This window comes from Miscanthus floridulus, chromosome 3, assembly GCF_019320115.1.
Source record: "Miscanthus floridulus cultivar M001 chromosome 3, ASM1932011v1, whole genome shotgun sequence".
NCBI lineage: Eukaryota > Viridiplantae > Streptophyta > Magnoliopsida > Poales > Poaceae > Miscanthus > Miscanthus floridulus.
Genome location: NC_089582.1, coordinates 116,464,610 through 116,536,698, shown reverse-complemented (window position 1 = coordinate 116,536,698; position 72,089 = coordinate 116,464,610). Strand labels below are relative to the sequence as shown.

Here is a 72,089-nt window from a genome sequence, read left to right as displayed (position 1 = left end):
GGGCCAATTTCTTTATAGTACATTTGCTGACTCCCAACAACTTCCTTTTCACAAAGAATATCCTATCCACTAAATTGCCTCAACTCTTGCAAAATGAGAATGGCAATATACACTTTTCTATCCCCAGCTCATATCCTCAAAATAACCTATCCTGTTTGACAGCTGCTGGGGCAATCAACCATTGGAGGCAGAAAAGCAGCTGCAAGAGGCTGCTAGATCTTCCCTAACCCCAAACACATGGAAGAGAGCCCACAGAAAGGGAACAACAATTGTGGAGTCTGAGGTAAGAAGAAGTAGTAGATTGAAAGATGCAAATAAAGGGTTCAAATCTAATGGTTGTTCTAATAAGAGATGTTTAGCATGTGCACTAGACCCACCTATCATTAAAAATGAAGTAATAAAAAAATAGCTTTTGATTTCTGTAATTTGGACGAATCTAAAATCAATGATGAAATCTTGCAGACCAAAAAGAAGAAGACACATCCAATTGCAAGAGCCAAAATCTCGGTGCAGCAACCTAGCTCAAGTCACCCTGAAGATGAAGGTTCTAGAAATGTCCCTGAGGAAAGGTAGATGGTGGAGGAAGGAACCTAGGCCCTGCTCCAATTGCTGGAGGATAACCAGGACCCCCAAGCTTCTAGAGGAGAAGCTTAGTAAAGTTCTTTAAAATGATGATTAGAACAACTTTTGTGTACCTTAATCCCACCTATGGTAGGCTATGTAAGGTGGTGGATCCTTGTTATCAGTATCTTTTGGGTGAAATGTATCCTAGGAACAATTATGGTGAACCTCTGAGAGTTTGTCAGACTTTAAGTTATTCAGTCAAAACCCACATGGATAGGGGTTATTAGTTTATTATTGTTTCAGCTATGAGTACAAATTTTAACAGATTCTGGAATGTACTGTGTTGGAATGTGAGAGGCCTAAATGCAGCCAGGAAGTGGGATTCTGTCAGAAATAAGGTGATAGAGGCAAATTGTGAAATCGCCTACTTTCAAGAAACAAAAAAGATAACTTTGACCCAGCTTTCATCAGAAAAATTCTGCCGATGAGTTTTGATAGTTTTCTCTTTGTTTCCTCTGAAGGTGCCTTAGGGGGATGCTAGTTGCTTGGAAATTAGTCACTTTTGAAGGAACATTAAAACTCTCTAACAAATTTGCAATTGTTGTCCAGTTTGTTTCCAAGCACAATGATTATAGTTGGAACTTGATGAATATCTATGGTCCCTGCACTCATGATGGGAAAAGAGAGTTCATAGACTAGTTAAAATCAGTTGACTTCAACCAAGAAGAGGATTGTATCCTTGTGGGGGACTTTAATCTGTATAGGCAGCCAGAAAATAGGAATAGGCCAGGAGCAGATCATGCAGACATGTTTCTCTTCAACAACGCCATCAGTTATCTGGGTTTAGCTGAAATTCCTTTACAAGGAAAGAAATACACCTAGTCTAATATGCAATCACCACCGCTGCTTAGATTTGGTTTTCACAAATGCTACTTGGACATTGTCCTTTCGTAATACTACTTGCAAAGCTTTGGTCAAGGAGACTTTTGATCATAACCCCCTGGTTGTCTCTATCTCTACCTCTATTCTCAAAGCCCACATTTTCAGATTTGAAAATTTTTGGCTGTAGAGACATGGTTTCCAGGAGGTGTTGCTGGACAATTGGAATAACTTCAATCTTGGGGCTGATAAAGCTAAAATCCTCACTAAAAAATTTAAATCCCTTAGAGGTGCTCTCAGAAGTTGGAGTGCTAAGATTTCAAATCTAAAATTTACCATTGAAAACATCATTGTCACTATTCAATGGTTGGATATTATAGATAAATATAGGGATTTGAGTCTAGGGGAATGGAATTTTAGGGATATTTTAAGAGAAAAATTGTTGTCCTAGTTAGAACAACAAAGAACTTATTGGAAACAAAGGGGCAATGTCAAATGGGTAACTTTAGGTGATGCTGGTACCAAGTTCTTTCATGCCAATGCCACCATCAGGCATAAGAAGAATTGGGTGAGTAAGCTCAATGATGCTACTGGTAACTCTAAAACTGAACATGCTGATAAAGAAGTGATTATCTAGGAAGCCTTCAAACAGAGACTTGGTCAATCTGACTTCAATGATATTCTCTTCGACCTCCCCTCCTTGATTCAACCAGCCCAGGGTCTTGAGATTCTTGAACAAGAGTTCTCCACTGCTGAAATTGATGAGACCATCAAAAGACTTCCAAATAACAAATCTCCTGGCCCAGATGGGTTTACAAATGAGTTCATAAAAAATGTTGGTCCACCTAAAAAATGACTTCTATGAACTTTGTTGGGTTTTTCGTAACAACAATGTCTGCCTCCAGAGTATTAACTCCTCCTTTATCACTCTTGTTCCAAAGATTGATAGCCACCTGCATTTCTGATTATAGACCCAGTTCTCTTCTTAATTGCTCAATGAAAATCATTACCAAAATCCTTGCCAATAGGTTCCAGGCTGTAATTCCTTCTCTTATACACAAAAACCAGTATGGCTTCATCAAAAACAGAACTATCTAGGATTGCCTTGCTTGGTCCTTTGAGTACCTGCACCTATGTCACCATTCTAAGAAAGAAATCATCATTCTCAAGCTTGACTTTGAGAAAGCTTTTGACAAAATTGAGCACCAAACTATTCTAAAACTTATAGAAGCAAAAGGTTTTGGACCAATTTGGCTTAGAAGGATTAAAAACATTCTCTCCTCTGGGACCTCCAATGTGCTACTCAATGGGGTGCCAAGAAGAACCATCCACTGTAAGGGAGGGGTCAAACAAGGGGATCCCCTCTCCCCTCTTATTTTTGTCTTGGCAGCTGATTTTCTCTAGACCATCCTAAACAAAGACAAAGAGGCCTCCTCAACCTTCCAATTCCTCTGAATTCCTCTTTGGACTTCCCTGTGATTCAGTATGCTGATGACACCCTTATTGTCCTTGAAGGTGACTCAACGCAGTTGTTTTTCTTGAAATCTGTGTAACATTCCTTCTGTGAATCCACTGGGTTAAAAGTGAACTTCAACAAATACATGATGGTTCCAATTAACATTTCTCCTAAAAAGTTTAACCATCTAGCCAATACCTTGGGTTGCTCTAAAGGATCATTCCCTTTCACTTATCTTGACCTTCCCCTTGGGATCACTAAACCCAAAGTTGATGATTTCCTCCCTCTTATTTCTAAGTGTGAAAGAAGATTAGCCTGCACTTCTACTTTCCTCTCCCAGGCTGGGAAACTTGAGCTCACAAATGTTGTGCTTTCAGCTGTTCCCACCTTCCACATGTGTACTCTATCCCTTCCCAAAGGAGTAATTAAGCAGATTGATAAATTCAGGAAACATTACCTTTGGAGAGGGGCAGACATAAATTCAAAAAAACCTCGAAAGGCAGCATGGGAAATGGTGTGTGTACCAAAGGAGGAGGGAGGCCTAGGTGTTATTGACTTAAAAAAACACAATGAAGCTCTACTGGTGAAAAATCTAGATAAATTCTTTAATAAGAAGGACTTGCCTTGGGTTTCTTTGGTCTGGGAGAAGCATTACAACAATGGTAAGTTACCAAGTGCCACTAAAAAAGGCTCATTCTGGTGGAGGGACATCCTCAAGCTTCTACAGCCATTTAAATCCTTCTCCATCATTCACATTCAAAATGGAAGCACTTGCCTATTTTGGGAAGACAAATGGATTCAGCAGACTTTGGAAAATGATTACCCTGAACTTCACTCCTTTGCAAAAAACAAAGTCATCTCAGTCAGGGATTTTTATGCTCAGCAACATCTCCTAGACCTCTTTAATCTGCCCTTGTCCACTGAAGCATATTCCCAACTGCAAGCAGTGCAATCTTTCCTTGAGCACTTTCCTTTAATTGATGAAGATGACAAATGGTCATCCAATTGGGGGGAATTTTCAGCAGCTAGAACCTACAGCTTTTTAATTGGACATAGAGATGTCCACCAAGCATACAAATGGCTCTAAAATTGTTTTTGTCAACCAAAACATAAGGTCTTTTTCTGGTTACTCCTAAATGATAGGATTAGCACAAGGAATATTCTAAGAAGGAAGAATATGCATCTTGATTCATTTAACTATATACTATGTAGCCTTTCAGTCGAAGAAACCTGTCAACACCTTTTCATTGATTGTCCTTTTGCTAATGACCTAATTTGGTTTCATGCCCGGAAGGTCAACCATGGAAGCCATTTTCTTAATAAGACAAATTATGGAGCGGTATAGGGAGAAGAAGAAGGACCTACATATGGTTTTTATTGACTTGGAGAAGGCTTATGATAAAATACCAAGGAATGTTATGTGGTGGGCTTTGGACAAACATAAAGTCCCAACGAAGTACGTCGGGCTCATTAAGGACATGTACAATAATGTTGTGACTAGAGTTCGAACAAGCGATGGAGACACGGATGACTTCCCGATTAGGATAGAACTACATCAAGGGTCAGCTTTGAGCCCTTATTTGTTTTCTTTAGTGATGGATGAGGTCACAAGGGACATACAAGGGGACATCCCTTGGTGTATGCTTTTCGCGGACGATGTAGTGCTAGTTGATGAAAGCCGGACAGGAGTGAATCAGAAACTGGAGTTATGGCGGGAGACTTTGGAGTCCAAAGGTTTTAGACTTAGTAGAACTAAAACTGAGTATATGAGATGTGACTTCGGCACTACTACTCGGGAGGAGGAAGATGTTAGTTTGGAAGGTCAAGTAGTGTCTAGGAAGGATACCTTTCGATATTTAGGATCAATGCTACAGAGGGATGGGGATATTGATGAAGATGTTAGCTATAGAATCAAAGCAGGGTGGATGAAGTGGCGGCAAGCGTCTGGTGTCCTATGTGACAAAAGGGTACCACATAAGCTAAAAGGCAAGTTTTATAGGACGGTGATTAGACCTGCTATGTTGTATGGTGCAGAATGTTGGCCTACGAAAAGACGACATATTCAACAGCTAAGTGTCGCGGAAATGCGTATGTTGCATTAGATTTGCGGTCATACAAGAAGGGATCGAGTTCGGAACGATGATATACGTGAGAGATTAGGGGTAGCACCAATTGAAGAAAAGCTTATCCAACATCGGTTGAGATGGTTTGGACATGTGCAACGGAGACCTCCAGATGCACCGGTGCGTAGTGGAATCCTAAGTCAGGATAGTAACGTGAAGAGAGGCAGAGGAAGACCGAAGTTGACTTGGGTAGAGGCAATAAAAGGAGACTTGAAAGGATGGAATATACCCAAAGACTTAGCCTTAGATAGGAGTGCTTGGAAGACAGCTATTCACGTGCCTGAACCTTAATTGCTTCTGTTGGGTTTCAACTCTAGCCTACCCCAACTTATTTGGGACTTAAAGGTTTTGTTGTTGTTGTTGTTGTCGTCCTTTTGCTAATGACTACTGGAGCTTGTTGGGTATCAGTTTTCAGGAATAGAGCAGACATCTTTGAATGCATATCACAGCTCAGAGGCCAATCTCATCCAGTCTTCTTCATGATGGTTGCATTTTTAATGTGCTGGGCAATTTGGTCTGTCAGAAACGATTTCATCTTCAAAAATAAGCAGCCAGAGATACAAACAACAAAGAGAATATTCCTAAAAGAGTAATCACTTCTGAGCCTAAGGGCAAAAGCCAAAGTTTCAATCACTTTTGATTTATGCATCCAGAATCTGTTGTAATCTTTTTACTCTTCCTTGCCTTTTTCATTTCCTTTGTTTCTTAAACTGTTTGTACAGTAACTTTTTAACTCTTGTGCTTTTTTCTTTACTCAATAAATTTCTGTAGGGGTTCACACCCCTCCAGTTTCGTCAAAAAAAAATTATCTAGGGGTGGGGGTGGGGGTGTGTGTGGGGGGGGGGGGGGGGGGTGGGGGGGGGGGAGTGGGGAATATCAGAGACTTTCCTTGAGGTGCTCCTCTGTGCGTAGGTCACAGAGGCCGGCTAAAGGGATAGACATCAGTGGCAGATTGGAGATGAAGACCACGAGGGTAGCAGCAACTCGATCTGATGAGCAGATGAGACAAGTTTCATGGGACTGAGATCAAGGTTGGCTTGGGGTTGTCGCCTGTGGATGTTTGACCTTCTCTGACAAGACTGAAGTAGTAATCAAGTGAAATTTGTGGGTGCCACTAGGTTCTTAGTGAAACTCCACTAGATCTATCCCTTCTCCCATATAAATATATATAGTAGATCTCCTAAAATTAACTTTTGGACATGAGGATTTTGCTCCAGAAGATTGCCAAAAACCTCTGCCTGATTTGTATCTTGACAAGGGTGCCCATATATCAGCGTTTAATCATTATATTCTTCCTTCTTCCCCTATCCTTGACCTCTTCTCTCACACACCCTGCACGCTTCCACCTCTCCTTTCTCACTCATGTGCGCTGGCAGCTGCAATGCTGCATAGAGAAAGAAATTTTATGCTGACAGTACCGCATCACGCTTTTCGTGTGAGACCGCCCCGATGATCTTCATGCGGCATCCTGACCCCAATGCGCAGTCCAGCGCCGAAACTACCTGGCGAGCGCACGGGTGGGATTTGTGACATGGGTAGGATCTACATAACAACGTGGACACTTGGCGATCATCAGGGTGATTTTGCACTGTAAGTGCAGTGTGGCTATAGTTGGAGTAGGGCCCATAGGATATATAGGAGACCTCTCTATCTCTCCTTTCTTTAGGGGAGAGTAGATTAATTTCGAAATATCTCCCAAAAGTTATAGGGAAAGACGATCATATAGGTGATCTAATGGACCAGAGCAAGTATATCTCATATTTTAGCGATAAAAGAGCAAATTAGAGATTTGGTGGAGTTATTCTTAGCCTGTCGATCAATTGTCGGCCGAGCGAGCCTAATGAAAAATAGCAGTTGCTCGCGGATCCAAACGAGTGGGTTGAGTAGGACACGTGGATCCAGTCGAGTGGGACATCTAGTGAGACTGTCCAGACGTGCGCATTGGGTTCGATCACAGAATTATCTATTCTATAGCCGCCATAGAGAAGTATACTCTATATTAAAAGGAATTTTTGATGGAAATAATTGGCAGAATTAAAATATATGGATTTTGAATAAAATCCATACTGCACTCCGCAGAAGCTCACATAATAAAATGTACGTCACTGCTGACAGAAAATTCATGCATTCGACAGGAAGCTTAAGTCATCGATGACGTGCGAGATAAAGAAAACGACCAAGCCAAGAAGCAAAAAGTGACGATTCCGCACCACGTGTGCATGTAGGAAAAAAAAACCAGGAGAAATCGACAAACAAGGAAGAAGCGCGTCTCATGTACTACGGGCCAGTGCCGGCACTGCAAGGGTGCACGTGCTGCAATGGCCTAGGGCCGGCGGCGGGGGCAGCCTAGGATCCCACGTATACAGGCCCTCAGCACCGTATGCCCTTTAGGTATACTACGCGTAACGCGTCTACACGAACGGCCGAATGCCCGTGCCGTTGAAGGGTGAAAGCGAATCGCCGTCCATGATCCGTCTCGCCGACACCACGCGTGCGGCACAAGCACTGCGGCTCCCGTCCGGCTGTCCCGTGGTTTATCGGTACAACGCCGCCGGGTAGGCCGTAGGCGGGTATGGGACGCAGACGACGGCAAGGCGACGATCTAGATATTTTTTTTCCTTGATCGTTTTTTAATCTAAATTAATTACTTTGGATTTCTAGTACTCGGTACTTATATAGTCATGTTTTTTTTTTCTAATTTAGGTGTTAGAAACTTAGAATGCTACCTAAGAAACATTTGTCGGAGTCTCAGAAAAGAAAACGGAAAAGAGTAGAAGATCAATTTATTGAATCTCAAAAAGGTGCTATACATAAGTTTTTTTTAAGCTTCAAGTAGTGTTGTGCATGATGATAATCCTGTAGATGCACTTGATATTGAAGAACAAGGGCAGCAACACCAACAAGTTAATGATAATTTAAGTGAACAAGTTGATGACATTGATGATGCTACGTAGAATTAAAATTTACAGCCTTCCTCTCAACCTGAAAATTTAATTGATGATATGCAAGAAGCTTCTATTCATGATGTCTTTGATCCTAGAACTTAGGGAAATCTTGATAATAAGGGTAGAGATATATTGATTGAAAAGGGACCGTTGAGAGAATTGAATCTTGAGTTCCCTGCAGATGCTCTTAATAGACATGTCAGCGCTTGAGATTCTGGAGTTGGTTGTAGCTACAGATTGCTATCCAAATGTTTCAGTTGCCTTTCGAATCCTCTGAACTGTACATGTGACTGTAGCTTCAGCTGAAAGAAGTTTCTCAAAATTGAAGTTATTGAAGAACTATTTGAGATCAACTATGTCGCAAGAAAGGTTAAATGGATTAGCTATGTGCACAATCGAGAGAGATATCTTGGACACTATTGATCTCAATACCGTCCTTGATGATTTTTTGCATCAAGAAACGCCCGAACAACCATCTTTTTATGAGAAGCAATGGATATTATGGAATTCTATTCTTCCTTAAGGTAATCATATTAGTTTTAGTCTACATTGTTCCTCGATAATTATCAAATATGTTAAATTAAAAATATATCACTGGATTTATTTTTGCTTTGCAAAAAAAATAGCACTTATATATATTATAAGATTTATATATAGTCTAGAGGACGAGTTCGTCCTCAGAATCTTAGGACCGGCACTGCTGCCGGTGCAGATCCAGGAGATCCGTTTTTCACCGAATTCAATAGAAACAGTTGGCCGCTTGGGCTTTGCTTCAGCATCTGATGATTTGTCGCTGAAGCATGAGGAGTTCACGACGGACGTCGTCTATCTATATATAGAGCAACACTTGCACTCTCGTACTTCCCAAGAACACCGCCATTGCAAATCTATCTGTGATATAGAATCAGCACATTCATTCACTCATTAGTTGTACCATGGCGGCGAGGTCGTCCGACCAAAGCGTCCACGTTCTTCTCCTCCCATTCCCCACACAGGGCCACATCAACCCGCTGCTCCAGTTCGGCAAGCGGCTCGCCGGCCGCAGTGGCGTCCGGTGCACCCTGGCGGCGACCCGTTTCGTGATCAGCTCGACCAAGCCGACCCCAAGCTCGGTCCACGTCGCCGCCATCTCCGACGGCTGCGACGAGCGCGGCCCCGATGAGCTAGGAGGGATGGGCGTCCCCTACTTCGAGCGGATCGAGTCGGTCGGGTCCGAGACGCTGGACGAGCTCCTCCGGTCGGAGTCGGAGGTGGGGCGGCCCGTGCACGTGGTGGTGTACGACGCGGTCGCGCCGTGGGCGCAGCGCGTGGCGAGGCGACGCGGCGCGGCGTCCGCGGCGTTCCTCACGCAGCCGTGCGCCGTGGACATCGTGTACGCGCACGCGTGGGCCGGCCGGGTGCCGCCCCCGCCGCTGCTGCGCCCGGAGGAGGTGCTGCGGGACCTGCCCGGGCTGTCGACGCAGCTCGAGGTCGGCGACGTGCCCACGTTCTTCGCTGACATCAGGTACCCCCCGTGTTTCCGGGAGCTGCTGCTGAACCAGTTCCTGGGGCTGGACACCGCCGACCATGTGCTCGTCAACTCGTTCTACGACCTGGAGCCGCAGGAAGCGGACTACTTGGCGTCTACGTGGAGAGCCAAGATGGTGGGGCCGACTGTCCCGTCGGCGTTCCTAGACAACCGACTGCCGGATGACGTGTCCTACGGCATCCACCTGCACGCCCCAATGGCGGCAGAAAGCATGGCGTGGCTGGACGCCCAGCAGGCGCGGTCCGTTCTGTACGTCTCCTTCGGTAGCATGGCGTCGCTAGGCCCGGACCAGATGAGCGAGATAGCCGAGGGCCTCTACAGCAGCGGCAAGCCCTTCCTGTGGGTCGTCCGGGCCACGGAGACTGCCAAGCTACCCAAGGGCTTCGCCGACGACAAGGCGGCGAAGGCCAGCAGGGGGCGCCTGGTGTCGTGGTGCCCGCAGCTGGAGGTCCTGGCGCACCCCTCCGTCGGCTGCTTCTTCACGCACTGCGGCTGGAACTCGACGGTGGAGGCGCTCAGCGCCGGCGTGCCCATGGTGGCGATGCCGAACTGGGCGGACCAGACGACGAATGCCAAGTATATTCAGGACGTGTGGCGTGTCGGCGTACGGGTGCGCCCGGATGCCCAGGGGGTGGTGAGGAGCGCGGAGATGGAGAGGTGCGTGCGGGACGTCATGGAAGGCGAAATGTGCAAGGAGTTTAGGAAGAGAGCTCTGGACTGGAGCGGCAAGGCAAGGAATGCCATGGGTGAAGGCGGTAGCTCGGATGTCGCCATCTCGGACTTCCTATCCTGTTTTGGACACTCCACTCGTGTGACTCCTGCCAACTGATTGATCATGTCCGGATCCACCGTTTGACGTCTCGTTCGTTGCTTATACGGTTTCACCTCTTAATATATACAAAGATATCCGCGTCTCCTATACATTTGAAGAGATGGTCGATACGTATGGAGGCTCTCGATCAATTTCCAGCGTATAAATTGCACCCCAAAATTTTGTCAACACAAAATGTAAATGGTTGTTTGGCAGGACGTGTGCAATATATAATTATATATACACTACCGGAGACGGCTTTTTTATCGAGTGTTCCAGACTTTGCCGAGTATTTTTTATCAGGCACTCAGTAAAGAGGCTGTTTGTCGAGTGCTAGAGAGAAAACACTCAGCAAGCAACTGGCACTCGGCAAAAAGGTGGTTTACCAAGTGCCGAACACTCGGCAAAGAATAACACTCGGTAAAGACCAGGTTTGCCGAGTGTCAAACAATAACTTACGCGAAGAGGCCGACTTCGGTTTCGCGAAACCTCCTCAATTTTTTATCACAGCCTCCACATATGATATCTTGACATCTTGACAAGTTTCATGATTTTCGGACTTCGTTTGGTTTTTATAGAATTTAAAAACAACTCGATCGCAAATTCGTGGTCATGTTTCGTGAATAAGATGTTCGAAATTGGTGGTCTGTTCCTGGATACGGCCTCACATCATACTAAATACCATGAATATCATTTTTTTATTTATTTTTTTTCATTATTCGAATGACTAGCCGTTATAATTTGAATTATTCAAGAAAATTCAATTAAATGAAATAAATTAAAGAAATATAGAAAAAGTCCGAGAAATGTGCCACATTGTAACATGGAGTATCAGGTATTGTCTGAGGACCGCAGAAAAAGTTTGGAGGTCAAAACTTAAAAAAAATATGGGTTGTCGAGTGTCAAAAAAATGACACTCAGTAAATGAGCCTCTTTGCCGAGTGTCAGGAGAAGACACTCGACAAAGGAGCCTCTTTGCCAAGTGTCAGGACCTATGACACTCGGCAAAGAATTTTTTAAAAAAAATGAAAAAACCCCTCTTTGCCGGTGCCAGTCCGGATGGTACTCGACAAAGAATTTTTAAAAAAATTAAAACCCCTCTTTGCCGAGTGCCAGTCCGGGTGGCACTCGGCAAAGAATTTAAAAAATTAAGTTTTTTTAAAAAAAAACCCTCTTTGCCGAGTGCCTGGCCAGGTGACACTCGGCAAAGAATTAAAAAAATAAAAAAAACTTTGCCGATTGTCAGATCGAGGGCACTCGGTAAAGAGGGGATTTAACCTCCCGGCACAGCCGGCCCACACACACCGTACACACGCACACACGCACGCCCAAGCTAGCGCCGCCACCACCCCCGCCCACGCCAGCGCCATCGGAGGAGGAGGAGAAAGAGAGGAGGAGGAGAGGAGAGGAGGATGGAGGAGGAGGAAGGAGGAAGGAGGAAGAAGAAGAAGAAGGAGGCGCCAGCCCCGGAGGATGGAGGAGGAGGAAGGAGGAAGGAGGAAGAAGAAGAAGGAGGCGCCAGCCCCGCCGGCACCCCTGCCCGCACCCGCGCCGTTCCCGGCGCTTCCCTAGCCGTCGCCTTGTCCACCGGCGCCCTGGCCCCTTCACCACCGTCGCCCTACGACGCCCGCTAGGTATGCACTACCGTCGTCGTCGTCGTAGTATTACTAGTAGTTGCGGTAGTAGTAGTGGTAGAGTAGCAGTGGTGGTAGTCGTAGGAGTGGTTGTGACATTGTTGTATATATGTGGTTGGATATAATCTTGTGCTTGTCGGCCATCGTGCCGTTCATATATATGTGCATGTCGGCCATCATGCCGTTGGTTTTCTTGCAGGTTTTGAAAACCTCACCGTGCAGGGGAGGTGCTGCTAAAATTTTGTATTGACATTTTTATGTTTCTTTTTTTGTAAAGAAGAGCCCATCGGAGCGGAGCCAGAGTACCTCGGCGACCCCGATCGCCTTCCTCGCCGCTATGGGTCTGCCTGCACCGCGTCGCCTCGCCACTGCACCGACCCGCCGCGGGCCCGCTAGCCTAACTCCACCGCCACCCTAGGTATAACCCCTCTTTCCGTATTATGGTCGTAGATCACGTAACCCAGTTAGGCGTCACCCGTTCGAAAGAGATACGGTCGGAATGGAAGTAGACAATGAAACAGTTATTGAAGAGGACGCTGGAGATGAGGTGCAAAATGTGAAGGACTTACAAATGCTTGAGCGATTACATTTAGACGATGATAATGACAACATTGCTCATTTGGATAGTGTTGATTATTTCGACATGATTGATAGTGATGATGAGACTTATGATCCAGCTAATCCCGATCATGAAGATTATTTCTAATACATGTAATACTATGTTATTTTGTAATTATGTTTTGTTTATTTTGCATCTATTTCTAAGTACTTCTTGTTTATTTGTGCTTATTGGTTTACTCTTTTTAATTGTAGGTGATTGAACAAAGATGGTGGGCGGTGGGATGAGGAAGCTAACGTCCTTGTACCGAAGGACAAGAACCGCTGCACCAGGGGAGAGTAGGAGGAGGAGCAGCCGCAGGAGGGAGTCGTCGCCTGCCGCCCTATCACTTGAGGAGGAGGAGCAGGTGCCCCAGGAGAACGCCGCGCATCCCCAGTGCTGGGAACAGATGGTGGATAGGTGGTGCTCACGCGAGTGGGAGGAGACGCACAACTTGTGCCGGGAGCGGCATTTGATGATGATAGGTGTAGCACACCATCAAGACAGCCACAACCTTAGCGGATACACATAAACATAGGTACGCAAATTCATTTATTTATTCTAACGCTCAATTCTGCATGATTTCTAATCATCTTGCATTTTTTTCATAGTCGGCGTCACATGGTGGCCAGCCTTGCTCCATCTTCAAGGCATTTGCTATGGCCCATAAGGGCAAGGCCATGTCCGACGTCGACTACAACCCGGAGGACGGGCTCGAGGCGTACAGCAATGCGACTGTCCACAACCGCCTTAGTGAGTACACATCGATGGCAAGGGAGGTCCATGGGTCAGAGTACGATCCGAGCACCGAAGACCTTGATGCAGAAGTCATCATGAGGGTGGGAGGAGGCAAGAAGCATGGGCGGTATTGGATTGGCGATGGCGCAATCGACTCGGCCACTACTCCTAGTCTCTCCCAAATTCGAGCAAGCAGCATGAGCAGGAGCCCGGCCATACGACCTCGGCAGGACACTTGACACCACCGGGTGGAGGCACTCGAGGTTATTCCTGGTTTATTCGTCATTCATTGGTTTTTTCATACCTTTCCTTTGCATTATTGTAACATTGGGGTGAATATATCGTAGGCCCAGCTAGAACAAGAGAGGAGGATACGGGAGCAGATGCAGGCGAAGATGGAGAGGGTGGAGGCCGAGCGGGAGGCCGAGCAGCAGAGGATGGCGGAGATTTTTTAGTACATGCAAAGTCTTGACGCCGCTACGGGTGTAGCTCCGCCACCTTCGCTATTCGCTCCACCTCCACCTCCACCTCCTCACTATTCTACTCCTGTGAGTATAAATGTTTTAGTTTGTATGTTCATGCTTACGGTCAAACCTAGTGGAGTATGAAAGTTTTATTCATGTATGGTATATATTTATCTTGTCTCACACATGCAATCTCTTCTCCTTTGTGTAGAATCAATCGGCGGTATCGAACGATCCTCATGCTTCAGCGAATCCTTCACCAAATCAGTGATGATACTTGTGGTTGTTAATGATACTTCTATTTGCAATTGTGGTTGAAGATGATGGAGCACTTGGATTACTTGTGAACTTATTTGTGATATATTGTGAGACATGAGACGTTTGTGATATATATGTGTTGTTGATGATATATATGTGATGTTGGTGATGTTTGTTATATATATCTTCTGTTTATTTGGATGGGATGTAAAAAACAAATTAAAAAGTTGTTTTCAGTCACTTTGCTGAGTGTAATGGCCATGACACTCGGCAAAGTGGCTATCTGGGAACTATCTAGAAACATGCTTTGCCGAGTGCAAAGACCATTGCACTCGGCAAACATCAGAGATTTGCCGAGTGCCATGTGACAGGCACTCGGCAAACATTATATACTTTGCCGAGTGTCTTTCCGGCGGCACTCGGCAAAGTGACCATCTTTGCCGAGTGTCTAAGTCAACGACACTCGACAAAGTGAGACCTTTGCCGAGTGCTTGACCTTGGCACTCGGCAAAGCCGCCGTCACGGTGGCGCTCGCCGTCACGGCCACTTTTCTTTGCCAAGTGTCGGATTGGCACTTGTCCGATAAAGTGCACTCGGCAAAGAGGTCTTTGCCGATAAACTGTTTACCGAGCGCCCTTTGCCGAGTGTAACACTCGGCAAAGGATTTGCCGAGTGTATCGGCCTTGCGAGTGCCTGAGGCACTCGGCAAAGAAGCTGTCTCCGGTAGTGATAGCATATAAGCACTCAAGTGATAAAAAATTGTTAAAAAGCATAAGCTAATTGGCTCATATTTTATACTACTTTAATTTAAAAGTTTTAGTTTAACTAATCGGTGCATGCATCTCACAACTCAATATGATACAAGGACCAAAGATCTCAAATCTGAATCCAACTAGGGCAAAAACATTGTAGCCAGCTCATATATATTCAGTGGTTGACCCAGGGCCCAGTGACCCTGGACGTATATATGGGCATGCAGCCTGAGGCACGGCGACCTAGCCCAAAGCCCGTCTTTTGGCCCAGCATGAGCATGGCCCGGCCCGGTGAGGAGCAGGCCCGGGTTGGCCCGGCCCAAGGGAGCAGCCCGTGCCTGGGCCTTAGCCCAAGCACAACGTTTTGGCCTGGCCTGGCTCGGTAAATGGCCAAAGACCTGATGAAGGCCCACTATGTCTATGGCCCAACAACAACTCCCAACGTGGCCTGTACACTAACTCGGCTATTCCCACCCGTGTCCGCTATCTCAGCGACTACTCTGCTTCCCCTTCCTGGCGTCAAATCCGAGCGCCTCCCTCTTCCCGGCGCGACACTTCCTTCGTGGCGGCCGCTCCCTCCCCTTTCGGGCCGCTCCCTCCCTCCCCTCGTGATCGCGACCTCTCGATGCGGCGCGGATGGCCCGTCCCTCCCTCTCACCCGCCACCGCACGTGGAGCTGGACCATGCGACCTCGGCCACCTCTTCCACGCCCTCCCACGCGACTGGCTCCCCATCCCTCGTCCCAAGCCAATCCGGCCTCCCCGTCCTTCATCCCAAGCGGATTCGGCGGCCTCCTCCTCCACGCCCCCACGCAGCCGCGCCACATCCCGCAGGCACCGCGCGGAGGAGGCTCCCTCTCCTACTCCATCACTGCGCTATGGCCTCCTCCAACAGTCGAAGCTTGTGCAGCGGCCGCTCCTTCGTGGGTCTCAGGCCAGCCTGACACGTTGGATTGGCCGTGCTTCTTGGGCCGGTCCGGCCCAAAAACGGCCCAGCATGCCGTCAGGCACGACGCCTAGCTCGGCACGACCCGGGCGGTACGCCGGCCCGACCCCCTTCAGGCCACGCCCGGCACGGACCCGTGACGTGCCTGGCCGGGCCGGCCCATTGCCCATTTATACCTAGGCGCCGGCTCGGGCTCCGGTGCTATCGCACGTTGAGAAATCCGTTGCTTTTTGCACCGTGCTGAAAGGTTAAAATAAAACACATAAACTCATAGATGTCTTAGAGCTTCGCTCGGGCTCCATTCAAGCCTTGAGAGTCCGCTACTGTAAATATTTGACGTCTGATAGGGATGTGAGAGCATGGACATAAATAGGGAAATCTTGTCCAAAATGGGACATGTCACACCGACTAAATTTGTCTTTCTGCTCCAATTCTTTTGCTATATCAGATTCATATTGTGGGAGACGAATTTCCCGCAAATGCATGATGCATGTTAACACTTAGCACCAACCTCCAACGAACCCCTCCCCAACCTTAACCTACCCGAGCGGCCGAGCCGACACCTTTTCTTCGTCGTGCAGGGACGACTGACGAGCGAGCTGACGGCACGAAGTAAATCGTTTTGTCGATATATACTTCGCCGTTCTTGGTAGTATCTGGTGCTGCCTGTGCCCAGTTTCATGTCGATAGCAAACGGATAACATGACAAGCACGTTTCTTGTCTCCGGCTCGCACCATGCGTTTCGCGACTTACGACCGCGCGACAGACATTTGAAGCCTGTCGTCTACGCTGGCTGCCTGGCTGGAGAAGGAAAAACCGGCACTGCTTCTGCTACTCTCTAATCCTTGCCTAGCGCGGTTACTGTCATGCATGCGAGCAGTAGCTAGCTGCCGCGCGCCCGTTGTGGTCAATTTGGCCCCGCACCCGCAAGCACAAGCACGGCGCGTCGCCCGTTGCTGTCGCCGCGGCCGGCGCATTTGTCACTGTGCCGTCGCCTTCGACCAGCGTGTACGCTCCACTCTACGGTCTGTGATACAGGCTATCTTAGCGGATGGGAGGCCCGCCGCTCGTCGGCGAGATGGGCCGCGCGCGCGTCGTGAGCAGCTCGGGCTGAAGGCATGTCGCGCTGCGGCGTGCAGGAGATGGGTATGAATCATTTTCATGCAGCCGATCAATGTTTTCAATAGGAATCTATACTTCCTCCGACCTCCGTTCCAAACTGTCAGTTTTATCTACATATAATGTATGTATATCTTGATACGTATAAAAAGTTATATATAACTAGAAAAGCCAAAACAACTTAGTATAGTTTAGATTGAAGGGTGTACATCACCAAATCTAGCCAACAGTGATATTCTAGTAAACAAAATTCGATCTATTCAGTTGACTATATAAAATAGAAAATCATTATTACCCTCGTGTGGGCACTAGATAACCAACCACAATCGCAAAGCTGTTGCCGCATCAGTCTCTTCCCCGGCTACCATATCCAGGGTTAATGCCTAGATTGAATTCCGGATTAATACCTTGGCCTTGACCTCCAATGACACTGCCGTGCCTGCACTTGGATCGCTAGTGGCCGATCCAAATTTTTTCCCTCTTTACCAGCCATTAATAAAGGACGCTCAGCATGTGCGTACGACGTTTAGAGGAAATATGTGTCCGATGACTGTTGTTTTGTGCTAAGGTATCGATGATCTGTCTCCATATACGCGAGAAAAGTGCAACTACCGTTTTTGAAGACTTCAAGCAGCAACTTCAGGTTCTTTTTTGATGGAGATTGTCATCCTTTTATGTTGGAGCATCTGGAGTTCTGGACAGTGCGGAATAAATTCATTTTTGAAGGAATTCATCCCACATTGGTGGCAGTCCGTCAGGTTTCCAAGCAGGAATTCGCTATGGTTATCAGGAATTCTGGTAAGCTGGTCGCGCAAGTCCAACGACTGTCTCTTATCTGCCCGTCCACTCACCCCGAAACCATTCTAAAATTAAAAAAAACTCACCTCACCGCAGCTCCGCGACCACACTCCGGCACGCTGCCTCGGCGATCGCGCTCTCCACCACGCCGCCCTCTCCATCACGCCTTCGCTCCACCGGCCGGTATCTCCACCGCGCCCAAGCGTGGCAGCCGGTCTTCCTCCCTATCCACTGCGCCTCTTGCCCGCCACAGCCTTCTCCAGCGCGTGGACCTACCACGGCCTTCTCCACCAGAGCGGCAAGCTCTGCGCCACCGACGAGTTCTACACCGTTTAACTCCATGCGCCGACGATCCTCCATTCGCAAGCAGCAAGGAGATGTTGCGCTGAAAGAGCTTGTTGCAAGCCTATGTTTCAAATGTTTAAGAGGTTTCAAATATATGTTGCAAGTGTTTCATATGGATGTTGCAAAATTAGATCGGGATGTTGCAATGGTTGTATACGTATGTTGCAAAGCTTCTGTTCCCAATGTTTCATCAATTTTTTCAGACGTTTGTTGCAAGAGTGTTTATTTGGGTGTTGCACATGTTTCACACATATGCTGCAAGTGTTTTACCTAGATGTTGCGTATGTTTTTACAATAGTTTCAAGTATTTTTTAGGTGTTATGGCAAGTGTTTCAGATCCATGTTTTAAGCGTTTTTCTGTCTTCAAACGTATGTTGCAAGTGTTGCATCTGGATGTTTCAAAAATAGATCAGGTGTTGCATCTCCCTCCTCGCCTTCTGCTACCTCGCCTTGGTGTCTCCTCCTCCTCCTCCCAGCACTGGCTGGGCATCTGAACTAGAGGCGCACGTGAGCACTGCCCCTCCTCCCCCTCTTCTTGATGCTGGTGACGTTCGGGACGGTGCGGGTTCCCGCGTGAGGCGCAGGCGTGCGAACATGGGCGTCCGTCCGGACGTCCGCGCACTAGCACTGCTGTATGGTTATCCATAGGGCGAAAATAAAATACTTTCTACATATTGTCACATGGATATACTCTTTGTTGTAATTGCCACTCTCTTCTTTCGTCCTGTTCGCTTGGCTGATGAGCCATGGCTGAAAGTACAGTTGGTTGATTTGTTGTGAGAGAAAAATAAGGTTCCTTAGCTGAAAAAGTACGGCTTATAAGCCAAGCGAACAAGGCACTTATTTTTTCATTTCCTTCTTTGTTTTATTAGTTCTTCTGTAAGACTTTTCCCTCCCTTTTTGTAATAATAAATTTTTCAGTAGGGGAAACCCCTCCTATTGCCTCAAAAAATCTAAACCTTTGGTGGGCCGAAACCATTTGCCAGGCCCAATTAGCACCTTATCATCACACGTATCTGATTTGTCACTGAATTTTGAAAAAATCCTGAATGAATCTAATGCAATTTTTGGTGGAATGGGCTCTGCCTGATGTTGCACCTGACTTGTGGGTACCGGTCTTGCCTCGGCCATCGCCGGCGACGAGCTTAGTATACCCTTGAACATCGGACTTGCCATGCATGGTAGTGTTGATTGTGAAGTCCAGCACGTCCCCTAGAGTACGTGGATGCGAGACTCTAGAATCTAGATGGGGCCATGGGGGCAATGGTCCTCGCCAGAGTCATGATATGACGAACCATGTCATCAAAGATTCTCTTTGACAAAGGTGTTTTGTCATTTTGGTCACGACCAGATAGCATACCTGATCCCTAGAAGAAATCTCCTTCTCGGCTTGCTTCTCTTACTACCAATATTTCACAGCATGCTTTGTATCACCATCCACATTTGGTGAATTAACTTTTGCCTCTGTTAGTGCTAGTCACGTTGAAATGATGCAATGTTCATGTCTGAACAAAAACACATCTCAACAGAAGTGGGATTAGATATGTAGTCACTCTCTGATGCAATTCGTTGGGTGAAGATAGGGAACAACACTAATTTCCAGTAGCTATCGGCCATCTTGATCTAGAACAATAATAATGTTTTTTCTAGAAAACTTGTGCACCACAATAACAAACATTCAAGAAGATACACATCGGCAAAAGCGCTATATTTTTATTGCAACTGATGCTAGAAAAACGGGCCGATGGGTCCGTTCGAGAAAAAATTGCAGCTGATGCTAGTTGAGACAGAAGCATGCATTTTCAAGCATGGAGTTTTGCACCTTGTCCAGAAAGTTTACTCATACCAAATTGTTGCAGGGACCTAAAAGTCTGTCATGTTTTATATGACAGAGGCCACAACTGACCACACCCGGAGTTAGGTTTGCCATACTGAGTCTAATGTTTAGTTCAGAGTAACAGTTCAGTGTGCCACAAAACTGAAGCTACAAAAAAAAAGTTGATTTTGCATATCAACTGATGGATGCCAAAGTGCTACGGCCACTTGGTGGTCTAATAATGTCTATTAGGTGTGCCCAGCTGGGAATCTAGAAACATATGTTAAAAGATTCTCCTTATTTTCTACATTTAGCCTCTCCTTATTTTTCATAAAGGAAATATTAATGGTACTAGGGGCCTACTTGGTTGACATCCAAAATTTGCTATGCTAAAAATTTGGCAAGCCAAAAGTTGGACAAAAATATTGCCATAGATTTAGCAAGCCAAATGTGAGAATTTGACAAGTTTTAATAGCAAACCAAATACTAGCCAAAATCATGGCTTGCCAAATCATTGACATGATAAATTTTGGAAGCGAACCAACCCTAAAGTAATCATGCTTGCGGACTTGAAGACTCCAACACAGCCTCCACGTCATGCACCACTCGCACCAATAATATGGAATCACCTTATAGACAACAGTTGTCTAGATCACTACGCTTGTCCTAAGCAGAGGCGGTTGTGTTGCTTTTATAACTTTTGCGGGCATATATGAAACTTATATTAATGGAGCAATCACATTGGGTCATTGGCCTAGCAATTGTCATGCAAATTTAAGCCTACAACTCGATTTGGACTTCTTCGTGCTAATAGTGGAGCTAAGATTTATAACAAGGTGGTTGAGTCATCATCAGCCCGATTTGATCATATTAGGATCTTAAACTTTTTGTTGTTATTATATAATGTTTTGCGCCGATAGACTAAGCCGCGGGTTTGTTTTCCTTATATAAATAAGTCTAATTTGATAGGTAGTATATGCATATTACCAGAGCAATCATGTTGACCTAGCTAAGCTAGCTATCTGTCCTGAAAAATTTGAACTTCTAATAAGATGCTCAGTTTGGATTTTTCTCCGTTTTCGAGAGAAGACTTTCATGGTTGTACAGTCACCAGATCCCTATTTGGTCAGAAAGGATTCGAAACTCTGAGCTGATACTGGCTAGCACCAATGAACAAACTGTGACGTAGCTTTCTGGCGGGTACACGCAAGTTATGGAAACAATCAAGATTTTGACCTTGTCTTGCCAAGCTACAATCATTGTGATGGGTGATGTCGTCGTCGATAGGATCTGGACAAGTTCTCAACTACACATGGAAACACGGATTGGTGCGAGTGGTGCATGACGATGTTGTGACTTGCATAACCGGCCATGTGATGAAAGGCATGACGCATGAGTGCATGACTACTGAACCTCGAAGAAAACTGAGGTGAAATTTCATAGGTCCATTGGAACTATAAAAAAAATTCAAAGGTCCGTTATTTGGGGCGCTCTTTTATAGGGATTCAGCTTTCTGAGGAGAACAATAAAATGCACACTCATATCAGGAATAAAATTAGCTAAGGTACTGTTTGGATCTTCAGCTAATGTCACTCTTACCTACCTGTCGGGTTCATAAATCCGGGGTCCCTCACGAACCGGCTTCTGCACCAAGGCTCGGCCCAAGAGTCTAAAAACAACAGGGCAAAGGAACGATCCAGCAACCGACCGGAAGGCCAGGCCCAAGAAGAGCAACGCCCGCTCGTCAGCTACTTCGGCCCACCTCTCCGACCGGAGCGCTCGATTCGGGCTCCGGCCGTCTCCGGACGGCCTCTCCGATCGGAAGGCCTACCCCGAGCCCTACTTCCGACTCCGACCCCGCGTCCCTCCGACCGGGGCTCGTAGGAACCCTGCTCACCGCTCTTCTCCGACCGAAGCACTCAGAGCCGACTGGAGCCATCCGACCGGGGACGTCCGCTCGGTAGGAACCATAAGACGTGCGGAGAAAGGCAAGGCAAGGCTCACAAGTCAAAACCACTGTATCAGGGACCATACCCTGCACGAAACAGTATTCTGCAGCCACCTGACACAAACAGTATTGTAGGCGCCGCTGTACTCCCGTATGGCAAAAAGCCCCTCACATGCCTCTGGGCATCAATAGTGTTGTAGGCACCGGGATTCACCATACCCGGTAGACGTGGTAAGACTCCTCACATGCCTTTAGGCATCCAGCAGTATTTTGCAGGTGCCGACATCAACCCTTCTTGAAGAAGATAGCACAACCTCCCACGTGCACCTAACATTCTACAGTGAGATCAACAGTGTTGTGGGCGCCTACCATTATCCAATGCTCATCAGAGTGGGCAACAAGGCTTAAAAGCATCCGTACCCTCTCCCTCTCACCTGTAAAGCCATCCCCTTCATCTATAAAAGGGGATGCACTCCCTCCAACGAAAGGAGACGGAACCGGACCGATCCAAGCTCAGTTCCTTTAGATTCATTAGTCCAATAGCTCACAACCACAGAACCGCCAGGTTCAGATCTCAAGCACACGCTTGAACACTTAGCTCATAGCGGAGTCCCCATCGCTCTCGGCCCTTCCGACCGGAGCCAACCGGGCCTCTTGTACACCTCACCTTTCTCCTTATCGTTTGTAACCCCACTGCAAACTTTGAGCACCTGGGCTCGAGAATAAAAGTCATCGACCGACCCCGACTGGACATAGGGCACGTTGCCTGAACCAGTATAAATCCTGTGTCATTGAGTGCTAGGCCACCTCCAATCACAACGTACAGCAAAACTACAAATATTCACTAGTTAGTCACTTTTTGCACCGACAGTTGGCGCCGTCCGTGGGGAAGACGTTGTACGTTCAACACTTTTTTGGTCATCGGATGGCTCATACTTCCACCATCCCCGCCGTGGCGGGCTCGAGCGATACGATTCGCTTTGGCTCGTTGGAGTTTCCCGCACTCTCGCCCGCCGGGATATGGGTTCCACCCGTTTTCGAGCCATCCTAGGCCTTCCTCTTTGGAAGCCTGGAATTCGTCGCCGACTAGCTCGGTGTACTCCACCTTTGCGAGAAGACTCGCGACCCGACACCCATCGGAGAGACATCCTCCATCGACTCTGGGATGCGTGACTTCGACGGCGCGGCATCTGCGCTTCATTCCGAGCAAACTCTCTGCTTAAACCCCACTGTAAGTAATACGCGTACTCTTATTCGCCCTTTATTTGCTATCTCCCACCGATCACCCGGAGGGACTGCACCGTCCACACCACAAACACCGTACGATCGGTTCTCCTATGGCCTCACATCCTCCGTGGATGCCTATGCTCAGGGGCTCCGAAGGGCGCTGGTGCCATCCCCACTCACGTCCGAATTCGTAGGAATGGTAGGCTTCACTCCTGTCGTTTCCCACGAACTCCTGGATAACGAAGGTGAGAGCGGTGGTTCCAGCATCGGTGATGTGGCGCCCCGCCACCATCCGTCCTGGGAGTGCGCTATGGCGGATGGTCTAGGACAGCCACCGGTGGTTATGGAGTCTGTGCAAACTCACACCCCTCCGGACCCACGTGCGGAAGCCCTCGCGTCTGTGCAAGCGCACGCCGAGGAATTATGACAACGACGGCAGAATCAGCCACCGCCTGCGCCGGCACGATCAGTGCGGCACATTGCGGCCCATGCGCATGGCCCGACGGGTGGCGCCTGGGGTCACGCTCATTAGGTCCAGCACGACATCGTGAACGAGGGGAACGATGTCCCACAATTCGCTTAGGCCGGCAAGAATATCACTGCTGCAACAATGCTTCTATGCGGTGTTCCTGAGCCCGTCGACCCCCAGGAGCGGGCAGTCTACCGGAACCTATGGGTTCTAGTAGAGGCCACCGCCGTCCAACAGGCAGAAAGCTCTGCGTTGTGACTCTGACCTGCGACCTCTCTCCCCACCAGGGGGACAGGGATACACCAGCCAGATCGCTCCGTTCGCTCGCCGCTGTAGCCGACAAGCTCGGCTCGGGGTGCGGCAGCCGTGCCACGGTTCGATCGGGTGCCTGCTCCACACCGACCGTCAGTACGCGAGCGGCTCAATCCGCACCAGGATGCTCGTAGCGTCATCAGCGATCGGCATCGGGCCCGACACGATAACAATGTCTGCCGTACGGCAGTAGGCCAAACCATCGAGGGAAGCGGTGAAATGTGCCCCAGGCGCAGTCGTCGGCTGGATGACCAGAGCCCCAGCCCTGAGGGCCGAGGGCCACGGGCCTTCAGCCGGTGTATCCGGAGAGCACCGTTCCCGTAGCGTTTCCGGCCTCCCTCCAACATCACCAAGTACACTGGGGAGACAAACCCAGTCATGTTTGAACCGAAGGAGTGGATGATGACTATTTCATCATCCAATATCTTCCCATTTGCGTGGGGGAACATGTTCGAGCATGGCTCGAATTCCTTCCACATGATAGCATCTTCGACTGGGCGGACCTCAAAAGGGTCTTCGTCGGAAATTTCCAGGGGACGTACATCCGCCCGGGAAACTCCTAGGACCTCAAGAGCTGTCAGCAGGAGCCCAACGAGTCCCTGCGGGATTACATCCATAGGTTCTCTCAATGATGCAACTCCCTCCTCGATGTCGTCAACGCAGACGTCATCAGCGCGTTCCTCTCTGGGACGAACTGCGAGTCCCTGATCCACAAGCTTGGCTGCTTGAAACCCCGTACCACCTGCGACCTGCTCGATGTCACCACCAACCACGCCTCTGGCGAGGAGGCGGTCAGAGCGGTCTTCAACAGAGGCCAGGACAAGCTCAAAGCCAAGCGCATAGACCCATACAAAGGCCCCTCCACATAGAGGGGCAAGAAAAACAAAAAAGATCGACGCCGGTCGGATAGCCCCGCGCTAGTTGCCGCGGCCGATCGCGTGGCCAAGCAGCCCCAACAGGGACTGCTTGACCACTTCAACAAACTCATGGATGGTCCATGCCCCAACCATGCCTACCCCGTCAAGCACCTCTACAAGGAGTGCGAGCTCCTCAAATGTTTGCTCTGACAGGCCGGTGGGTCAAAGGAGGGAGATGGCAAGGAACCGGAAGCCAAGAAGGGAGGCGTGGCAGGCAAGGACGGAGACGGTTTCCCCAAACCCGAAGAGTGCATCATGATCTTCAGCGGGTCCGACGCCATCTGGACTAAACACCAACATAAGGTACGCTACAGGGAGGCATGCACCGCCGAGATGGCCATCGCCTCCTTCCTCAGCTGGTCAGAATCCTCGATCACCTTTGATCAGAGGGACTATCCCTCCTACATCACAAGACCGGGACACTACCCGCTCGTCATCGACCCCATCATCCACAAGAAGCGCCTCACCAAGGTGCTGATGGACGGGGGCAGCGGCCTCAACATCCTATACATCGACACCCTCGATGCCATGCGCATCCCCCAATCGGAGCTCCGCCTAGCGGGCTCTCCCTTCCACGGGGTAATCCTAGGAGCGCAGGCATACCCGCTCGGACAGATCGATCTGCCCGTCACGTTCGGCAGCCGGGCTAACTTCCGCTCGGAGGTCCTCACCTTCGAAGTGGTGGACTTTCTAGGGTCCTACCACGCCATCTTGGGGCGGCCATGCTATGCAAGATTCATGGTGATCCCCAACTACACCTACCTCAAGCTGAAGATGTCGGGACCAAACGGCGTCATCACCATGAGTAGCACCTTCTCGCACGCCTTTGCGTGCGACCGAGAGCACTACGAGCTCGCCACCGCGGTCATCAACTCATCTGAGCTTCTGCAGCTTAGGGAGTCATCAACCCTAGCAGTCCTAGACTGTAACAAACTGACCTCCTTGACGGCCTCCTGCCCGCTCGAGGAAACCAAGGCGGTGGGTATTGACCCCACTGACCTAGTCCAAAATAGTGCGAGTCAGGACCCTAGCTCCCTGGCCCAATAGGAATGCAAGCTCATCGACTTCCTACAGTGACAATCGCGATGTCTTCGCATGGTAGCCTTCTGACATGCCGGGGATACCATGGGAGGTCGTCGAGCACGCACTACACCTTATCCTAGGCTCAAAGCCTGCCAAGCAATGCCTGCATCATTTCAACGATGAGAGGCATAGGGCCATAGGTGAAGAGATCGCCAACCTCCTGGCAGCCGGATTCATCAGGGAGGTTTTCCACTCCGACTGGCTCACGAATCCCGTCCTTATCAGAAAAAAGACCGAGAAGTGGAGAATGTGCGTTGACTATACTGGACTCAACAAGGCGTGTTCAAAGGATCACTTTCCCTTACCACGCATAGACCAGATAATCGACTCCACCTCGGGTTGTGAGATCCTCTCCTTTCTGGATGCCTACTCAGGCTATCACCAGATCATGATGAAAGAGTCCGATCAACTTGCAACCTCATTCATCACCCCATATGGTTCATACTGCTACATGACCATGCCTTTTGGCTTGAAGAACGCTGGCACCACCTACCAAAGGTGCATGCAGCAATGCTTCACCGACCAAATCGACCCGCCCGATCAGCCTGATCAGGCCGAATGTCCGAAACCAATAATCGCCATCTATGTTGATGACATAGTGGTCAAAACAGCTTGAGCGTGTGATCTAATCGCAAACTTGGTCACGATGTTTGCGAACCTCTAGAGGTTCAACATCAAGCTGAATCCCGAAAAATGTGTTTTTGGGGTTCCGAAGTGGAAGCTGCTCGGATACATCATATCCGAGTGTGGCATCAAGGCCAACCCCAAAAAGATCACAACCATCTCCAACATGGGTCCCATACGCAATGTCAAAGGCATGCAGAAGCTCATCGGCTGCCTAGCTTCCTAAGCCGCTTCATCTCCTAGCTCCGCGAATGGGGGATGCCACTCTACTAGCTCCTCAAAAAGATGGACGCCTTTGTCAGGACTGAGGAAGCCCAGCAGGCTCTCAAAAGCCTCAAAACGTCCCTGACGTCGGCCCTAGTCCTTGTCGCTCCCGAACAGGGAGAACCCCTCCTCCTTTATGTCGCGGTAAGTAACCATGTGGTGAGCGCTGCCCTGGTCATCGAGAGGGAGGAACCAAGACACCAGCTTAAGGTGCAACGACCTGTATACTTCATCGGAGAAGTACTTATCGACCCCAAGGTCCGGTACCCCTAGGTGCAAAAACTCCTATTCGCCATACTAATGGCGACTGGGAAGCTCCTACACTACATCACCGACCACAAAGCCATAGTCGTCACTTCATACCCACTCGGAGATATCATCCGCAACCTTGATGCCATGGGACAAATCTCCAAGTGGGCACATGAACTCATGGGCCATGACATCAGATATAGCCCCTGCATCGCTATCAAGTCTCAGGCTCTTGTGGATTTTGTTGCCGAATGGATGGAGGTCTAGCTACCGACCTCGGACGTCACCCACGAGTACTAGACAATGTACTTTGACGGGTCCATAATGGTGCTTGGCTCGGGAGCTGGAGTGGTTCTGATCTCCCTGGATGGAAGCAGGCTCCGCTATGCCATCCGCCTCCACTTTTTGGCTTCAAACAACGCCGCGGAATACAAGGCCCTTATCAACGGGCTCCGCATCACCATCGAGCTCGGTGCTACGTGATTCTACGTCCACGGTGACTCGGAACTAGTTGTTGATTAGGTCATGAAGGAGTCCTCCTGCAAAAGCCCCCTCATGATAGCATACTGCCAAGAGGTGCGCAAGCTCAAGGACAAATTCTAGAGGATCGAACTGCATCACGTCCCTCAAAGGGACAATGATGCCATCAATTTCCTTACGAAACTGGCCGCTAGGCAGGATCCATCCCCAGGCAGGGTCTTCATCAACGACATCCATGAGGCGTCCGCCCGCATCCTAGAAGGTCCGACCCTGGACACACCCTGACACCCAGCCAGGCGCTCAGGGGCTTCGACCCCAACGCCCAGCCAGCGCCCGGGGGCTCTGACCCCAGTACCTCTACGTCACCCTACAAACGTCGTCATACTGACACTCGATCAAACTGACTGTCAAGTACCGCTACTCGCCTACCTCCTCAAAGAGGTTCTCCCACCCGAAAGGACTGAAGCCTGAAGGATCGCTTGATGTGCAAAGACCTTCATCGTGCTCGGTGACGAGCTCTACAAACGGAGTCCATCAGGAGTACTCACGAAGTGTATCCCCACTAACCAAGGGAGGCAGCTCCTCCTCGAGGTTCATGCCGACATTTGCGGGCATCACATGGCCCCAAGGTGGCTGGTCGAAAAAGCCTTCCGCTAAGGTTTTTACTGGCCAACCGCACTACGAGATGTGGAGGAGGTTGTCCGCAGGTGTGAAGGATGTTAGTTCTACACTCAACAAACCCATTTGCTGGCATAAGAGCTCCAAACCATCCCCATCACCTAGCCATTCGTGGTCTGGGGCCTCGACATTGTAGGACCTCTCAAAAAGGCCCCAGGCGGTTTCACTCACCTACTCGTAGCGGTCGACAAATTCACCAAGTGGATAGAGGCCAAACCCATCACCAACATCCGGTCGGAGGAGGTAGTCAAATTCTTCCTCAACATCATCTACCGGTTCGGTGTTTCTAATTGTATCATCACTGACCATTGGACTAACTTCACCAGAAAAAAGTTCCTAGACTTCAGCGATGAATACAGTATCAGGATCAACTGGGCTTCGGTCGGACATCACCGAACTAACGGTCAGATCGAACATGCCAATGGCATGGTCCTCCAAGGACTTAAGTCACGCATCTTCAACCAACTCAATAAGTATGTTGGATGATGGGTAGCAGAGGTTCTAGCGATCCTCTGGAGCCTAAGAATGACCCCAAACCTATCCACAGGATTCACACCCTTCTTCCTGGCCTACGGAGCTGAGGTAGTGTTGCCCTCTGACCTCGACCACGGTGCACCAAGAGTAAAGGCTTTCGACCATGACCGAGCCATGGAGGCTCAACAAGACACGGTCAACCTACTCGAAGAGGCCCGCGAAACGATCATCATCCGCTCCGCTCGCTACCAACAAACCCTCCGTAGGTACCACAAAAGGAAGATCAGGGGAAGGATACTCGAAGTCGGCGATCTCATACTCCGGAGGACCCAATCAACGAAGGAAAAACACAAGCTCTCTCAACCATGGGAAGGGCCCTATACGGTGATCGAAGTAATCTGACCGAGCACCTACCGACTGAAGGACAACAACAACAATGCTCTCACCAACACTTGGAACATTGAACAGCTACATTGTTTTCCCCTAAATCTGGTCTAAACACCTTTTTTAGTTAAACACATGCTCCTGTAAGAGCACCCCGGCCCGAACACTTTCAGCCCGGGTCGCTCAGGGGCTCCATAAGGGAATAATAATAAAGATTACCTCCCTTTTTCTTTTTACTATCACATAATAAAAAACTTTGTCCCCAAACGGAAACACATTCCATGTCTTTGATTACCCTATGTAACTCTGTTATTACTCCCAATCGAACACACCCCGCCTTTCCCTATGGATGCGAGCAGTCGAGCCCCGCGGGCCACGCCCTGGACTCCCAAGGTCGCACCCTACGGGACAAACGGGCAGGTACGAGAGAGAAAGGATAAGAACGAGGGATTATGCTAGGATATAAATAGAGAAATGATATCATGGTTCTGTCACAAGGACAGTACTGATGTATTCATTAATACAAAAAACTGTTCATATGGGGACTCACCCACAAACTTAACTTTTACATTTTCTACTACTGCAAATACCACTGCGACTGCTAGGGATCCGCTTGGTTCTGCTCCCTCGACTTCGGCAAGCACAATAGACGAGGCAGCTACCAAGGTAGGAAGCAAAGGGATACCCCATGTGGGCCATGCTGACTCCATCAAGGTGAGCATGTGTTCATTAATACAAAAACTATTCACACAAAGGCTCACCCACGATTGACGAGCGTAGGTCTCGGTCGGACTTTTCCGACTGAAGCTCTTTGAACCTCGTCACTTAAGCCATCAAGGTGAGCAGTAGCGAACCCCTCTATTTCCTTATAAATCATTTCATACATCCATATGTGCATCTCATTCCATACGCCCGCGCCTCCTGGACAATTCGGGCCCTAAACCGCCTGAGGGCTCAGGAACTAAGCATCGCACGTGTAGCGAAATGCACCAGAACGCTCCGTGTTGCGTCATGAAGCGGTGGTTGCCTCATTCGATATGAGCAAACAATAGAGCCAGGGGAGAAAGCCGTAGATGAGCACCGTGCGGCCTTCGCCCGATCTGGCAAACCGGGTCATCTCAACCTTCTTGTTTGATCCTGAACCTCACACTAGGCCCACAGAATCTCCATTGAGGGGAGGCCGTTAGGCCACCTAGGTCGGTCTTTGGAACGACCTAGGCATCTACTGGGTTGTAGGTAAAGGAGTAGTGGAATGTCACAAGAGGGCTATGCTGACCCCGTCATGAACGACGGACCCGGATTCCGCTCGATCACACCAGTTAGCGAACTCACCGAGCTAGTCTTCGAGCCCGAGCAATTGGGACAAGCGATGAAACTCAGCCCCTCTAGTTGTGAGGAACCAGATGGGGTAACGCACACAAACTCACATCGACCCACGCGAAGGCCCGATAGGGCTCGGGGGCACAAGCCAAAAACCTTGGGACCGCGACTTCGAACTCACGTCGATAGGATCTATGACATCCGACTACGGTTTGGGACCATGACTCCGAGGATCTAGGACATCCAGCTATGGCTTGGGACCACGACTCCAAACTCGTGTCAATAGGATCTATGACATTCGGCTATGGCTTGGGACCATGACTCCAAACTCACATAACGGCTTTACTTCCGACCGCGCTCCAAAAATCTAGGGACAGTGACTCCGAACTCGTGTGAAAAACTAACTAAACTAACTACCTCGGCTGCCCAGGCTGTGCCGAGGCTAGGATTCATGGCTCCAACCCGCTCGGTCCCACGGCACGCAATGACGCTAGGACCCACGGTCTCAGTCTCGTCCAACCCCTAAACTAACTATTTAGAAACCACGGCACGCACTGACGCTAGGGTTTGTCCAAACTAACTGCCTCAACCGATCCCACGACGCGCATCGATGCCAGGATCAGTGAGCTTTCTCGTGTCTGAACTAACTTCCTCGCCTGATCCCACGACACGCATCGACGCTAGGATCAGTAAGCTTTCTCGTGTTCAAACTAACTTCCTCGCCCGATCCCATGGCACGCATCGACGCCAGGATCAATGAGCTCTCTCGCATTCGAACTAACTTCCTCACCCGATCTACGGCATGCATCGACTCTAGGATCAGTAAGTTCTGTTTCAATCCAATCTTCGCGCCTAAAAACACCTTGGCTGCACAGCGACGCCTTGGTTGACAAAATTCTATCTCAAACTAAAAACATGCACACACGCCCACAAAAATAATACCCCCCAAACGGTTATGCTCGAACCGCCCAGGGGCTCAGGGGCAACACCCACGGATGCACTCGCGCGCACCCGTCAGCAAGACAAAAAAATCCCCCAGACGATTCTACCCGAATCACCCGGGGGCTCGGGGGCTCCTATCAGGTTCATAAACCCGGGGTCCCTCGGGGACCGGCTTCTGCGCCAAGGCTCGGCCCAAGAGTCTAAAAACAATAGGGCAAAGGAACGATCCAGCAACCGACCAGAAGGCCTGGCCCAAGAAGAGCAACACCCAGTCGTCAACTACTTTGGCCCACCTCTCCGACCGGAGCACTCAATTCGGGCTTCGGCTATCTCTGGATGGCCTCTCTGATCGGAAGGCCTACCCCGAGCCCTACTTCTGACTCCGACCCCACGTCCCTCCGACCAGGGCTCGTAGGAACCCTGCTCACCGCTCTTCTCCGACTGGCGCACTCAGAGCCGACTGGAGCCATTCGACCAGGGACGCCCGCTCGGTAGGAACTAGAAGACGTGCGGAGAAAGGCAAGGCAAGGCTCGCAAGTCAAAACCACTGTATCAAGGACCATACCCTGCATGGAATAGTATTCTGTAGCCACCTGACATAAATAGTATTGTAGACGCCGCTGTACTCCCATATGGCAAAAAGCCCCTCACATGCCTCTGGGCATTAATAGTGTTGTAGGCGCCAAGATTCACCATACCCGGTAGACGTGGTAAGACTCCTCACATGCCTCTAGGCATCCAACAGTATTTTGTAGGTACTGACATCAACCCTTCCTGAAGAAGATAGCACAACCTCCCATGTGCACCTGACATTCTACAGTGAGATCAACAGTGTTGTGGGCGCTTACCATTATCCAATCCTCATTGGCGTGGGCAATAAGGCTTAAAAGCATCCATACCCTCTCCCTCTCACCTGTAAAGCCATCCCCTTCATCTATAAAAGGGGATGCACTCCCTCCAACGAAAGGAGTTGGAACTGGACCGATTCAAGCTTAGTTCCTTTAGATTCATTAGTCCAATAGCTCACAACCACAGAACCGCCATGTCGGGTACCATAAGATGGGGTACCCCGAGCGCATACCAAAAGAATCACTTAAACGCTGTCAAAAAACAAGCCAAAAGATAAGCCATTTGTTAAACCCCGGCCTCGTCCGAACCCACCGGCTCTCCGCCTCGCTCCTGGCCTCATACGGGAGGCCTCAGCGGCCTACCAAATCTCCGCCTCGTGCGAGGCCTCGCGCTGGGGGCCTTGACAAGGAACCGATTCTCTATCTCGCCTAAGGCCCCACACGTAAAGCCTCGGACGAGATGTCGATTCTCCGTCTCGCTCGAAGCCAGCTCGGCAACGACCCGTCGCTTTTGCCTTGGCCAGTATCCCCAACAACGCGTCATGTTCCATTAATGCGCCAACCACTCCCGCAATATCTGCCAGACGACGGCTCGACACTGCAGAACGGTTGATAAGACAGGAAGTCACGTCTACGCCATACCGTCCTGGACCGGGCACGGCGGGGATTACCGGCCACTGTGCTCTGGTGCTGTACCCACGATCAGTGCCTGCACTACACTGTGCCACCTAACCCCCGCCCCGAAGACAACACGGCATGGGAGGTCAAGTCTGGGACACCATAGCCTCGGAATCAGCGTATGTCACCAACTACTCCCTCTAAGCCTCGGCAATCCACTTCAGGGTCTCAGCAACTCCGGGATTCATGTCTGCTGAGCCTCCCATGATGGCCCAGTCTCAGCACCAACTGAGCCACGGCTTCCCGCGCAGTCAACGCATGATGACCAACACGCCGACTTCCATGCCTGCTTCGAGATAGCACTGGAGCATCCATGACACACAGGATCGGATGTGACCGGCGTGTCGCCCTAGTACTTCAAGGATGGACCACACCATGGCCACACCGCCATAGGAACAGGCTACAGGGCTCGGACACGCCGCCTCCATCCACATGACGTTGTGTAACTAGCAAATGTATTACCCTTGTCCCCCCTTCAACTATAAAAGGGAGGGACCAAGGCCGTTTCGAGGGGGACATGGGTAATTAGACCTAGACTCACGCAAACACACTCACTCAATTCACGCACACTCTCCCACGGCCTGAGAGCAACATCTCAAGTAGCCTACACCGCTCCATGCCGAGACCTGGGACTAGCTCACTCTCTCACCCAACTTATAACCCCCTACTACAAGCACTTCGGTGCAAGGAATACAAGATCGATCTCTCAGACTAGATGTAGGGCACCGATTCCCTGAACTAGTATAAACCTTGTGTCTCTTTGCATCACCATCCAAGATTGGGTACATGCAGTACAAATTTACTAGTTGGTTGAGGACCCCCCCGGTCCAAAACACCGATAGTTGGTGTGCTAGGTAGGGGACTCTACGTGTCAGCTTTGTCATCCCAACAAGTTCCGGATGGCAGACCCTGTACGACTACTGCGTCTCGGCACGGTGGTCTAGTTTGGGAGCCTAGAGTTCATGTCTCTAGGGCATGAGTACGACATGGTACTCCTCACACCCCAAGCCCCACCTACTGACGATGACATCATGCACCCACAGCCCAGGCGTAGGCGGTGCCCAGGCGGCCACTCTCGTCACGCTCGCTAGGCGTGACGCGAGTGGGGCCATGCCGACACCATGCGAACCTAGGACGACACACCGCGCTCCACCAGTATCCTGTGCCTAGCTGTTGGCACAAGGTCCCTGGTTGGGGACCTATCTGGCCTAAGCCTAGACAAGGGAGAGACGCCGGTGGTGTGTGGCAACGCCCCGTCACCGAGCTCTGCTCTGCCACCTCCTGAGGCATCGGCTCTGGCAAAGCAGAATCTGGCGATGGCACCATCTCCGTACCCCTTTGGGTTGAGAAATGTCATCGCCTCCTATGCTTATGCCTACGCTTCCATTCACATGGAGCCCTCAGGACACCACCAATGCTTCGCCCTCCACTTTGGTACCACGACTTTGACTCACTCCCACGCCGACTCCTCAGAGGAGGACGAGGCGGGGGCCGGAGCGGATTTCTCCAGACTTCGTGACCCTGAAGCATGCGCTGCTTCCTGGCCACGAGTGACTATTGTTTTAGCTACTCCGACTCTAACGATGAAGGTACTTATGATCCCGCTCATGAGTGCTTCCACGTCGGACTTGGGATGCCAAGCATGGGCGATGAGGACGAGGGGGCAGGCAACCATACTCTGCTTCATCAAGGAACGAGCGATGCCACGCCCTCATGCATTGTCCCACTAGTAGCACAGAATGAGAACCTTGCCCTTGGACAACTTTGATGCCTGGACCTAGAGCAGCTCCGTGAGCTTCAGGCCAAGGTCGAGCAAGATCGACTCCTTCTGCAATAGCTCCGAAACACTCTCGAGCAGGAGCAATAGGGCCGTGGTGATGGCGGAGGAGCCCGGTGGCGGGCTCGCGACGTGCACCACCACATCAACGACGACGAAGGGGACAATCGTCCCCCAATCTTCAATCGCGCTAGCCAGAATGTCACGGCTACGGCGATGCTAGTGCGCGCGATGCCCGAGCCCTCTACCAAGGAAGGGCGACGGGTTCGCAGCGAGCTCCGGGATCTTCTCAAGACCGCCGCAGTGCAGTAGGCCGAGAGTTCCGCCTCCCGGTGGCGTGGAGCCGCCTCGGACCTCCCCTTGGCACCGCATCGGCAAGATAGGGAGGCCTCGGTTCATCTCGAGCCCGCTCGGGCGCTGACAATCAACAGGGTCCCCTCGGTCCACAACCACCTCGATAACCAATGCGAGGCGCAGGGCAACCACGAGGTGGTCAGCCGACGACGGTGCCACAACAGTGAGGGGCCTGCCCGAGGCTACCATCCGCATTGGGGTAGCTGCTATGACAGTGAGGAGGACCATAGTCCCTCTCTCGAACTGCCCGGCCCCCTAGTCTTTAGTAGGGCCATCCGCAACGCTCAGTTTCTAGCCCGGTTTCGCCAACCGGCCAACCTCACAAAGTATAGCGACGAGACCAACCCCAAGCTCTGGCTTGCTAATTACCGCCTGGCTTGTCAGCTAGGCGGCGCGGATGATGACCTGCTCATCATCCGTAACCTCCCCTTGCTCCTGTTAGACTCAACACGTGCCTGGCTCGAACACCTTCCTCCCTCACAGATCCATGACTGGCGTGACTTGGTTAGGGTCTTCATCGGGAACTTCCAGGGCACATACGTGCGCCCTGGAAACTCCTGGGATCTTAAGAGCTATCACTAGAAACTGGACGAGTCTCTCCAAGACTTCATCCGGCGCTTCTCCAAATAGTGCACCAAGTTGCCCAGTATCGGCGACTCAGAAATCGTCTAGGCTTTCCTCTCCGGCACCACCTACCGAGACTTGGTCTGAGAGTTAGGCCAGAACGTGCCACGATTAGCTGCCATGCTCCTCGATATCGCCACCAACTTTGCCTCGGGCGAAGAGGCTATTGGAGCCATCTTCCCCAACAACGATGCCAAGAGGAAGCGGAGGGACGAGGCCACCGAGGCCTCGGCTCCCCGCCTCCCCAGGAAAAAGAAAAAAGGTCACCAGGGGAAGCAGGAGATGCTCGAGGCTGATCTAGTCACTGCAGCGGAGCGCAAGAATCCCCAAGGCCCTAGGTGCCCCGGGCTCTTTGACGACATGCTAAAGAAGCCCTGCCCTTATCACCAGGGCCCAGTGAGGCACGCCCTCATGGATTGCACCATGCTCTAGCATTATTACACCAAGCTCGGGCTCCCCGACGATGATACCAAGAAGAAGGGCATCGGCGACCGGGACGACGATAAGGACGAAGGGTTCCCTAAGGTGCACAGCGCCTTCATGATCTTTGATGGACCCTCGGCATGCCTTACGGCGCACCAGCGAAAGAGGGAATGCCGAGAGGTCTTCTCGGTTAAGGTAGCCACTCCCCGATACCTCGACTGGTCTTGGGAAGTAATCACCTTTGATTGGGATGACCACCCCGACCATGTCCTAAATCCCAAGCAGTACCCACTTGTTGTTGACCCGATCATCGGCAACACCCGACTCACCAAGGTGTTGATGGATGGAGGCAGTGGCCTCAACATCCTCTACGCCAACACCCTAGAGCTCCTGGAGATCGACCAGTCACGGCTCCGAGGTGATGCCACACCTTTCCATGGCATTGTGTCGGGGAAGCACACGCGACCCCTCGAGCGCATCGACCTTCCCGTTTGCTTCGGCACCCCCTCCAACTACCACAAGAAGGTCCTTACCTTCGAGGTGGTTGGGTTCAAAGGAACCTACCATGCCGTCCTGGGGTGGCCGTGCTACGCCAAGTTCATGGTGGTCCCCAACTACACCTACCTCAAGCTCAAGATGTCAGGTCCCAATGGCATCATCACGATTGAGTCAACGTACGAACATGCATACGAATGCAATGTCGAGTGCATCGAGTACGCCGAGGCTCTCATGGAGGCTGAGACCCTCATCATCGACCTTGACCGACTCGGCAGCCACCTGCCCAAGCCCAAGCATCGAGCCAGGACTTTTGAGCCTGTAGAGGCTGTCAAACTCGTCCTAGTCGACCCTGCGTGCCCCGATGACTGGGTGCTGAGGATCAGCGCCACTCTCGACATCAAATAGGCAGCCGTGCTCATCGACTTTCTCCGCGCTAATGCCGATATGTTCGTGTGGAGTCCCTCGGACATGCCGGGCATATCGAGGGAGGTCACCGAGCATGCCTTGGACATCCGGGCCGGCTCCTGGCTAGTGAAGCAGCGCCTACGCTGATTCGATAAGGAAAAACGTAGGACCATTGGCGAGGAGTTGCAGAAGCTCTTGGCGGCCAGATTCATCAAGGAGGTATCCCATCCAGAGTGGTTAGCTAGCCCTATGTTGGTCAAGAAGAAAAATGGGAAGTGGAGGATGTGTGTAGATTACACCGGTTTGAATAAAGCCTGTCCAAAAGTCCCCTTCCCATTACCCTGAATCGATCAAATCGTTGACTCCACTGCAGAATGTGAGACTCTATCTTTCCTTAATGCGTACTCTAGTTACCATCAAATCAAGATGAAAGAGTCCGACCAGCTCGCGACTTCTTTTATCACACCGTTCGGCATGTACTGCTACGTGACTATGCCTTTTGGCCTCAGAAACACAGGAGCCACATACCAGCGGTGCATGACCTAGGGTTTTGGCGAGCACATTGGGCGAACCATCGAGGCCTATGTGGATGACATCATGGTCAAGTCCAGAAAGGCCAGGGATCTCATCGATGACCTGGAGATAGCCTTCAAATGCCTCAGAGAGAAGGGCATCAAGCTCAACCCCAAGAAGTGTGTGTTTGGGGTTCCCCAAGGCATGCTCTTAGGGTTCATAGTCTCAGAACGTGGCATTAAGGCCAACCTGGAGAAGGTATCGGCCGTAACCAGCATGGGACCAATCCGAGACCTCAAGGGAGTGCAGAGGGTCATGGGATGCCTTGCGGCCCTGAGTCACTCCATCTCGTGCCTCAACGAAAAAGGCTTGCCTCTGTACCGCCTCTTGAGAAAATCTGAACGCTTTTCTTGGACCCCTGAGGCTGAAGAAGCCCTCGATAGGCTCAAAACATTGCTCACCAATCCTCCCATCCTGGTACCACCGGCCATGGACAAGGCCCTCTTACTCTATGTCGCCGCAATGACCCAAGTGGTCAGCGCTACCGTAGTGGTAGAGAGGCAGGAAGAAGGGCATGCTCTACCCATCCAATGACCTGTTTACTTCATCAGCGAAGTGCTCTCCGAGACCAAAACACGCTACCCCCACATCTAGAAGCTGGTCTATGCCATAGTCCTAGCCCAGCGCAAGCTGCGTCACTACTTCGAGTCCCACCCAATGACCGTGGTATCGTCTTTCCCCTTGGGAGATAGTCCATAATCGGGAGGCCTCGGGTAGGATAGCCAAGTGGGCCATCGAGCTTATGGGGGAAGCCTTGACTTTTGCACCTCGAAAAGCGATTAAGTCTCAGGTCTTGGCCGATTTTGTGGCTGAGTGGACCGACACCCAACTGCCACCTGCTCAAATTTAGACAGAATACTGGACCATGTATTTCGATGGGTCTCTAACAAAGACCGGGGCAAGCGTGGGTCTACTCTTCATCTCACCCCTCGGAGTACACATGCGCTACATGGTGTGGCTCCACTTCGCCGCCTCCAACAACGCGGCCAAGTATGAGGCCCTCGTCAATGGCTTGCAAGTCGCCATCGAACTTGGGGTACGGCGTCTCGACGTCCAGGGCAACTCGCAGCTCATTGTCGATCAAGTCATGAAGGAGTCGAACTACCTCAACCCCAAAATGGAGGCATACTACAAGTTGGTACGTCGCCTAGAAGACAAGTTCGACGGTCTCGAACTCAACCACATCACGTGGAAGTACAACGAGGCCGCCAATGAACTGGCAAAGATGGCCTTGGCATGGGCTCCGGTCCCCCCGAACGTCTTTGCCAGGGACCTCCACAAACCTTCCATTGACTACGCCTCGGTAGCAGAGGAGGGCCCATCGGTCGAACCCACGGCGGGGCTCAATGCCCCTTTGCCGCTGAGACTCCTTTGGCCGAGCCCAAGGTCATGGAAGTCAACACAGAGCCTCCCTAGACCGACTAGGACATGGACTGGCGAGTCCCATTCCTTGATTGGCTCGCTCAGGGATAGCTTCCTAGTGACTGGACCAAAGCCCGATGGCTTGCGTGGCAAGCCAAAACTTACATCCTCTGCAATGACGAATTTTACAGGCGAAGTCCCTCCGGTGTCCTCCAACGATGCATCACCACCGAGGCAGGCCAAGCCCTACTGTGGGACTTGCATGCAGGGGCCTGCGGGCACCATGCAGTGCCTCGGACGCTCATCAAAAATGCTTTCCACCAAGGGTTCTACTGGCCAACGACGGTTGCCGACGCCACCAAGCTAGTACGCTCCTACGAGGGATGCCAGTACTATGCTCGGCAGACGCACCTCTCGGCCCTAGCCCTCCAAACCATCCCCATTACATGGCTATTTGCTGTGTGGGGGCTTGACATGGTCAGGCCTCTGTAGAGGGCCCCCGAGGGCTACACCCATCTACTGGTAGCAATCGATAAGTTCTCCAAATGGATCGAGGCTCGTCCGATCAACCAAATCAAATCCAAGCAAGCAGTGCTATTCTTCACTGACATTATCTATAGGTTCGGGGTCCCTAACACCATCATCACCGACAACGGGACACAGTTCACCAGCAAAAAATTCTTGACATTCTGCGATGACCACCACATCCATGTGGCCTGGTCAGCCGTAGGACACCCAAGGACCAATGTCCAAATAGAATGTGCCAATGGCATGATCCTACAAGGCCTCAAGCTAAGAATTTACAACCGGTTGAAGAAGTTTGGCAGGAAATGGCTCGCCAAACTCCCATCGGTCATCTGGAGCCTAAGGAACACTCCAAGCCAAGCCACGGGGTTCACACCTTTCTTCCTGGTCTATGGAGCCGAAGCCATCCTCCCCACCGACTTGGAATATGGTTCCCCGAGGCTATAGGCCTACAACGAGCAAAGCAACCGCACCACCCGCGAGGACGCCCTCGACCAACTGGAGGAAGCCCAAGACGTTGCGCTGCTGCACTCGGCCAAATACCAGCAAGCCCTACAGCGCTATCAGGCCCGGCGCATTCGAAGCTGAGACTTGAAGGTAGCCGACCTGGTGTTGAGGTTGACACAGAGCAACAAGGGCCGCCACAAGTTGACCCCACCATGGGAAGGACCATACATCGTCGCCCAAGTGCTGAAGCCCGGGACCTACAAGCTAGCCAACAAGAGGGGCAAAATCTTCACCAACGCTTGGAACATAGAACAACTACGTTGCTTTTACCCTTAAATTTCCAAGCATTGTATATATTGTTTCTCAGAATACAATTGAGAAGCGTTCTTTAGTTGTTCTAATTTTTCGAGAACCCCCCCCCCCCCATCGAGCCCATCGCGGGTCTCAGCAATACGATAACACTGTAAGGGAGACTTGGCTCTACCTCTGCAGAACCAAGCCTCCCTCGGGGGCTAGATGGGGGACTCCCCCCTAAGTCCCACGCACCATTTCTTTAAGTCATTTTTTGAAAAAATTCCTATGCCAAACTCTCTAGCACGCTCTGACGAATCGGTTGTAAAAAACCCAAGGACCGAAAAAGTCTGTTCCAAGGACGGAAGGCCGGTAGAGTCGTGAGACGGCCTATGCCCTCAGGCTATGGCACTCCCTCACCACCTTTCGCCCAAGGGGCGGCTTAGGCTCCAAGGAGGTTTTTTGCAAAAGAAATTTGATCAGACACAACAGAGGGCAGAGGCTCGGAAATACAAGAAAAATGATTAAGAAACACGAGTACGTTAAAAAGAGGCCTCGACGGCCACAAGCGTTACGATACAAAGTTAATCCCTATTCTATTTACATGGCCTCTTGGGCCCAGGTCAAGGCTCAGGGCCTCTAGCATCGGCAGACGGCGGGGGAGAGACCACCTCCTCTTCGAATAGCTTGGCCAGCGCCGTGCTGGGGCCCTCCGCCGCTTCTATCAGCTTCACGACTGCCTCATCAGCCTCCTCATCATCGTCGGTGTAACACCTCGGGTGTTTAAATATTAAAATCTAACATGTCATCATATGCATTGCAAAGCATTTGGCATTTGGTGAAACTTTGAGGTGCATACACTAATACAAGTTTATATTTATGTGGTATGTGTTGCAATGTATTGTTTGACTCAAGTTCAATGTTTGTTTGGATTTTGAATTTTTCGAGAAAACCCCGCTTTTCAACATTTAAATCCTACCCTGAAAATCCATTTCAAAATTTAAGCATATTTTGGGGTTGGGCCCAAAAGCAAAAGTGTAGAGCTTGGCAAGTTATACAAAGTTTGTTTTTGGAGTTTTTCAAGTTGTTTAGAAAATTTTTTAGTAAATCAAAAAGGCGTAATTCGGTAAATTTCCCTATTCAAATTCAAAAGTTCATTTCAAAATCTAGACCGAATTAGGAGATGGTTATAAAAGCAAAGTTGTAGAACTTTTGATTTTGAACAACTTTTATTTTTGGAGATTTTTGAGTTGTTATGAAAATTTGAGAGTAATTTGTGAATTTTGATGAATGGCAAACTTGTAATTTTGATGAACAGTGTTCACCGCTTGCACTACACCGCCGGTGAGCTTCGGCTTGCTTCCAGTCGCGCGCGTGGCCGTCTGGGCGTCGCGTTGGCGCGTTGAAGGCTTCGTCGTGGCTTCTTTGCGCTTCCTTGGCTGCCCTATAAAGCTCTGGAGCCGCCGCCGTTCTTCTTTCTTCGTTCTCTGTTTTTCCTGTCGCCGCTGCTCCATCTCCGGCGAGCCCGTGCCGTCGTTGTTGTGCTCCACCGTCGCTGATAAGCTAGTCCCAGCTCCACCTGAACCTTGCGCGTCCATCTGACCCATCAATTTGGCTTGTCTTCACCGGGAACTCGAGTTTCATCGCCTTCTTCCTCACGGCCGGTAACCTCACCGTCGCATGCGCATCTCCGTGGCCAGAGCCCGTCGGTGAGCCGTTGCCCTTGATTGGTGTATCTTTAGCTTCGTCTCGATGCTGTAGTGCTCATTTCGCTGTTGATTGGCTGTTTTATCCACTGCAGTCACCGGCACACCGTCACCGACGATCCTTGCTCCGCCGCCGTTGCTGTTCACGTCGACCTGCGTCTACGCTGCTTCTCCAGCCTTGCTTTCTGCTCTGTAGTGTTCGTGGTGAGCTACTGGACCTTCCCATGCCCTCTGTTTCCCCATTTTTGGCTTTGTTTCGCCGGCATAGCACTGCCGAGCCACCGCGTCCGCCATGGCCGACGCCAAGCTCGTAACTCGTAGTAATTCGTCTAGCTAGCGCCTTCAGTCGATGCGCCGGGATGATGTGGTCATTTTGGTACGTTGGTCGTCGCCGTTGATCTCACCGTCAGTGAGTTTGCGCCGGTCAGCGCCGTCGTCGTCGTAGTCAACACGCGGGAGGTAGAAGATGACAGGTGGGGTCACCATGTCAGTGACTCAACGTTCAAAATGAATTTTTCTATTTTCAGATTTGAATGAATAGTGTCTGTTTTTGTTATTTTTGTGTAGATTTATTTAGAGCTCCAAAAATTATGAAAATTTTTGAGTGACTTCTCTGTGAGGTATAGTATTTAAGAAAAATATGAAATAGTGTTTTTCAGTAATTTTTAAATGTGATAAAAATTGCTCAATTTATTCATAAATGGATTTCCATTATTTTTCTAGGCTTATTTATTTATCCAAAAATTATGAAATTTGTTTTGCCACTTAGTTAACATGTAATGAACATGTACTAAAATTTTGAGCTCAAATAGAATAAGTTGATTTATTTTATAATTTTGAATTAAATAATTAATTCATAAAAGCAAATAGTAACCTTTAATGATTTAGGTTTTTGTTTGGACTTTTGGAATTGAGTGATGACCTCGGGTCATTTGTTGTTAATGATCCTTGGTAGTTGATATATGTGTTACGAAAAAGTTTTAGTTTGTTTGACTTGCAACTGTACCGCAAAGGAAAGTTGTATTCAAATTATTAACTTTGCATCCATCATCAAGCATCATATTTCGTATTCCGCATCATGTTAAACATGGCATTGTTATTACGTGTAGTGAACGAAGGTGAACACATGGTAGTTAATCAAGTCGTGGAAGAAGTTTATCCGTCTGTTGAAGTCGGATCGAATACTTGTGTAACGTCGCAGGAATCGGACTTTTCCGTCAACGAAAGCAAGCCCCGGATGCATACAACCCTACCTTGTATTTTATAAATTAATTTCGCTTTTGCTTTCTGTTACTGCATTAAGTGATTAGGAGTTAAGTAAAAGCCTAATTGGTGCATTACCACCCTTATTATTCCATATTTACCATATTACCTGTTTTAAATTCGTATATGCCTAGTTTTGCTTAGCTATGCGTAGAACGATGAAAGTCGGGTGACTACCTGCCACCTGCTAGTTTTAAATGGAACATTGGTTAATTATGTTAGCATGTGATATGAGAATGTGGAGTAATAAATCTAGACCGGGTGGACTCGGTGTGTGTGAGCCACCAGACATGGAGGTCTTGTGAGCGGGTTCTTTCCGCCTGTGTCGATTAAGGCATGTCCGTTGTTGAATTGCATGAGGTGAGAATTTGTAGTACTAACCACATACTCCGGTAAGCCTGAACTTGGCAATTCTATTACGAGAATGGCTACTCGTGCACTGAGAGTGGAGAGATGGCGGGAATAGCGTGTACCCACGTGGCCATGGGCTGGAATGGTGGAGTACTGTGTTCTCGGGTGGCGCGGACCCGTTCTTGTTTTAGAGGATCCGAGGGTAGGTTGGTATATGGAGGTCAGGGACCTGCGTATGTCGTGTGGTCTGGAATTCCCAGCTGGGTTTATAATCGATTCGAATCGTCGTTGCTCCTCGGTTAAGGAGACTCAACTCACTGTTCATCATCATAGAATTAAAAACCAGAACTTGAATAAGGCTTGTGAAGGTACTGAATATGAAGTTTCATGATCTCAGTGCGGATCGTGTCAGCTTTGTATATAATTCTTGGAAGTTTTCTATATAAAGAATGTTGTTAAAAGAGCTTCTACGCAAAAGAACTTTGATCATTGTTAAAGCTATACCTTGAATCCCTGAGCCTGCATTACTGAGTTTATCAGTTAATATTTCGGATAAGTCTTGTTGAGTACTTTTGTACTCAGGGTTCATTGACCCCTTGTTGCAGGTGAGCCTCATGAGCAGATCTATTTTGGATCGTGCTGCATGACTATCGTTCGTTCTGACGATGAGAAGTAAATGTGTGATCCTTGGGCAGGATGTTTATTTTGTGTGTTATGTATATATTAATCATGCCACTCCACTACTACTATGGTTTGTAATAATTAAAGAACTTAGTTTGTAAGGTTTGAAATAACTGGTTTGTAAACTATGTTATCGTAAGACTTCCGTTGTTTTTACTCTGGTTTTAATATTTGAATAAATGTTGTAATACTACAATGACTCTGTAACATGATCCTACTCGGAAATCGTGGATGATTCAGGGTTCCCCGAGGACACCCGACAGTCTTTTTAAGTTCATGGAAACATATGCATAGATGTCAGAGGTCGCCAGACAGTGACAGGTGCATGTGGGCCCTATAACTTAGGAGGTTCTGCCACAGAATGGTATCAGAGCAATCGTTACAAGGTTTTGTTGTATTGTTTTACAAAAACTTCAAAACGATTTGGATGACTAAATTTAACTTGGTAATTTAGTCCAAATTGCTTCTGACTTATCTTATTTCTTTCTCACCCTTCCCTATTTGATTAAAAAGGTTTTTGTGTGATGTAGTAATTATACTATGCCCTATATAAAAATAAATGTTGTTTATGTGCATTATAAATTTTTGATGTTTTTGTTCGTAAGAACGATTCATGCATCAGGAATAATTCACTTGTTACTTCCTTCACCTCTTAGTCTGGAGTTAAGTAGTGAGTCTGGTTTGAGGAATGTAAACCATCTTAGCTACTTTCTGGATTTTGATCAATGGTCTTACTTGGATTAAATTGGCTACCTACAGTATGGCTCGTGTCAAGATGACGCCCCGTAAGTCCACCGGACCCAAAGGAGTTCCTCGTCACCAACTTGCCCCTAGAAATGATGGTGCCAGTAGCAGCAGTTCTAGGCCTGATCCCCAAGCAGAGATACTGAGGGTTTCTATGGAGTTAGCACAATCTACTAGAGATAGGGCTTTGGATGTTATACAAATAGGAGAATTACAGGGTCAATTGAGGCAGCTCACCACTGCACATAGGAACTGCGAAAGTATGTTAGTTCGTATGGTGGAAGGAAGAAATGAAGCTTGGCACAGGGAAAATGTAGCTAGAGCTAGAACTCATGAGCTAGAATTCTATGTAGAAGATTTAGAAGAACATAATACGTATCTACATGAGGAGGTTCATAGGCTTAGCAATCTACTAAATCCGAATCATGAGCCTCAAGCGGATGCAATGGACCCCGGTGTCATCCTTGCCAATGATGATGAATCGGGAGAGGAAGAAGAAGAAGATCCTGAAGAATTAGTAATGATCGATGAAAGCGATGATAAAGGCGGTAATAATTCCGGAATGGATACCGAGCCTGAAGTTTGAAGAAATTAAGGAAAAGAGTAGAGTTGTATAATAGTAGCTCTAGTTAAGTTAAGTAGTTTTGTTCTCGTACTCGTGGGTTTGTTTGTACATTAGTAAACTCTTTGTAATGTGTCTAGAGTAAGCTTTGGTACAATTTAATAAAGACATGTGAATAAAGTTTGGTTTATTATGAGCAGATGCGTCGTACGCGAGGTTCGTATATTCCTGGAACTTCACAAGATGAGGATGGTATTCTAGATCCGCCACCAGTTCTAACCAATTTAGCTGATGCTATAACCGCACTTGTCAATGTGACGGCTGAAAATTCTCGTTTGCTTCATGAGATGGCCTAGAGTAATCAGAATCAGATGTACGAAAACCGTGGACGCCACCATAACCGACAAGAGGCTACATATGTTGATTTCACAGACACAAGACCCCTAGTGTTCACTAAGGCAGATGAACCATTGGAGGCTGATGACTGGCTTCGAACCATGGAGCAGAAATTTGACCTTATCCCATGCACGGAGTATCAGAAACCTACGTTTGCCGCCCAACAACTTAGAGGAGCAGCAAGTGCTTGGTGGGCAAACTTAGTGGCTATGCAACCTGCTGGTATTCCAATAACTTGGGCTGAGTTCTGTATTGCCTTCAGAGCCCATTATATCCCTAAAGGAGTGATGGCTATGAAGCTAGATGAATTCCTTGCTTTGAAACAAGGAGATCAAACCGTGATGCAGTATGTGGGAAGATTTAATCATCTGTCCCAATATGCATCCGAACATGTCAATACTGATGCCAAGAAGAAGTGGTGGTTTATGAGAGGTCTAAATACCAAGTTGCAGACTATGATGACCACTTGCACCAATGTTACTTACCATGAGGCAGTAAATATTGCAATTGCTTCAGAATCAAAGTATCGGCAGCATAAGGAGCTTAAAAAGAAAAAGAGTGTGCCATCTGGATCTTTTGGTGGAAATCAGAAGAGGCAGAGGGTGATTTATCATCCAGTACATCATAATCGTCCTCCTTATCGTCCACCGTAGTTCCAAGCTGCGCAACAGTCAAATGTCCGTCCTGCTATAACCTATCCGGGTTCATAGTCAACCAATGCTCCTGGTGGCAATGCTCCAACATCCCAGGGTCACAACTATCCGTGTTACAATTGTGGAAGAACTGGTCATTTCTCTAGGGAATGTCCATATCCTAGGCAGGCTAATCAAAATTATCAGAAGGCCCCTGCTAATCAACAACAGGGTCAGGCACCAAATAAGAACCCCAATCAGAATGCTCAAAAGGGCAAAGATGAGAGGAAGACAGGACGGGTGTTCTATATTCAAGCTAGAGAAATTCCGAAAGGGGAGCCAGTGATGATGGGTATGTTTCCTGTTGCCAATCACCCCGCAGTTATACTTTTTGATTCTGGCGCATCGCATTCATTCATCAATAGAACATTTGTCGTGAAGCATGAAATTTCAATTGGGGCAACAAAGGAAAGTTTCTTTATACAGTCGCCCGGGGGACGTCTGTGTACTAAGGAAATGGCATACCAGGTACCCATAAACCTGGGTGGGCATATTTTTCCCACTACCATGATTATCCTTAAGGATCAGGATATAGATGTAATTTTGGGAATGAATTGGATGTATCAGCATAAGGCTGTTATAGATGCTTTGAATAGGACCTTACGAGTGAATTTGCCTGATAGTAATTCTCAACTTCTTATCCAACTTCCAATCCTAAGAAGATCAGTGGGCAAGATTTGTGCAACTGCTGTCAAAGAGATTAGAGATATTCCGGTAGTGTGTGAATTTCCGGATGTATTTCCTAAAGATTTACCCAGTCTACCACCTGATAGGGATGTACAGTTTAATATAGAGTTACAACCTGGAACAGCTCTGATTTCTCGGAGAGCTTATAGGATGCCACCTAAGGAATTGGCCGAGTTGAAGACTCAGTTACAAGAATTGATTGAGAAAGGGTTTATCCAACCTAGTTCCTCACCTTGGGGATGTCCGGCAATTTTTGTGAAAAAGAAAGATGAGACTTTGAGGTTATGTGTCGACTATCGTCCATTGAATGAAGTGACCATCAAGAATAAATATCCATTACCTCGGATAGATCTGCTTTTTGATCAATTGGCCGGAGCCAAAGTTTTCTCCAAGATAGATTTGAGATCAGGATATCACCAAATCAAGATAAAGCCTGAGGATATTCCTAAAACGGCGTTTACCACAAGATATGGATTATATGAATACTTGGTAATATCTTTTGGTTTGACAAATGCTCCAGCTCATTTCATGTATCTAATGAACTCAGTATTCATGCCTGAGCTAGACAGGTTTGTAGTGGTGTTTATTGATGACATTTTAGTATATTCCAAGAATAAGAAAGAACATGCGGAACATCTCAGAATTGTTCTGACCCGTTTGAGGGAACATCAACTATATGCCAAGTTCAGCAAGTGTGATTTTTGGCTTAAGGAAGTGCAATTTCTTGGACATGTCTTGTCAGCCGAAGGAGTTGCAGTTGATCCAAGCAAAGTGAAGGATGTGCTTGATTGGAAACCGCCAACCACAGTTCATCAAGTTTGGAGTTTTCTGGGTTTGGCGGGATATTACCACCGGTTTATTCTAGATTTCTCAAAAATATCAAAGTCCATAACTGAATTGTTGAAGAACCAAGTTAAGTTTGTCTGGTCATCAGATTGTGAGGAGGCTTTCCAGACTTTGAAGAGACTGTTAACCACTGCACCAGTATTAGCCCAACCTGACATCGAGAAGCCGTTTGATGTTTATTGTGATGCTTCAGGTATTGGTATTGGATGTGTATTGATGCAATAAGGTCGAGTCATTGCTTATGCATCCCGGCAACTTAAGCAACATGAAGAACACTATCTGACCCATGACTTGGAGTTAGCAGCTGTGGTTCATGCTCTGAAGATTTGGCAGCATTACCTGCTTGGTAATACATGTCATATGTATACAGACCACAAAAGCTTAAAGTATATCTTTACTCAGTCAGAGTTGAACATGCGACAGAGAAGATGGTTAGAACTGATTAAGGATTATGACTTGGAAGTACATTATCACCCCGGTAAAGCAAATGTAGTTGCAGATGCCCTCAGTCGCAAAAGTTATTGCAATTGTCTGACAGTGAGAACAATGGGTTTGAATTTATGTCAAGAAATGGAAAAGTTGAATGTAGAAGTAATTCAACAAGGAAGTTTGACCAACATAATTATTGAAGCCCCTATTCGAGATCAAGTTATTGCTGCTTAGAAGGAAAACAAGGGTATAGCCCATATTAAGGAAAGAGTCAAGAATGGAAAAGTGGAATGCTTTAGTATTGACAATGAAGATGTGTTATGGTTCAAGGATCGCCTGGTGGTACCAAAAGTTCTTGAGTTGTGGCAGTCAATTCTAGATGAGGCACATGCTACTAGGTTATCTATCCATCTAGGAAGCAACAAGATGTACCATGACTTGAAGCAAAGATTCTGGTGGACTAAAATGAAAATAGAAATTGCTAGATATATAGCGAAGTGTGATACTTGTCAAAAGGTGAAAGCTATACATTTGAGGTCTGCTGGTGAATTACAACCATTACCTATTCCATCTTGGAAGTGGGAGGATATAAGTATGGATTTTATTGTTGGTCTACCCAAGACATCAAAGGGATTTGACTCAGTATGGGTTATTGTAGATCGACTCACTAAGTCAGCACATTTTCTTCCAGTCAAGACAATATATCCTACGATCCAATATGCCAAGATGTATTTAGCAAGAATCATGAGTCTTCATGGAGTACCCAAGACTATTGTGTCAGATAGAGGTACACAATTTGTTTCCAACTTTTGGAAACAATTGCATTCTTCATTGGGTACCAAACTTCTGTATAGTATAGCTTATCATCCGCAAACTGATGGACAGACTGAAAGAGTTAATCAAGTACTTGAAGATATGTTAAGGTGTTGTGTCCTTAACTATTCCAATAAGTGGGACGAATGCTTACCTTTGGCCGAGTTCTCATACAACAATAGTTATCAGGAAAGCATTAGAATGGCTCCATTTGAAGCACTCTATGGTCGTAGATGCAGAACATCATTGAGTTGGTCTGAACCTGGAGAAAGAAGATTCTTTGGAGTTGACCATGTGAAAGAAACAGAAGACAAGGTTAGACAAATACAGAGTAATTTAAAGATAGCTCAGTCCCGCCAAAAGAGTTATGCGGATAGACGATGGAGACCATTGGTATTCAACAAAGGAGATTTTGTATATCTGAAAGTATCACTAATGAAGGGAGTTAACCATTTTGGTGTTAAAGGAAAGTTGGCACCCCGATACATTGGACCATATCAAATTTTGGAAAGGTATGGAAAAGTGGCATATCGCTTGCAATTACCTGAACATCTTGCAGCTGTGCATGATGTGTTCCATGTTTCTCAATTGAAGAAGTGTCTCCGAGTGCCTGAACAGAATGTTGAAGTTGAAGGAGTGGAACTAGAACCAGATTTAACTTATTCCAAATATCCTATCTGAGTGTTAGATCAGAAAGATCGTGTTACTCAAAAATGGACAATCAAGTTCTATAAAATACAATGGAATCAACATTCAGAAGAGGAAGCTACTTGGGAATCAGAAGATTACTTGTTAGAAAAGTTTCCAGAGTTTCTGGCGTCAATATAGAATAGAGTAGTGTTAGTTGAGCTCGGTTGCTACAAATTGTGTTTTGTAAAGGGACCTTGGCTGTTTTATGGACAGAGTTTGTATGTGTTCTCGTGACACATTTCCTTTTCCATTACTTACCCTATGGCTTTGAATCTCGGGGCAAGATTTCTTTTAGGGGGAAGGACTGTAACACCTCGGGTGTTTAAATATTAAAATCTGACATGTCATCATATGCATTGCAAAGCATTTGGCATTTGGTGAAACTTTGAGGTGCATACACTAATACAAGTTTATATTTATGTGGTATGTGTTGCAATGTATTGTTTGACTCAAGTTCAATGTTTGTTTGGATTTTGAATTTTTCGAGAAAACCCCGCTTTTCAACATTTAAATCCTACCCTGAAAATCCATTTCAAAATCTAAGCATATTTTGGGGTTGGGCCCAAAAGCAAAAGTGTAGAGCTTGGCAAGTTATACAAAGTTTGTTTTTGGAGTTTTTCAAGTTGTTTAGAAAATTTTTTAGTAAATCAAAAAGGCGTAATTCGGTAAATTTCCCTATTCAAATTCAAAAGTTCATTTCAAAATCTAGACCGAATTAGGAGATGGTTATAAAGCAAAGTTGTAGAACTTTTGATTTTGAACAACTTTTATTTTTGGAGATTTTTGAGTTGTTATAAAAATTTGGGAGTAATTTGTGAATTTTGGCGAATGGCAAACTTGTAATTTCGATGAACAGTGTTCACCGCTTGCACTACACCGCCGGCGAGCTTCGGCTTGCTTCCAGTCGCGCGCGTGGCCGTCTGGGCATCGCGTTGGCGCGCTGAAGGCTTCGTCGTGGCTTCTTTGCGCTTCCTTGGCTGCCCTATAAAGCTCTGGAGCCGCCGCCGTTCTTCTTTCTTCGTTCTCTGTTTTTCCCATCGCCGCTGCTCCATCTCCGGCGAGCCCGTGCCGTCGTTGTCGTGCTCCACCGTCGCTGATAAGCTAGTCCCAGCTCCGCCTGAACCTTGCGCGTCCATCTGACCCACCAATTTGGCTTGTCTTCACCGGGAACTCGAGTTTCATCGCCTTCTTCCTCGCGGCCGGTAACCTCACCGTCGCATGCGCATCTCCGTGGCCAGAGCCCGTCGGTGAGCCGTTGCCCTTGATTGGTGTATCTTTAGCTTCGTCTCGATGCTGTAGTGCTCATTTCGCTGTTGATTGGCTGTTTTATCCACTGCAGTCGCCGGCACACCGTCACCGACGATCCTTGCTCCGCCGCCGTTGCTGTTCACGTCGACCTGCGTCTACGCTGCTTCTCCAGCCTTGCTTTCTGCTCTGTAGTGTTCGTGGTGAGCTACTGGACCTTCCCATGCCCTCTGTTTCCCCGTTTTCGGCTTCGTTTCACCGGCGTAGCACTGCCGAGCCACCGCGTCCGCCATGGCCGACGCCAAGCTCGTAACTCGTAGTAATTCGTCTAGCTAGCGCCTTCAGTCGATGCGCCGGAATGATGTGGTCATTTTGGTACGTTGGTCGTCGCCGTTGATCTCACCGTCGGTGAGTTTGCGCCGGTCAGCGCCGTCGTCGTCGTAGTCAACACGCGGCAGGTAGAAGATGACAGGTGGGGTCACCATGTCAGTGACTCAACGTTCAAAATGAATTTTTCTATTTTCAGATTTGAATGAATAGTGTCTGTTTTTGTTATTTTTGTGTAGATTTATTTAGAGCTCCAAAAATTATGAAAATTTTTGAGTGACTTCTCTGTGAGGTATAGTATTTAAGAAAAATATGAAATAGTGTTTTTCAGTAATTTTTAAATGTAATAAAAATTGCTCAATTTATTCATAAATGGATTTCCATGATTTTTCTAGGCTTATTTATTTATCCAAAAATTATGAAATTTGTTTTGCCACTTAGTTAACATGTAATGAACATGTACTAAAATTTTGAGCTCAAATAGAATAAGTTGATTTATTTCATAATTTTGAATTAAATAATTAATTCATAAAAGCAAATAGTAACCTTTAATGATTTAGGTTTTTGTTTGGACTTTTGGAATTGAGTGATGACCTCGGGTCATTTGTTGTTAATGATCCTTGGTAGTTGATATATGTGTTACGAAAAAGATTTAGTTTGTTTGACTTGCAACTGTACCGCGAAGGAAAGTTGTATTCAAATTATTAACTTTGCATCCATCATCAAGCATCATATTTCGTATTCCGCATCATGTTAAACATGGCATTGTTATTACGTGTAGTGAACGAAGGTGAACATGTGGTAGTTAATCAAGTCATGGAAGAAGTTTATCCGTCTATTGAAGTCAGATCGAATACTTGTGTAACGTCGTAGGAATCGGACTTTTCCATCAACGAAGGCAAGCCCCGGATGCATACAACCCTACCTTGTATTTTATAAATTAATTTCGCTTTTGCTTTCTGTTACTGCATTAAGTGATTAGGAGTTAAGTAAAAGCCTAATTGGTGCATTACCACCCTTGTTATTCCATATTTACCATATTACCTGTTTTAAACTCGTATATGCCTAGTTTTGCTTAGCTATGCGTAGAACGATGAAAGTCGGCTGACTACCTGCCACCTGCTAGTTTTAAATGGAACATTGGTTAATTATGTTAGCATGTGATATGGGAATGTGGAGTAATAAATCTAGACCGGGTGGACTCGGTGTGTGTGAGCCACCAGACATGGAGGTCTTGTGAGCGGGTTCTTTCCGCCTGTGTCGATTAAGGCACGTCCGTTGTTGAATTGCATGAGGTGAGAATTTGTAGTACTAACCACATACTCCGGTAAGCCTGAACTTGGCAATTCTATTACGAGAATGGCTACTCGTGCACTGGGAGTGGAGAGATGGCGGGAATAGCGTGTACCCACGTGGCCATGGGCTGGAATGGTGGAGTACTGTGTTCTCGGGTGGCGCGGACCCGTTCTTGTTTTAGAGGATCCGAGGGTAGGTTGGTATATGGAGGTCAGGGACCTGCGTATGTCGTGTGGTCTGGAATTCCCAGCTGGGTTTATAATCGGTTCGAATCGTCGTTGCTCCTCGGTTAAGGAGACTCAACTCACTGTTCATCATCATAGAATTAATAACCAGAACTTGAATAAGGCTTGTGAAGGTACTGAATATGAAGTTTCATGATCTCAGTGCGGATCGTGTCAGCTTTGTATATAATTCTTGGAAGTTTTCTATATAAAGAATGTTGTTAAAAGAGCTTTTACGCAAAAGAACTTTGATCATTGTTAAAGCTATACCTTGAATCCCTGAGCCTGCATTACTGAGTTTATCAGTTAATATTTCGGATAAGTCTTGTTGAGTACTTTTATACTCAGGGTTCGTTGACCCCTTGTTGCAGGTGAGCCTCATGAGTAGATCTGTTTTGGATCGTGCTGCATGACTATCATTCGTTCTGATGATGAGAAGTAAATGTGTGATCCTTGGGCAGGATGTTTATTTTGTGTGTTATGTATATATTAATCATGCCACTCCACTACTACTATGGTTTGTAATAATTAAAGAACTTAGTTTGTAAGGTTTGAAATAACTGGTTTGTAAACTATGTTATCATAAGACTTCCGCTGTTTTTACTCTGGTTTTGATATTTGAATAAATGTTGTAATACTACAATGACTCTGTAACGTGATCCTGCTCGGAAATCGTGGATGATTCGGGGTTCCCCGAGGACACCCGACAGTCTTTTTAAGTTCATGGAAACATATGCATAGATGTCAGAGGTCGCCGGACAGTGACAGGTGTATGTGGGCCCTATAACTTAGGAGGTTCTGCCACAGTTGGGCAGGACGTAGCCATCGTTGATGGCCTGGAGGTCAACCCCAATGTAGTGCAAAGCGATAATGACCAGCGCGCGCTTGACGCCCGTATGTACCGCCCCTCGGAGTCGCTCACCCACTTGACCGCTCAACGCAATCAGGCGGCTCCTGAGGGAGCTTCCTGACTAGACCCCCTTGACTTCTAGGGCCTTGTAGGCAGTACGGGCGGCGCTCTTCAGCGCATCGTGCTCCCCGATCTCTATTTCAAGCACCGCCTGCACTGCGGTGGAGGCCTCGGCTTCCTAGGTAACCTCCTTCTCTAGTTCTATGCCAAACACAACAGAATGAGGATGAGCGCAAAGGAATACAAGCCAGAACAGGGGCAGAAGTCTACGGGACTCACCCTCGGCCTTCTGGCCCCAGCGTCAGGCCTCGACCTGAGAAGCCTCAGCTTTCTCCTTCCCACGCTGGGCCTCGACCTGAGATGCCTCAGCCTTCTCCTTCAGGCGCTGGGCCTCGACCCGAGAAGCCTCAGCCACCCTGGAAGCTTCTCTCCCTAGCTCTGTGTTATACTAGGGAGTTAGGGAGCGAACATAAGAAAAAGCAAATAAAACGAGGGGGATATGACTCACCCTTGGCCTTTTCCCTCCAGACCACAGCCTCAGTTCGTGAGGCCTCGGCCACCGTAAGGGCCTCATCTAAGGTGCCTTTTGTCAGCTAGTGCACACTCTGCTCCGCCCCTAGCTGCCCAGCAAGGACCTTGCCCGAGGCTGTGGCCTCTCTAGCCTGGGACCTAAAGGCGTCTCGCTCACCGGCCACGCAGGTCAGCTCCTCCTCCAACTCCTTGACCCGCGCCGCCAGAGGGGCGACCTGGTCCTGGGCCATGGCCACCTCGACCTTCGCATTGGCACAATGAAGGCGGAGGTCCTCTACCTCCACGCTCCGCACCGCCAGAAGTTCATTGGCGCCAGCAAGCAGGCCCTTCTGCCGCTGGAGCTGGTCCTAGATGTCCCTCTCCCACCGAAGAAAGACCAACTTCCCGAGGGACCGAGTCTCGAGCTCCTGGGTAAGCAGAATAGGGGGTCATTCACTACAAGAAAACTCAGAAAAAGACAACACAGCATGAGAAAAGAAAGCGTGAACCTGGGCGACCCCGAGCAGATCATCGGCCACCACGGACAGCGCCGTCTGTAGTGACTGCTCTGCCAGCTGACGGTATTGCTCAAAGGTGTCCCAGCGCCCGCCCTCGGCTGCGTCCTCAAGGGTAAACAGAGGCTCCCCCTTAGGGTCATCGCGGCTCTGCCACAGGACACATGGGTGATCCCACCCATGGGACTCGGGTCATGCCCACACGAGGGCCGAGCTTCCCTTGCCCAGGGTTGGAACCGGCTACTCCACAACGCTGGCCACCTCGGCGTCAACCACCTCCTATGCTCGGGAGGTATCATCGGAGGAGATCGGATGGACCTCCACCTTTCGGGTGCCCTCCTATAACAACGACGGGCCTTGGCCTAAGGGTGCCACCGAAGCATCCATCGCCTTCATCTCCACTTCTTGGGCCGATAGCCTCACCGTGATCACATCGGCCTTGGTGGTCCCGAGGGCTCCGGCCTCCATCATCATGGCCTCAGTGGTCGCGGGGGCTCCGGCGCCCGCTGCTGTGGCCTCGGCGGTCCTAGGTGCCCCGGCCTCCATCGCCTTGGCCTCAGAGACCCTGGGGGCCTCGACCTCTGTGGCCTCAGCAACTGAGGGCACCTTGCCCTCATCTGGCTCATGGGCCTCACCCTCATGGGGTGGAAGCGCCCCCTCCCCCATCTGTGTCGGGGCCACCTCGGCAGCCCCTCCTTGGGTGGCCAGCTCCTTTTGGTCGGCCCTCGCCGATGCCGCGTCAGGTTGTAGGGTGGCTTGCGCCTCCGCCACCCAGTGGGCGGTGGAGCTAGGGTTCACCTTGAGCGCTTTGTGGGGCACCAAGGTAGGCACCTCCATAGGTCACTTCCGGCTAAGGACAAAACACTTATAGGGTCAGCATGAGATAAAAGAACGAAAGGAAAACACTGTGGCTCCACCAAAAATATGCTTACCTCGAGTGGGGCTGCAACCACTTCGGCATGGCAACCCTCGTCTGCAAAGGCGGTGGCGTCGGCAGAGGCATGGCCTCCATATCCGTTGGCGTCAGCTGGTCCTCGACAGACCCCGGCGCCCCCTCGGTCCTCTGTGGGGGCAGTTGCGTCGCCTCCGCCACCACCCGCTCCACCACTGCCACCAAGCCCACCGGGCTGACGACACGCTTGCCCAATGCCCGCTCCTCAGGCATGTCGGCCTCGACCCCGAGGTGGGCAATCGACGACCCTAGGGCGGCTCCTCCTCCTCCTGGGAGCGCCGGGCTGCTTGCCGATGCCCCAGGCACCGTCTCCTCAACGTTAGGGAGATGGTCCAAGGGACCATGCCCTATCTCACCCTCGTCATCTCCATCCAAGGCATCCGTCGATAGCGACGGCGATGGGGACTCCTCCAACGGGAGACCGTCCTTCCTTTGCTGCCGACGGCGCTTATCTAGTTCCTCACGCGCAAGGATCTTCTTCGTGCGCTTCACCACCTTGGCGTCCTTCCGCCTTTTCTGCTCCTTGGCGTGCGCCCGGTTAGCTGCCTGCCACCTTGTATCCTCAGGAATAGGCGGCGGGGAGGCCCGTATGTCCCTCATCCCCTGCAGGAACGGCGAACACGGATAAGGGAACAAGAAACAATGAGAAATGGGGATGCCCCGGGGGTTGCAGTGGTACGTGACTTACCAGCGAGAGGAACCCCCGCGATAGTCGCATTGTGAAGGGGGTCAGGTTACTGCCCCTCAGCTTCACCTCCTCCGTCTCCCCCACCCGGTGAAGAATTTCCTCATCGGAAAGGGCAGAGGAGGACATCCGGATGCCCTCATTTGGCTCATCCGACCTCATCTCGAATAGGCGCCGCCGCCGAGCCATCAGCGGCAGCACCCTCCGGCGGTGGAAGGTGGCCATGACCACGGCCGTAGTAAGGCCACGGCCCCATAGCCTCTCCAGCCCCTCCAGGAGTGGCTGCAGCTTGGGCTAATCCTCCCTCGGGACACCATACTTCCACCTCTCCGGGCAGCTCCCCACGATCTGCCCCGTGTAGGGGGGAAGTCCACCATCGTCGTTGTGAAGATAGAACTAGCTCGTGTACCATCGGCGATTGGATGATGAAAGCTGGGCTGGGATGTAGAGGTGCTGACGGTCCTAGCGCACTTGGAGAGTGCAGCTGCCAGCCCTCACCACCTTCCTCATGCTGGACGTACCCATCGGCTTGGTGGTATGCCCCACCCGAAAGAGGTGGAGCCACAACTCCCAATGGGGAGCAATCCCTAGATACCCCTCATAGACAGCGACGAAGATGGCCGCCTACACGATGGAATTGGGGTTAAAGTTGTGGACCTCCACGCTGTAGTAGTGCAGGAGCGCCCGCATGAACCAGCCCACCGGAAGGCCAAGGCCGCGCTTGTGAAAAGACACGAAGCTCACGACGTAACCGTCGCGAGGCCTCAGCTCCAGCTCACCTGACGGAGCGGTCCACTCTAGCCTGTTGGGGTCGGTAACTGGATGAAGGAGCCTGCCGTCGAAAAGCGACTAAAGCATCTCCATGGTGACATCGGATGGACCCCAAGGGTCTGCCTCAATGACAACAATGTCGCCGGCCATGAGTGCGGTGGAGGGTTTCACTACGGCAGTGAGTCTCTCTCTCTCTCTCTCTCTCTCTCTCTCTCTCTCTGCCTCGCCTCTCTCCCTTCTTCCTCCCGGGGCTCTCTGCTCTAGCGACGGCTCAAAGACGGCAAAGCTATTATGGGCAAGGTAAGGAGGGGAGGGGCGAGGCTCATTGCGTATTTATGTAGGATGAAGACGAAACGGATGGGCAACGAAATTGGGGAAGTTTCCCTCAGATCCGGTGCGGTTAATCCTGATCTGATTTTACCACCCATGTGGCCACCTTTTCCTTATTAATCGCAGGAACAGTTATGTCCCATCCGCTGACACCACGTCGTGCCCGATCGCTGCAGCAGCAGGCGTCGTTCTGCCTCCCCAATAAAATCACCTCAAAAGGCATGCCAGCCGTTGTCGAGCCGATGGGGGAGACATTCCCCCACCCTATTCCTTTCAGATGAAGGAACTAGGCGCCAAGCCCATTATGGTCCAAGGGTTCGAAGGCTAGGCCTCTAAGGGTTTCAACAGCTGCCCTAGGGCAACAGAGTTAGGGATGACCACGGGCGAGCCCACACGGGGCCAAGGCCCAAGCAAGCAAAATGCTTGGGATGCCCTAAGTCATGTTCGAGACCGGTAGGGAGGACTCCAAATGGGATCCCACCATAGGGAGGCACCGAGCCACCGAGGCCCAGCAAACGGCCTCGGCACCCACTAGAAAAACCCTCTGGTACTCTTGGAGTGCATCTCTGGACCGCTAGCCGACCCCCAGCAAATGGGGCTCGGGCCTCCACTCGAACTCACCCGATAACAGCTCACCGGAAATGCCACCGCTCGCGCCCATTGAGGGTAGCTTGGTATATTCCACCCCTCCTTTTGAAAGAAAAGGAAGCGCGAGGGTCATATGAAAAGCTAGGGGAACCCCTGACGGCCCTCTTACTCCGTGCAGAGGCTAGGGGGCTCCTCCTACAACCTTGTCGAGACCCAGCAACCCAGGCTCGCACTTGAGGGGGCTCGGCAAAACAACCCCTCCTTTCAAACGAAAAGGACATGCGAGGGTCGATTTAGAAAGTCAAGGGAACTCTTGATGGCCCTCTCGCTCCGTGCAGAGGCTAGGGAGCTCTTCCTGCAGGTATGCTGAGACCCCCCGACCCAGGCTCGCACGCGAGGGGGGCTCAGCAAATAAACCCTCATGCGCGAGGGGCGTACAAAAAGCTAGGGGAACTCCTGATCACCCTCTCACTCCATGCAGAGGCTCGAGGGCTCTCCCTACAATTTTGCAGAGACCAAGCGACCCAGGCTCGCACACGAGTGGGCTCGGCAAAAAACCCCTCCGTCCAAACAAAAAGGATGTGCGAGGGTCGAACAAAAAAGTCAGGGGGGACCCCTGACCGCCCTCTTGCTCCATGCGGAGGCTCAGGGGTTCCTCCTACACCCAAGACAAAGACAAGCGACCCAAGCCCGCACTTAAAAATTCGAGAAAATGCGACAAAGGGCATCGAACCCGTTACGGTCCAGGGGTTCAAAGGCTGGGCCCCTAAGGGTTTCGATAGCCACCCCAGGGCAACAGAGTCAGGGATGACTATGGGCGAGCCCATATGGGGCCAAGGCCCGAGCGAGCAAAACGCTTGGGACGCCCTAAGTCGTGTCTGAGACCGCCAGGGAGGTCTCCGAATGGGATCCCACCGTAGGGAGGCACCGAGCCACGGGGGCCCAGCAAACGGCCTCAGCACCCACTAGAGAAACCCTCTGGTACTCTTGGAGTGTGTCTCTATACCACTAGCCAACCCCTAGCGAACGGGGCATGGGCCTCCACTCGGACTCACCCGATAATAGCTCACCAAAAATGCCACCACTCGCGCCCATCGAGGGTAGCTTGGCATATTCCACCCCTCCTTTCGAGTGAAAAGGAGGTGCGAGGGTCGCACAAAAAGTCAGGAGGACTCCTGATCGCCCTCTCACCCTATGAAGAGGCACGGGGGTTCTTCCTGCAATCTTGCCGAGACCCCGCGACCTGAACTCGCGCTTGTGGGCTCGACAAATACGATAGCATCCCTCAGTCAATGTGAGAAAAAGACCCTAAAGGAATGAATCCATTCCCCAGGGCCTCGGGGGCTACACCTGGTGGGTGCGCTCGCGCGCACCCAATGAGGCCTCAAAATACGAAACACCATCCCGCCAGGAGCCACCGCAAGTCAAGCCTCGATAAAACCTCAAGAAGAGTGCTCACGCTCTCCCTAAGGCTCAGGGGCTACTGTCGGGTACCATAAGACGGGGTACCCCAAGCGCATACTAAAAGAATCACTTAAACGCCGTCAAAAACAAAGCCAAAAGATAAGCCATTTGTTAAACCCTGGCCTCATCCGAACCCACCGGCTCTCCGCCTCGCTCCTGGCCTCGTATGGGAGGCCTCGGTGGCCTGCCAAATCTCCACCTTGCGCGAGGCCTCCCGCTGGGGGCCTCAATAGGGAACCGATTCTCTGTCTCGCCCGAGGCCCCACGCGTAAAGCCTCGGACGAGATGTCGATTCTTCGTCTCGCTCAAAGCCGGCTCGACAACGACCCGTCGCTTCCGCCTCGGCCAGTATCCCCGATAGCGCGTCGTGTTCCATTAATGCACCAACCACTCCCACAATATTAGCTGGACGATGGCTTGACACTATGGAGCGGTCGACAAGATGGGAAGTCATGTCTACGCCATACCGTCCTAGACTGGGCATGGTGGGGATTACCGGCCACTGTGCTCTAGTGCTGTACCCACGATCAGTGCCTGCACTACACTATGCCACCTAACCCCTGCCCCAGAGACAACGTGGCATGGGATGTCAAGTCCAGGACACCATAGCCTCGGAATCAGCATATGTCACCAACTACTCCCTCCAAGCCTCGACAATCCACTTTAGGGTCTCGGCAACTTCAGGATTCATGTCTGCCGAGCCTCCCACAATGGCCCGGTCTTAGCACCAACTGAGCCTTGGCTTCCCGCGCAGTCAACGCACGATGACCAACACGCCGACTTCCACGCCTGCTTTGAGATAGCACTGGAGCATCCATGACGCACAGGATTGGATGTGACCGGCGCATCGCCCTAGTACTTCAAGGACGGACCACACTGTTGGCCACGCCGCCATAGGAACAGGCTACAAGGCTCGGACACGCCGCCTCTATCTGCACGATGCCATGTAACTAGCGAATGTATTACCCTTGTCCCCCCTTCAACTATAAAAGGGAGGGACCAGGGCCATTTCAAGGGGGGACACGGGCGATTAGACCTAGACTCGCGCAAACACACTCACTCAATTCACGCACACTCTCCCGCGGCCTGAGAGCAACGTCTCAAGTAGCCTGCACCGCTCCACGCCGAGACCTGGGACTAGCTCACTCTCTCACCCAGCTTGTAACCCCCTACTACAAGCACTTCGATGCAAGGAATACAAGATCGATCTCTCAAACTGGATGTAGGGCACCGATTCCCCGAACTAGTATAAACCTTGTGTCTCTTTGCATCACCATCCGGGATTGGGTACACGTAGTACAAATTTACTAGTTGGTTGAGGACCCCCCCGGTCCAAAACACCGACACGCCAGTTTAGACCTCAAGCACACACTTGAACACTTAGCTCATAGCGGAGTCCCCATCGCTCTTGGCCCTTCTGACCAGAGCCAACCGAGCCTCTTGTATACCCCACCTTTCTCCTTCTCGTTTGTAACCCCACTGCAAACTTCGAGCACCTGGGCTCAGGAATAAAAGTCACTGACCGACCCCAACTGGACGTAGGGCACATTGCCTGAACCAGTATAAATCCTGTGTCATTGAGTGCTAAGCCACCTCCGATTATAACATACAGCAAAACTACAAATATTCACTAGTTGGTCACTTTCTGCACTGACACTACCACTCAACCAAGAATTAGATATTATAGCTGGTTTTTGGACATGTTTGAATGCATAGGGCTAATTGTTAGCCAACTAATTTTTAGTCCTATCTCATCAAAATAAAATAGGGATTAATATGAGGGTTAATTTGTCAACCAAGTTTACAACTAGTGTTCATACATCTTTTTTTTCAAAAGCATGCATTAGCACGTGTTTCATTAAGTGAAGTGGGAAATGTTACATGTCCCGTTGCCAACGGTGGCGAGATGCCTCTGTCATCAAGCGGAACAAACACAGACAGGGAGCACTGGCTTGAACGATGGCACTGAGAAGGTGTACTAAGGGGTTAACAAATTGCACGATAGGAAGTTAGGGGAACGGCCCACTCCTAGGTGACCGCGGCGAGCAGCGACGTAAGGGCCTAGAACCCGACGGCGACACAGGCGTCTGCTTACTCACGGATGATGGCGAGGACCTATGTGGTAGTTCTCATGAGATGGTCGAAGGTTCGCCTGTTGCGCTCTTTCCATATGATCCATGAGATGAGCAGGTTGAGGGAGTCGAATCCACGCTGGAACGTCTCCAGGAAGTCGGCCCTAGTTTGCAGCCACCAATCGGCCATAGTGGAATCAATGTGCGGCCTAAGATGTTGGAGTCCCATCGATGCAAGGAGCCGCATCTAGACCTCGCACGTGAATGGCCAAGATGCCAGGAGATGGTCAGTGGTCTCATCGTCTTGATCACAAAGCACGCAAACAGCATCCGCTTGGAGTCCATGGCGTTTTTGGTGTTCAGTGGTCCACAGACGGACGTGGAGTGTGAGCTAGAAGAAGAACATCACCTTTGGCGGCACAGAGGCCCTCCAGACAAACATGGCTCCAAGCAACGAAGTCATGCCAAAGAAGAATGCTCTATATGTAGAGGAGGCGGAGTAGTTTTCGCTTGGCATCCACTTCTAGATGTAGCGGTCGACGACTTGTGGCGATAGCTGGACCGGCTCGACCAAGTCCCAGACAGGGACGTACTCACAGAGTACGGCTATTGGCATAGCACCGGAGATATCCCTCGCCCATTGATGGTTCGTGAGGGCTTCCTAACGGTGCGCTTACACCGGCGACAACCGACCACCATGAAGAGGTTGGGCACGAAGCTATAGATGGCTCCATCCAAAAAGCCATAAGTCTGTCCAGAAGCATGTAGAGGCACCATCTCCCACCAGGACAGAGACCGACGCCCTAAACATGTGGTCCACTTTTCTCTTAGCCTTGGAAGGTAGGGAAGCCTAGGTGTTGTCTGACTACGTTCGGCGCAGCCACTCCCACCGTAGGCATAGGGCAAAGCCGAGAACACGAAGGTCTGACAACCCTAGTCCACCAACCTCCTTTGGCGAGCAGACAATGGGCCAAGCGACCTTGCATTTGTCGCCGGTGACGGTGTCCGTTCCCGCCCAAAGAAAAGCGCACCTCCTCTTATCGATTTCCTCGATTGCCCAGGCGAACAAGCTGCAACAGATGGAGACATGGACTAGGATCATGGAAAGCATTGTCCATGTCAGTGTGGCTCTCCCCGCGGTCATGAGAAGGCCGGCCTTCCATGTTAAGATCCGAGCGACGATGGCATCAATTAGTCCTTGCTCGACGTTGCGGCTTAGCTAGGATAGCGACAGTGGGGCTCTCAGGTACTTCGCCAAAAAATCCTAGAGCCGACATGGGAACACCTCTTGGATAGCCATGATCTCCTCGATGGAGCACCGAATAGTGGTGATGGCGCACTTCTCTAGGTTGGTCGAGAGGCCAGACGCACCTGCGATGAGCTTCAGGATGTGGCGGATGTAGGCGAAGTCCCCGAGAGCCAGTCACACCACTGCGCGGGGAAGCCGATGTGCTCGAACACCTCGAGCTAGAACAGGCAAGCCACCGTGTCAAAGGCCTTCGCTAGATCAACTTTGAGCAGAACCGCGCGGTGGTTTTTGGCATGGAGCCAACGATAGGAGAGTTGTACTGTGCATAAATTCTCATGGATACGGTGGCCCTAGATCAACGTGGACTGGTTGATCCTGACGATCTCCGGCATGCGTGGCGCCTGACGCCGAGCGAGCGCCTTGGCGAATAGTTTGCCAACCCAGTGGGTTAGGCTGATGGGCCTGTAGTCCTTGAGGCCATCCGGTGCCTGTGTCTTGTGGATGAGCACCATGGTTGCTTTGTTTAGCAGGAAGAAACTTCAAAAATCAATTTCCTAGAGGGAGTGGACACTACTGGAGATGACTTCTTTGCCGAGTGTCCCAGACTTTGCCAAGTATTTTTTATCGGGCACTCGGTAAAGAGGCTGTTTGCCGAGTGCTAGATAGAAAGCACTCGGCAAACAAATGGCACTTGGCAAAAAGGTGGTTTGCCGAGTGGCAAACACTCGGCAAAGACCAGGTTTGCCGAGTGTCAAACAATAACACTCGACAAAGAGCCGTCGCCGTTAATCTTTTGACGAGTGTCTTCTCCTAACACTCGGCAAAGAAGCTCCTTTGCCGAGTGTCATATTTTGACACTCGGCAAACCATATTTTTTTTAACTTTTGATCTCCAAACTTTTTCTGCAGTCCTCAGACAATACCTGGTACTCCATGTTCTAATGTGGCACATTTCTCGGACTTTTTCTATATTTCTTTAATTTATTTCATTGAATTGAATTTTCTTGGATAATTCAAAATATAACTGCTAGTCATTTGAATAGTGAAAAAAAATGAATGGAAAAATGATATTCATGTTATTTAGTATAATGTGAGGCCGTATCCAGGAACAGACCACCAATTTCGAACATCTTGTTCACAAAACATGACCACGAACTTGCGGTCGAGTTGTTTTTAAATTCTATAAAAAGCAAACGAAGTCCGAAAATCATGAAACTTGTCAAGATGTTAAGATATCATATGTGGAGGCTGTGATAAAAAATTGAGGAGGTTTCGCGCAAGTTGTCATGTGCGATGCTCGTGAAGAGGCCGACTTCGGTTTGCAAGCATCGCACGTGACAACTTGCGCGAAACCTCCTCAATTTTTTATCACAGCCTCCACATATGATATCTTGACATCTTGACAAGTTTCATGATTTTCGGACTTCGTTTGCTTTTTATAGAATTTAAAAACAACTTGACCGCAAGTTCGTGGTCATGTTTCATAAACAAGATGTTCAAAATTGGTGGTTTATTCCTGGATATGGCCTCACATTATACTAAATAACATGAATATCATTTTTCTATTCATTTTTTCACTATTCGAATGACTAGCAGTTATAATTTGAATTATCCAAAAAAATTCAATTAAATGAAATAAATTAAAGAAATATAGAAAAAGTTTGAGAAATATGCCACATTAGAACATGGAGTACCAGGTATTGTATGAGGACTACAGAAAAAGTTTGGAGGTCAAAAGTTAAAAAAAATGGTTTGCCGAGTGTCAAAAAATGACACTCGGTAAAGGAGCCTCTTTGCCGAGTGCCAGGAGAAGACACTCGGCAAAGGAGTCTCTTGGCCGAGTGTCAGTACCTATGGCACTCGGCAAAGATTTTTAATTTTTTTTAAAAAAAACTCTTGCCGAGTGCCTGGCCAGGTGGCACTCGATAAATAATTAAAAAAAACTTTGCCGAGTGCCAGATCGGGGGCACTCGGCAAAGAGGGGATTTAACCTCTCGGCCCAGCCGGCCCACACACCGCACGCACGCACACACGCACGCCCGCGCCAGCATCGCCGCTGCTGCCCGTGCCTACGCCCGCGCTGCCGGAGGAGGAGGAGAAAGAGAGGAGGAGAGGAGGAAGGAGGAAGAGAAGGAGGAGGAGGAGAAAGGAGGAAGGAGGAAGAAGAAGGAGGCACCAGCCCCGCTGCCGCCCCCACCCATGCCCACGCCATCCCCGACGCTTCCCCAGCTGTCGCCTTGTCCACCGGTGCCCTGACCCCTTCACCACCGCCGCCCTATGACGCCCACTAGGTATACCCTACCATCATCGTCATCGTAGTATTACTAGTAGTTGCGGTAGTAGTAGTGGTAGAGTAGCAGTGGTGGTAGTCGTAGGAGTGGTTGTGACATTGTTATATATATGTGATTGGATATAATCTTGTGCATGTCGGCCATCGTGCCGTTCATATATATGTGCATGTCGGCCATCGTGCCGTTAGTTTTCTTGTAGGTTTTGGAAACCTCACCATGCAGGGGAGGTGCTGCTGAAATTTTGTATTGACAGTTTTATGTTTCTTTTTTTGTAGAGAAGAGCCCATCGGAGCAGAGCCAGAGTACCTCGGTGACCCCGATCGCCTTCCTCGCTGCTGCGGGTCTGCTAGCACCGCGTCGCCTCGCCACTACACCGACCCACCATGGCCCCACTAGCCTGACTCCACCACCACCCTAGGTATAACCCCTCTTTCCGTATCATAGTCATAGATCACATAACCCAGTTAGGCGTCTCGCGTTTGAAAGAGATACGGTTGCAAATATGCAGATATTTCCATATCTAAAACCGTATCTATTTCGAATTGTCTATGTTTTTTGGACAGCCTGCGGATGCGTAGGTGGGGTTAGTTTCCATGGTCTGCTTCGATTCGAGATAGAGTTTTAGCATCATCTCCCTGTTGTTCTCCGGATACACACTCTCCCTGGCAGGACGTGTATTTGGAGAACAGCGGGAAGGTGCTGCCAAAATTCTGTCTCGGATAGGAGTAGAGTATGGAAACTAACCCCACATACACATCCTCGCATGGGATTAGGACCTATCCTCACCTATTAGATAGTAGGAACGTCTTGTAGATGCAATTGATGTTTGTATTACTCGTTGCTATATATGTTAGAGGATAGAGGACCGTGAGTGGATGTACACAGGCTACACAAGTCAGGGTCAGGTCACCAATGAATGGATCAACAAGACCGATGCTTTCTTGGAATGGGCATTTGGCATGGCTGCTAAAGGAGCGAGTAAAATTTGTTGTCCCTGTAGCAAATGTGCAAACAGGAAAAGACAAACGAAGAAGGTCATGGGGGAACATCTTTGGAAGAATGGATTTATGGCAGACTATACCGGTGAGTCTACCATGGTGAAGCTGATCATATGAGAGAGGAGGTGGTGAGACCACGCGTCGAGGATTATGATGCTGATGCTGGGGTAGCAGACATGTTAAATGACTATCACGAGGCACAGTTCGCTGAAGGACGTACGGAGGAGGAGCCAGAGGCAACCGTAAAGGCGTTCTACGACATGTTTGCCATGGCACAGAAACCCCTTCACGGCCAGATAAAGGTTTCTCAACTAGATGCCATTGGACGCATAATGGCGTTAAAGTCCCAGTATAGCCTGAGTCGAGACGCCTTCGATGGTATGTTGACAGTTATTGGCAGCCTGCTTCCGGAGGGTCACCTTCTGCCAAAGAGCATGCATGAGTCACAGAAACTTCTTCATGCACTTAAGATGCCGTATGAGCAGATACATGCTTGCCCGAAGGGGTGCGTCCTATTTAGGAAAGAATACATGGAAGCAAAGTATTGTCCAAAGTGTAAATCCTCTAGGTTCCTGGAGGTAGATTCTGGTGATGGCTAGAAGAGGCAGCTTGACATTCCCGTGACAATCCTACGGCACCTTCCGTTCATACCGAGGATCCAATGGCTATACATGACCGAGGAATCCGCAAAACAGATGACATGGCACAAAAATGGCAAACGATACAATCCTGATAGGATGGTACATGCATCCAATGGTGAAGCATGGACCCACTTTGATGGCATTCATCATGAGAAAGCTAAAGAGGCTCGTAATGTACGTGTTGCACTGGCAACAGATGTGTTCAATCCTTATGGAATGATGGTTGCCCCATACACATGTTGGCCCATGTTCGTTATCCCCCTCAATCTCCCCCCGGTGTATGCTTTCAATGACAGAAAGTATTCTTGTCGTTGATAATTCTTAGACACCAGGGGAATAATATGGGTGTGTTCATGGAGCCTATGATTGATGAATTGATCCATGCTTGGGAGGAAGGGGTATGGACATACGACCGAGCTACAAAGAAAAACTTCAAAATGCATGTTTGATACCACTACTCCCTGCATGACTTCCTGGCGTATGGGATATTCTGCGCCTAGTGTGTTCACGGGAAGTTTCCATGTCCAGTATGCAAGGAAGGTCTGAGGTTCATTTGGTTGCAGAAGGGTGATAAGTATTCATCGTTCGACAAACATTGGCAATTCCTCCCTCTTGACCATGCATTCAGACGAGACATCAAGAACTTTACAAAAGGTGTCGTAGTGACAGACCCTGCACCACCGATAATGACTGGTGCCGTGGTTCATGAATAGATAGATGGTCTCATGGTCAATCTAGAAGGTGGTTTTGTGGGATATGGAGAGCAACATATGTGGACTCATAAGTCGGGCTTGACTCGGCTCCCCTATTTTGTTGACCTTCTCCTTCCACACAACATTGATGTAATGCACACTAAAAAGAATGTCGCCGAGGCACTTTGGGCAACAATCATGGACATTCCTGACAAGTCAAAGGACAATGTTAAGGCTAGAGTGGATCTGGCAACGTTATGCGATAGACCAAACCAACATATGAAGCCTCCTAGTCATGGCAAGACATGGAGAAGGCCTAAGGATGATTTTGTCTAGAGCAAGCCCCAAAGGAGGGAAGTACTAGAATGGATGTAGATGTTAATGTTTCCTGATGGGTATGCAGCTAATCTGAGGAGGGGAGTGAACTTATGTACTATGCTAGTCTTAGGGATGAAGAGTCATGACTACCACATATGGATTTAGCGGCTTCTTTCGGCGATGGTTCGAGGCTATGTCCCTGAGCATGTCTGGCTAGTGCTGGCAGAGTTGAGCTATTTCTTTCGCCAGCTTTGTGCCAAGGAGTTATCTCGGACCATGATTGCTGACTTGGAAAGAATGGCACCTGTGTTGCTCTATAAGTTGGAGAAGATCTTTCCACCCGGCTTCTTCAATCCGATGTAGCATTTGATTTTGCATATGACGAAGAGTTCTTTCAAGAAGAGGGACTAGAAGGGAGGTTTGAGATAGACTTAACCAAAATGATTGGAATGGAAGTAGACAATGAAACGATTATTGAAGAGGACGCTGGAGATGAGGTGCAAAATGTGAAGGACTTACAAATGCTTGAGCGATTACATTTAGACAATAACAATGACAACATTGCTCATTCAGATAATGTTGATTATTTCGACATGATTGATAGTGATGATGAGACTTATGATCTAGCTAATCCTGATCATGAAGATTATTTCTAATACATGTAATACTATGTTATTTTGTAATTACGTTTTGTTTATTTTGCATCTATTTCTAAGTACTTCTTGTTTATCTGTGCTTATTGGTTTACTCTTTTTAATTACAGATGATTGAACAAAGATGGTGGGCAGTGGGATGAGGAAGCTAACGTCCTTGTACCGAAGGACAAGGACCGCTGCACCAGGGGAGAGTAGGAGGAGGAGAAACCATAGGAGGGAGTCGTTGCCTGTCGTCTTGTCGCGTGAGGAGGAGGAGGAGCAGGTGCCCTAGGAGGTCACCGAGGAGGTGTAGGAGGATGCGCAGGAGGACGAGGAGGAGGTGCAGGAGGATGCGCAGGAGGAGGACGACGAGGATGAGGCGACAACGGGGGTTCTGCTTCCTCTAGTTCATCGAGCATCTACTTGCGAGGTCCTATGAGCCTCCCTCAGCTACCGATACCTCGTGAGAGACGCCCGCTGATTCGACCCGAGGGGGAAAAATAAGTAACTTTAGATGTTATCACTACTTTATATGATATGTTGAAAATCAAAATAGAAATTAATAATTTTTCTTAATCACTTGGGCAGGAACTAGACGATTGTGGCGAGTGGAGGTGGTCACACACGCCAAGTCAATGGCATCCTCGGTCTTCTATGCAAGGAACACTTCCCTGGCCTGGTTGAGTACGCCGGAGTGATGGGGCCGGCCTACTCGTTTGACCACTACGCCGCCGCCCCCGATGCGGTAGATCGGGCCCGTAGGGTATTCAACAACAAGGCGGAGCGGGTGAAGCAAGAGCTGTGGGTAAGTCTTCCTCACACTACATTGCTCAATATATTTTTGAAATAATGAATGGATACATCATGTTTGTATGTAGGATTTCTTTAGATGCCAGGACGGACATGAGGCCAGGGTGGATGCGGTGGCTACCAAATGCTGCAAAAAACTCATCGTGGACATGCATTACGAGGCGCGTATCCAGGCCGTCGTAACTTACCACGGGACCATCCTTGGAACGAAGGTCACCAAAAGGGACACAAGATCCATGACGCTGACCCGGGACCAGTACCTGCAGGTAAATATAGAACATTAACACTAATTCCTTTTAAGATTAAGTAGGCTTAATTTTATCTTCTGATATGTCATGTACTTGATGGCCTATATATGATTCCTTATTGGTGCTCCGCGCATCTCCAGTGTTGGGAACAGATGGTGGACAGGTGGTGCTCACGCGAGTGGGAGGAGACGCACAACTTATGCCAGAAGCGACGTTTGATGATGCCAGGTGTAGCACACCATAAAGGCAGCCGTAGCCTTAGCGGATACGCAAAAACATGGGTACGCAAATTCATTTATTTATTCTAATGCTCAATTATGCATGATTTCTAATCATCTTGCAATTTTTCTCGTAGTCGGCGTCACATGGTGGCCAGCCTTGCTCCATCTTCAAGGCATTTTCTATGGCCCACAAGGGCAAGGCGACGTCCAACGTCGACTACAACTCAGAGGACGGGCCCGAGGCGTACAGCAATGCGACCGTCTACAACCGCCTCAGTGAGTACACATCGATGGCAAGGGAGGTCCATGGGTCAGAGTACGATCCGAGCACCAAGGACCTTGATGGAGAAGTCGTCATGAGGGTGGGAGGAGGCAAGAAGCATGGGCGGTACTGGATTGGCGACGGCACAATCGACTCGACCGCTACTTCCAGTCTCTCCCAGATTCGAGCAAGCAGCACGAGCAGGAGCCCAGCCATACGACCTCGACAGGACACTTCACACCACCGGGTGGAGGCACTCGAGGTTATTCCTGGTTTATTTGTCGTTAATTGGTTTTTTTATACCTTTCCTTTGCCTTATTGTAACATTGGGGTGAATATATTGTAGGCCCAGCTGGAACAAGAGAGGAGGATACGGGAGCAGATGCAGACGAAGATGGAGAGGGTGGAGGCCGAGTGGGAGGCCGAGCAGTGGAGGATGGCAGAGATTCTTCAGTACATGCAAAGTCTTGGCGCCGCTACGGGTGTAGCTCCGCCACCTTCGCTATTTGCTCCACCTCCTCACTATTCTACTCCTGTTAGTATAAATGTTTTAGTTTGTATGTTCATGCTTACGATCAAACCTAGTGGAGTATGAATGTTTTATTCATGTATGGTATATATTTATCTTGTCTCACACATGCAATCTCTTCTCCTTTGTGCAGAATCAATCAGCGGCATCGAACGATCCTCATGCTTCAGCGAATTCTTCACCAAATCAGTGATGATACTTGTGGTTGTTAATGATACTTCTATTTGCAATTGTGCTTGACGATGATGGAGCACTTGGATTTCTTGTGAACTTATTTGTGATATATTGTGAGACATGTGACGTTTGTGATATATAAGCGACGTTTGTGATATATATGTGGTGTTGGTGATATATATGTGATGTTGGTGATGTTTGTTATATATATCTTCTGTTTGTTTGGATGGGATGTAAAAAACAAATAAAAAGGGTTATTTTCAGTCACTTTGCCAAGTGCAATGGCCATGACACTCGGCAGAGTGACCATCTGGAAACTACCTGGGAACATGCTTTGCCGAGTGCAATAGCCATTGCACTCGGCAAACATCACAGGTTTGCCGAGTGCCACGGTCCAGGCACTCGGCAAAGGTGGCCACTTTGCCGAGTGTCTTGCCGGCGACACTCGGCAAAGTGATCACCTTTGCCGAGTGTCTAAGTCAACGGCGCTCGGCAAAGCGGGTATCTTTGTTGAGTGCTTGACCTTGACACTCGGTAAAGCCACCGTCACGGTGGTGCTCGCCGTTACGGAACCTTTTCTTTGCCGAGTGCCCGATAAAGTGCACTCGGCAAAGAGATCTTTACCGATAAACTATTTACCGAGCGTCCAAAGGCTTTGCTGAGTGTATATCGGCCTTTGCCGAGTGCCTCAGGCACTCGGCAAAGAAGCCGCCTCCGGTAGTGGGAGCACACGGATGATGTCTAGGCCAACAATGTCCCAGGCCGCCCGGAAGAAGGCTCCCGGGAACCCATCAGGGCCCGGAGCCCTGTCAGCCAGCGTTTCCTGGATTACCCGAGCCACCTCGTCCGTCGTGAATGGGGCTGCCTGCTCGTCGAGGTGCAGCCAGGGGAGGTCCAGCTATGACAGATCGATGTGGTGCTGTCTGGTGAACGGCGTGCCCAGGAGCGCATTGTAGTAATCGAAGACGATGTTGGCCTTAGCTTCCTCCTCGCTGAACGTTTGCCCATTATGAGATAGGGCGAAGAGGTAGTTCTTACGTCTACGATGGCAGGCCTGCAGATGAAAATATTTCGTGCAGGCATCACCCTCCCGGAGATGCCTGGATCTTGCGCGTTGCCGAGCCATGGAGCGCTCGAGGGATGCCAGGCCGAGGGTGTTCGCCTTGAGTTCACGTCGCAGCTGAATCTCCTCAGACGACAGAGGTCTGGACTCCTGCGCCAAGCCTAGCTCATAGACGACAGCCCGGGCCGTAGCCAGTTGCAATCGGATGTTTCCAACGCAGGAGGCGCGCCAGCTTTAGAGGGCTTTAGCCGGCGCGCGCA

General features: G+C 49.2%; 2 protein-coding genes across 2 annotated transcripts; one reads left to right on the top strand and one right to left on the bottom strand.

The window, feature by feature from the left end:
• Nucleotides 1-8,733: 8,733 nt before the first annotated feature.
• On the top strand, nt 8,734-10,458 carry LOC136546615 (UDP-glucosyltransferase UGT13248-like). The gene has a single exon (XM_066538584.1). It carries the CDS (start codon nt 8,903-8,905, stop codon nt 10,322-10,324), a length of 1,422 nt encoding a protein of 473 aa, XP_066394681.1. The 5' UTR covers nt 8,734-8,902; the 3' UTR covers nt 10,325-10,458.
• Nucleotides 10,459-54,113: 43,655 nt separating this feature from the next.
• Nucleotides 54,114-55,674, bottom strand: LOC136544259 (uncharacterized). Its single transcript, XM_066536483.1, has 4 exons — nt 55,261-55,674; nt 54,832-54,987; nt 54,501-54,690; nt 54,114-54,250 (listed from the first exon to the last, which is right to left on the bottom strand). Exons 1-4 carry the CDS (start codon nt 55,672-55,674, stop codon nt 54,114-54,116), a joined length of 897 nt encoding a protein of 298 aa, XP_066392580.1.
• Between the last annotated feature and the right edge of the window lie 16,415 nt (nt 55,675-72,089).

What these genes read in the sequence shown, in the direction of transcription:
- LOC136546615 (XM_066538584.1), top strand. Translation starts at nt 8,903, where the DNA reads ATGGCGGCGAGGTCGTCCGACCAAAGCGTCCACGTTCTTCTCCTCCCA.
- LOC136544259 (XM_066536483.1), bottom strand. Translation starts at nt 55,674, where the DNA reads ATGGAGGTGCCTACCTTGGTGCCCCACAAAGCGCTCAAGGTGAACCCT. An exon ending in CCAAGGCCGATGTGATCACG is followed by an intron (nt 54,988 to 55,260) that starts GTGAGGCTATCG and finishes GTCCTGTGGCAG; the next exon opens with AGCCGCGATGACCCTAAGGG. An exon ending in ATCTGCTCGGGGTCGCCCAG is followed by an intron (nt 54,691 to 54,831) that starts GTTCACGCTTTC and finishes AGGGACATCTAG; the next exon opens with GACCAGCTCCAGCGGCAGAA.